Here is a 72,089-nt window from a genome sequence, read left to right on the forward strand (position 1 = left end):
TTGAAAGAGCAGATCTATAAAGGGTCAGTAGAGTACATCTAAAAAGGTAACATCAGTCTCTAATATCATAGTGATATAACCCATGTAAAAAAGTTCACTTTCTACCTTTATTTCTTTATTTTATATTTATTGTATTTTTTCTATTCATACTCTAAGAATACAATACAAGTTATAGCAGCATCCAGGGCACCTCCATAACAAGAATGGATAATTGTTTGCCTTATAAAATTTCATTTCTGAGTTTTAAAGCCCAATAGTTAAAAAATCTGCAAATAAACAGTGGTTTGAAACTTGGCATCCAGAGCTTCAAGGATTTAGTTTGGGATTGATATGAAGTTATAAAACTCATTTTCAAAGATAATGGCTCTGCTGTTTGGTTTTTTCTATTAAGGCTTTTTTTAGGGGTTGTGTGACTTGCAAAATGTTGCCATGTAAGCTGGATAATTTGGCAAGGAAGTTGTTAATAATATGTTCTAATTACTTTTAGCATTATATACAAGGTCTTTTTCAAATTGCCAAGACATTTTAGTTGGAAAAAGGTTCTCAACACAGGTGTATTCAGGTGGATCCTTTCTTAACATAATCTGCCATAAAATATTTATTATTATTAATTATATTAATTTAATTTATAATTTAATAATTTAAATAATTTAAATAATTTATATTAAATTATTATGAAATATTTATTTCATAAAATATACTTTTGTGTACCTACCACTTAAATGTGCTCAAAATTTCCTAAATACATCCCCAACTTTTTTGCAGGTAAAGCAACAGCAAGTCAAGCTACAACAAATAAGGGCAAGATTATTACTACCTTAGCTTGCATTTTCAAAATGCAAATAGATTAACACAAATTTTTAACATCCATGTAGCACTTTTCAAGAGAGACATGAAAGCTTCTTCACAGAATCATCACTGACCCATAGAAACATGGAATGGATGTAGTTGGAAGGGCCCTTAAATATCATTTACTTCCAACCTTCCCTCTATGAACCAGAACACCTTCCACTGGACCAGATTGCTCCAAGCCCCATCCAACCTGGCCTTGAACATTTCCAGGAGTGGGACAGCCACAGCTTCTCCAGGCAACCGGTTCCAGTGCCCCACCACCCTCACAATAAAGAATTTCTTCCAAATTTCTGATCAAAACCTACACCCTTACAATCTGAAGCCACCTCCACCTTGTCCTATCACCGTGTGGTCTCGTAAACAGTTCCTCTTCAACACTCTTGTAGCTCCTTCAGGTCCTGGAAGGCTGCCATAATGTCTGCACAGAGCCTTTTCTTCTTCAGGCTGGAAAACCACAACTCTCTCAGCTTCTTTTTGTGGCAGAAATGCTCCAGACCTCTAATCATCTTCATGACCCCTCTTTGGACTCACTCCAGGAAGTCCACATTCACTTATGCCAGGATTCCCAGAGCTGGACACAGAACTCCAGCTGGGCTGTCAGGGGGGAGGAGCAGAAGGGGAGAACCACCTCCATCGCTCTGCTGGCCACACTGCTTTTGATACAGCTCAGGTTTGGGTTTCAGGGCTGCAAGTGCACATTGATGGCTTTGTTGAGCTTCTTATCAATCAACACTCTCAAATCCTTCTCCTCAGTGCTGATCCCAATCCATTCTCTGCCCAGCCTGTGTTTGAGGTTGGGATAACCCTGACCCACACCCACTTGGCCTTGCTGAACTTCATGAGATTTACACAGCCCCATCTCTCAGGCTTGTCAAAGTCCTTCTGGATGGCATTCCTTCCCTCCAGCATGTCAACCACACCACACAGCTTGGTGACATCAGCAAACTTGCTGAGGGTGCACTCAATCCCACTGTTCTTGTCACCAGCAAGGACAGATGTTACACAGTGACATGATCTTGCCTGTTACAGAGGTAGGAGACTGACTGGCCTATATTCCCTGGGTCTTTTTATTTCCTGTTTAAAAAATAGGAGTTTATTTTGCTTCTGCTTCTCCAGTCAGTGGGGATGTCACTGGACTTCCAAAGCTTCTCAAATATGATAGATTGTAGTTAAAGAAAGTTTCACTGTCTTTGGTTTATGAATGGGTAGACAGTATAGAAAAAAAAACAAGTTGCTTGCCACTGTCGTACCAGGAGAAGGGAAGGCTTCCTCAAAGTAGTAACTCTGATGTTAATATAGCTTTGGACAATGGAGTGCCCACATTTCCTGGAAAAAATGTCTTGTATACAGAACTAGAATAAGAAGGACATGTTTTTAAGGTTCCTTCTCCCTCATCCCACTTCCCCAAATCCCTTTGACTCCTATGTACTACTGGATGTAGACTTATATACAGAAAGGGATAAAAACTCTGCTGTTTTCCCAAAGTCTGATCCTGCTCACATATCTGGATTACTGGTCCTTACCCCAAGATCAATATATCAGCTGGAGATATTATACATTAGATTATTTCAAAATATTGTTCCTCTCACCTTTATGCTGTTCAGTATGGCGTTGGTTTTACCCTGTTTGATTAATCAGTCATGATGTTACCTATTTAATATTAACCAAAGTTTATCTTAGAGAGTTCTCTAATGAGGCTATTCAGTACTTGGTGGAAAATATTTCCTCATGAATCTGCACTGGAAATGGCTTCAGGGAAAGGTATCTCTTAACAAAATAGTAGTATGGGTTCCAGTTTCTAGTGTCTAACACACAAATAAGTCCAGTGGTTCAATAGGGTGGAGTTAGTGGCAGTCTTGTTCAGTTGGGAAAGATTTACGAATGGCTTCATGGTGCAGATAATAGCTCTCAAATAAATTGAGTTGTGGCTTCATTAAACAGCATCCTTTACTTCTTTTTCCCATTTACCTGAAACAGCCATAACTAGGATTAACTGTTGTGTGAGAATATAAAATAGAGAGACAGTCTCCAGAACTGCACACCCTAAAGCTTTGTAGGGATTTAAAGATTATAACCAACACTTTGACCTGGCAGTAGATGGGTAGCCAGGGAAAAGCAGGGGCTATGAGTACAGTGTGCCATTCTGATAAAATGAACCATAACATTCAATACCAGATAAAGCTTCCATGGACATTGGCCTCCCAGTGTTATGCTGTGTGTCAGCTCTACTCTTGGAAGACATTAATGCTGTAGCATTTCCTCAGCATCTGATACCTTGGCAATTTAGTTAAATAACCCAACTTCAGTTACCATGTCTGTGCAGATGAATCATGTACATGTATCTCTAATGCTCTGTCCTGAAACTGATCTTTGTGTTGAAAACCTAAACCTTTATCCCTCTTCATGGATGCAGTTTTCAACTCGAGTGCAACATGACTAAGAAAAATCTCATTCTTCTCTGTCCCAGCCATTTTTGTGTTGCTATTATCATCAGCACCATTCTTCCTGCTGTTCACACCACTAACATGAACATGATCATGCCTTTGATTTTTAGTTTTCGTGTCCCTGCCATGGCTCAGCTTTACACATTGTGGCATAGGAACTCTAAAAATAAGAGATGATGCAGGCAGCTAGGGAACCTCAAGAAAATGATGAGACAATACTGGTCATTGTAACAAATATTTTGCAGATCCTTGCAGGAATGGCAGGTCTTCAAGAGAATCCTCTCTACACAAGTCTTCAAGTGCTTCTCTACTCTTTATGACCTCAGAAAAAAAGCCCTACTTGTCTTCATGTACAAGGCCAACCAGTGCACTCAGCACTGATTCAATACCCAAAAGGTGGATGTTGACTCCCAGCAGGCCAACTCTCAAGTTTTTGTGCTTTCTTCTGTATTGGACAAGAGAAGAGGACATTGAAACTACACGTTATCCTCTTTTTGTCTCCAAAACATTGTCTTTATGACATGATTTTCCTTCTGCTTCATTTTGTGAAGTCCCAACTACAATGGTCCAAAGCTAGAAACGCCAGATGTTTCATCAATGTTGTACTCAGCATCAACTTCTCTTAACAGCATCTGAAGTGCCTTTTCATGGCTTTGACAAAGCAGACAGGATTCAAGAGGCATGAAGCTAAGGGAGAAACCCTCTATCCCCTGCAGTGATGTCAGGCCAGGTCAGCTGAGGGTTTGGGTCTTTCCAAAATGGCACATCAGAAAAGAAACTAATTTCTGTCTCTGAAGGCAATTGGACTGAGGTTAAAAGAGAACAGTTGAAGTCTTTTACTGGACCATTTTTTCCAAAAACTCCTCTCTTCACCTTCTCTCAAAATATATTTTGATATAAATTTCCCAGTTTTTAATGAAATACCGGAAATTCTTAACACTTTTCACTTAGGAGTGTGTTTGGGATTTTTTCACAAAGGAATCTTTAGGGGTATGAAAAATATTTTGAAAAATATTTAATTTAATCTTTTTCTCTGAATCCAAAAGCAGAGGTGATGTGGCAAACTAAGATCTGCATGGAGGAGCTCTCTGTACTATGGAAAAGGTGGTAGGCTATGGGAGCCTTTGAACTCTAAGTTTATTGGAGATGCCCTGGTTCAATAAGGAATTAATTCAAAGAAGTCCTGTGGCCTGCATTATGCAGAAGGTCAGACTAGAGGTCACAATCATCTCTTTCAGCATAATAATCCATGAATCTGTAAGACCATCTTTTATGGTTCATTTCTTCCAAATGCCAATGTTTATTTGTAGCTGAAATATTATTTAGTAAAATGTATGTAGCTGACAGGGTAAGTAAATGCTAACACTTTTGCCCAAATAATTTTAATGAAAAAATCAGAAAGTGAGTAATAGATAATGTGATGAACACTTATATCAGATGTTGACCTAAAAGAAGCTCTAATTTACTTGTCTTTCTCTGTGTCTTTTATCTAGGCTAGAAACTTTTGTTCTTAAAATATTTTAACTGAGTCTAGGACAGGAGCTTGAGCTTCTGTATAGGGTCAAACTACAAGAAATTTGATTTAAATATTATCAGAACTTTAAATACCTCTGTCACAAAGCTTGATATTTTTGGCAGTTAGAGGCCACCTTTATTCTGTGTAATGATGAGGGTTTGACTTTGTTTGATATTTCTTTTTTAGCCAAAAGAATAGTGCATCTTTCTTTAATTGTGATTCTCATCAACCATTTGGCCCAGTAATACTATGCAAATTGAACTCTTCAAAAATTAATGCTAACATTTATTAAATAATGCATCATACAATAAGTTAATTTGAAATTCTAAGTTGAACTCCTAGCTCATAAGAGAGGAGTATTTTTTTCCCTGTGCCATCTTCATAAAACATCTTTATAGTCTTTCTAAATACCTTGAATGCCATTCTTGGGTTTTGACAAATTGATCTCTACTGAGGCTATTCATAAGGAGACATTTACAGAGAGAGATTTCAGATATTCTATTCCTTGAATTCTCTCCATTCCCTCTATTTCAACATAATTATTATTATTTTCTTAGTCCGAACACGTTGGAGAAATGTGTTGATGAAAAGCAACCATTTGCTAAAGATGTTAAAGCTCAGAATACATATGATGACATCTTCTGCAAACCAGCAGGAATTTTGCACCATTATAGAAAACACCTCATTTACCTGGACATAATATCACACCTGAGGACTAATGGCAACGTGTGGAGGGGTGACCATTTGGAGAATTAATTTTTATAGATATAGATATAGATATAGATATAGATATAGATATAGATATAGATATAGATATAGATATAGATATATGACATATGATATAGATATAGATATAATTTATAGATGTGTATAAATAAATGCTTGACCTTTTTTATTTATGATTTTAGGGAAATTTATACATATGTTCCTTTAGTTTGACAAAAGCAAATGCAGATTTCCCCATTTGCCTGTGTTTAACCATTCTGAATGCTTTTTGAATAAGCCTTTTCCTGAGTCCTGCTTGGGTTTTGTCCCTTTTTTCTCACATGCTGAATGCATACATGAGTCTGACACTTTCACTCATCCAATGGCCATGACCCAGGCAGGTGGTGAAACAGAGGCTGGTAAAATAACTGAGTATGCACAAATGCATCAAAATGTACTGAGGTCTGTTCAGTAGGAGAGGGCCTTTGCAAACAGAAATCAAGATAACAAAACCATCTCTTTCTTGGCAATTAGCAAAGCCCTGAGCAAGCAGGCTGCAGTTCTCAGCCTCCTGGAGGCCTGCTTGCTCACCAGAGGCAGCTGGGGCAGCTTTAAGCTGGTGTGCTCCTGCACACAGCTGCATCGAGACAGCAACACCAAAGTCACTACTGGCAGAAAATGCATAAATAAATTTAAAAAAACCAAAACCTAACCAAACAAACCCCCCTATACATATATATTTCCTTTGACATGATATTGTCACTAGTGTGCAGGGGAGGGCATTATCAGTGAAGTCATGAGTTTATTTCTTTGCTTCAAGCCTCTTAAGAATGTCTTCATGCTTGTGTTTCAGATGAAGCCTCAACCTTTAGTTGAAGCTGTCTTTATCAGCAGTACATAGCAGTGTTTCCCAGAGTGGCAACTTTGCAAAGCAGCTCCCCAGCAGTGGCAGCATGTACAGGTAACTGGGAGCAGAATAACTCTGTGGAAGGTGACAACTTGAGAATCTCCAGCCTGTTTCATCTTCCTTCCCTCATGAAGCCTTGGTGGACTGAGATAAAAGTGCAGCTAAGGGATATCAAAGGAATGTGAGTTGAAGTTTTGCGTGTGGCTTGTACTGATGTCTGGCTCCATCCAGCACACCAGGAAGCAGGCATTGGCTCTTTGGGCTGAAGCTGCATGTGCCTTGGCTATCTTGCTCCCAGGTGTGCTTGTGTTGCAGAAACAGAGGGGTCTTACTCATTTTATCCTGATGCACTTCTCTACTGAGGGGGTACTTCTGTCTTTTTGGATGACTAAATACCACTTTAATAGTTCGAAAGGCCACTACCTTATGAGTGGAAAAATGTTATCTGTTTGACTATGATGGGCTCCTATATGAGCACAAATGATTTGGCAAATTTTGAAAAGAGAGCATGTGGCCTGAATAATCAACAAGAGGAATTCACAATGGTTTGGCTTGGCTTGCCTAATTTTTTTTCTCTGATTTGTCTGTTCTTATAACTGCCACCTGTTCTTTTGTTTGCCTGTAGATCTGTTTTTTTCTTTTTTTTAAACTAGAAGACACACAATGATAATTTAACTTGACTTCATAAAATAGGAGCTATAACTTCACTGCTTCCAATGCATTTGTGATGAAGTGCAGCCTTTAGAAAGATGCCAAGTGTAGTGTTCCCAGTGATGTCTATCACCTACTTAGGTAAAAAATTGTAGTTAATTATTTCCAGTGTTTAGAACATTACACCACTTCTACTTGAAATTTTTGGGTTTTATCTGCCATATACTGAATTTTGTTCGCTCTTTGAAGGTAGAAAGAGCCCTCTCCAAGCAGAGACTTTCTGCCTCAGCACGCACTTACAAGCTCTGATCAAGTTGCTTCTTTCACCCTCTCTTTGACAAACTGAAGAAATAAAGCTCTACCAGGCAAGATCTACATTATCAGTCACTCCTGTGGCCCTTTACCAAACTCCTTGCAACCTTTTGAGGTTCAGCTATCCAGGCTACAAGACAGTGTTTCAGTAATAGTCACACCAAGCCTATAGCATCTTATTTTTAAGAGTATTCACAGTCATAGGTAGATGAAAATGTCATCTAGGCACATATTATCAACCTTGTGCAAGAGTAAAACAAGAGTAAAACAATGGTTCAGCTTCAAATTCAATGATGTCAAAATCTTCTGAACTTTTTTATTAATATGGGGGAAATCTGTATGATACCATGTAAGGTTCCTACATTTAATTGCAATTTCTGCTGCAACTAAGCAAATTGAATTGAGTTGTGTTAGTAACAATAGATGAAGAAAGAAGGCTGAATCCTACAGGAAATAAATGAAATCTGCTTCCCATAGGAAAGAATCAGTTTTCAAAGATAACTATAGTAGGGCAAAATGGAGATCTTTGAGCCTTCTTGGGCATACTGCAAGGTGAAACTGTGCAGGTCATGGCAGTTCTTTGGAGATTTTGAGATTCATTTTCATTTCTAATCCAGTTCATGAGAGAGAGGAGGTCAAATCAAATGAAATAAACACATGTTTCTATGAAGCCATTTGCTATGAAACTCCACCTGCTACAGAGGAAGAAATAGCTTTGATTTTAATCATTTTTAATCAAATCACTTAGTCAAACCTCTCCATCTTCAAAATGAATCCTGCTGAGGGAGCATGTGAGCCCAAAGCACCACAAAGAAAAGCAGCAATCTAGTTGGAAAATGCTTCCTGTCATTTTGGCAGAATTGCAGACTGCTTTGATTCACAGCAGTATAGACCTATTTACTTTTGCACAGTGCGTATGCCCATGGTGCAGTCATTATATTTAATTCTTTACTTGGTAATAGTAAAGAATGTGTAGCATCAGACCTAAATCTTCAGTAGCAAAACAGTTGTCGGCAAGCTCTACTGTTCAGTTCACCCATGCAACTTACACACAATTTAAACTCACACTCCATCTCATGAAGTAACCAACTTCACCTAATGCTCTCTCTGTAGCAAAGAGTGGCAGTTTTGGGAGCTAGAACTATTTTCTCTTGATTCAGGGAGACAGTGCATAGCCTGATGAGTGATTTAGGTGCCTTCTTTCCTTCTGCTCCTTTTCTCCCTCACAGAAATGGCACGTAAATGGTAACTTCCTCTACAAGTCCTGCCTTCACTATATTTCCACTCTGTGCAGTTCTCTACATATGGAATTAATTTATTTCTCTGCCCAAATTCACTTAGGTATTCCCCATGCATTCATTACAGAATAATCCATCAAATAATGCATACCTCTATGTCTTTACTATCACACATAGCATTGTTTCCTTATGGAGCATCCACCCAAAAATTCTCTTCTACATGACTATGAAGAAAGAGTCACATTGCAAACATTTAGTTTGCTCAGCTGTAGATTTCTTTATCTTCATTTCTAACAGTAACTTTATTTTTTAAGTGGGACTTCAGCAGAATTCAGCCCAAAACTCATGAATATTCTTTTGTTCTCAGCTATTTTTTTAACATGTGTTTTTAAATAGACTTTTATTCCTGGGATTTTCTTTCTTTCTCTTTCTCTTTCTTTCTTTTTCTTTCTTTCTTTCTTTCTTTCTTTCTTTCTTTCTTTCTTTCTTTCTTTCTTTCTTTCTTTCTTTCTTTCTTTCTTTCTTTCTTTCTTTCTTTTTCTTTCTTTCTTTCTTTCTTTCTTTCTTTCTTTCTTTCTTTCTTTCTTTCTTTCTTTCTTTTTCTTTCTTTCTTTCTTTCTTTCTTTCTTTCTTTCTTTCTTTCTTTCTTTCTTTCTTTCTTTCTTTCTTTCTTTCTTTCTTTCTTTCTTTCTTTTCTCTTTCTTTTCCTTCCTTCCTTCCTTCCTTCCTTCCTTCCTTCCTTCCTTCCTTCCTTCCTTCCTTCCTTCCTTCCTTCCTTCCTTCCTTCCATGGTTTGACTATTAAGATTTAAAAGTCAGAAATACCCATGGGTTTTTAAGACAGCTTCAAAATTACTGTGTTTTTCCACTGAGCTCAGTGCTATTCTTTGTGCATGTGGGACTTGGTATATGCTGACATTGTTTGTCTTCTGTTACAGGATTATAAGATTCCCTCAGTCTGGTAAGGGAGAACATAGATTGAGTATACACAATTTGGTTTTAAATGTTGGACATGTGCTGTGCTATCTTTCTCTGTAGTGCAGCAGTAAATTCTTCCTATCACACCAAGAGGTAAGCATGTTTTATGTTTCAAGTTTTAATAAAAACATAATTAAAAATGCTTCTTATGCTACAACATATGTATGTAGTACACAGTTTCTATTTCTATAGTATACAGTATATAATGAATAATGTGATTACTCTAGATCTAATATAGGACTCCTCAATATGAATATGAATTATGTCCATGCAATGGTTTTGTATATCTATCTTTTATTATGTGGCACAATTTGCTTTATTTTCCTCAGGGCACAGCTTGAGTTCAGTTTCCACCTCTGATTTTTGTGTGGATAATAAAATATTTATAGTCTTCAAAATTAGGTGCTGAGACAGTGATTAGTGTGGTATGAATGAGCACCTGAATAGATAAGGGCGTGACATTTTGCACATGCATTACCACATACTGAATTTAGGCACACAAAATCCCAATTTGTGTGCATGTGCATGCTTGTGATTCCAATTTAGCAGTTGCTTTCTTCTTACCAGTGACATTCCTCCTGCAGTTTTACCTGCCCTCTGTATTCTTCAGTTTGGAAGATATTTGGCCACAGCAGCTCTGCTGTGTGGGGTGCAGTGGCAACACAGTTCAGGCAGGCTATGATTTTTCTAGGTCTCTATTCAAATTACAGTGTGATTGCCTGGATGAAATTTTTTGTGTGCTTCTTCCTTAGGTGGACAATACATTAAAAGCCAACAGACCCTGAGAAACTTGTGACCCTCCAGAAGCGCTTTTGACCAGGTCCTTTTCCCAAAATACCTTCTCCATGCTCCACATCCTATACTGCACTCCCATGGCCACCTTTAACTGCAGACAATTTCAGTGTCTTAAAGAATACTTGTAAAAAGTTTTGGAGACAATCCAGGTCAGAAGTACTGTGTTAAGGTAAAGAAATCTTTAAAGCCACTCTTCTCTATCAATGAAATTTTAGGATGTGACCTTCATTTCTATGCCTTGTAGACATAGTAGTGAATTCAGTTCTTGCCTGCTTGTCTTGCCTGATTTAAATATGTCTGTTTCAAGGGCCCACAAAACCAGATACTGCTTTATACAACCAATCATATCAGAGTGGTATAAGCTACAAAAAAAGACACTCCTTTACACAACCAATAATATCAGAAAGATATAAGCTTCTTCAGTCTCCAAAGATACTGGATGCAGGCTTATTTCTACAAGCAAGTACCCCAAAGTACATTGGGGGTTATCTGTCTGAACAGAGACCTTGAGAATATAACCATATTCTAGGATAATTCACTAATCTTTTCAATATTTTTAATAGAAATGCAATTTCCTAATGTTATGTCCTTCAAAATTGTTTTGTTATTTTTTTTTGTCAACAAGCTTCTTCAATTAAAATCTGTGTTTTAATAATGACAAACGATCCTACCACATTGTGAGTCTTTGAAAGTAGTAGATAATGCTGCCAAAGAATTGATCACAATACTGACCCAAAGGGTTTGTTATTTGCATGTTTCTTTTAAACTAAGATGGCAATAAACTAAAGCATCCCAGCTACTGCTGTGATGATTCCTCTTCTAGAATCCTCTTTTTCTTAGTGCTTAAAATGATTGTTTCCTCCATCCCCAGAAGTAACACTGTCATTCTTGTGGCATATACATGTAATATAATAAACTAGCTTTCAGCAATATGATTAGCTGAGGCCACATTTATTTTCCCAACCAAGTTGAGAGGATTTGGAATGGTGAAGCAGCATTGATCATACAGTGTGTTTTGCCATTGAATATCTAATTTAATATTAGTTAAACTTGATCAACAATTCAAGAGTTTAGGGTCACATTATTAACAGAAAACATCAATCCTTTGGATAATTCAATTAAAAAACATCAATAAAAATCTAATTTCAAAAGTCACTAGTATACCAATATACCATATCCGGCAGACAGAAACTGCTCAGCCACCATTGAATCATTGCCTGTTTTAATAAGTATTCAGAAATTATACTGAGACTTCAAAAGAAATTGTAAGGAATTGTTAGCAGGTTTATTAATGTTTTATGTTTTATTAAAAGTTTGGGTGTACATTTCACAATGAGCAACATCAAAAATCAGACTTTCTGCCTGTAATTTTGCTTCCTCCTGTCTTTCTGCCTTTGGGATTCGCTCTTTTCCTTTCATCAGCTGCCATTTTCAGCAGCATGCAGTAATTTCATGGCTCATTGCAAGCGCTGAAAACCTTTGAAACCACAAATGCTAACCTACCTGGCCTGCAGCCATTTAGGAAGAGATTAATTTAGCAAACAGAAGCAAAACACTTTCTACTTCTAGCCTGTGCATAATTTCACTTCTATCTATATTTATTTTACAGTGAGCAGCGTAATGACAATTTCAGTAATTGCAACTCTGTAAAAATTTGCCTACCTAGCTTATCTCACTATCACAAGACTGTGAGTCAGTCAGATTAGAAAAAGTACAGCATGTGAAACTGCATTGGTTGCCTTCCAAAAAATATGTGCCTTATATAAAATTTAAGTGATGCTTTGCTCTTATTTGTATACTTATCTACAGGACAATGGATTCTCCATGATGTTTGCTTGAGATGCGTATGCCTTTTTAATGCACTGTGATTTATGGGTGCTTTTCCCATACAAAAAGATCAGCAGCACTAGTAGGTTGCAAGTGCCAGCCCATTTCTGCAGACTTAGTTACAAATGGCTGTTATGGTGCTGTCAAGCGATTTGAACAGAACTGAAAGTCCATCTGGGGCAAATCTAAGCTATCATGCTTGGAACAAATTCAAATTCAAAATTAGCCTACAAACTGTTAGCTGAAAACAAAGTTCAAAATGTTTTATTGTTTCTAATTTGACTCAAAGATCAAATTCTCTAAGTAAACACAGAAACTTTTCTTTGAATCCATTTTTTTATTCCATTTGACCAGCATATTCAGAACAAGATGCATAAAGTCAAGCTTATAAATGTTTATTCATACAGTAAGATAGAAACTGCTTGATTTTCCTGTTCCCCTGTGATTTGTCTCAGTGCTGAGTATCCCACTTCTAACCAAGTGTATTGAGCACTAAGGTTCCTATGTTTATCCTCTGGCAAATGTAAATGTTACAATAATTGAACCCAAAGCCTTTGTTGCTACGTGCTATGCAAAAAGGAAGTAGCAACAGAGTTGTAGCATTTTCAGATACACAGGAGAAAAAAGGGTTTCTTTGTCATTTCTTTACAATTCCCATGTCTGACTTAAGAGCCAGCACGATGGCCTCAGGTATGAGGAATCCCTAAGGTATCTCACAGCTCCTGACTTCTATATTGGTATCCTGGCACTGGTAGCAGGGCAATCTGGTGCTGCTTTCTGGCAGTCATTGCTCCAGGCTGAGCGGGTTGGAAGGGATTTCAGCGACCTTGAATGACCTTGTGGATGGCAGTCACTGGGTAATGATTTTGACTGCAGGATTATGCAGTGGCACTTCCCGCCATGAGGGGCTGCAAAAAGATTGCTGCCAATGACATGGAGGGAGATGGAGTCAAAGGGACCCCATCAGTGCTGGAGATGAAACAGTTTAAGGCACACAGCTTTCCAACTTTTTACATGAGAGTAGTGAAAGAGTAATTGAGTATCATTGTTAGCTTGCTTTGCTGCAATTCAGATACATTTAGATCAGCAAAAGGAAAGTGTACAGCATTAAACTTGTTTATGCAGTGTTTTTATAATAGCTAATTCATTTAAGCATACAGATACACAGACGGCAGTGGGATGACTGGCCAACCCACACAGATGTACACCTCCAATCTGGCATCCCATAACATTCATAAAATATGTCAACACAGCCTGGACTCCTTCCATAGTTTATGTTAAACTATTGGTGTTCATATCATACAAGCAAAATATTTCATGTTGTTAAAATTTGTGTCCCTAGTAAATAAATAGAAAAACTAAACACATTCCCCCAGAATGCACAAGCCATGTGCAGCAGCATTGAAGCAATATGTACTGTTTGTACTTCTAGTAACATTGCAGAAATTAACATTTGTAGAGCTGTTTATCATCCAGGCAAGTGGTAATATGGAAGCAACTCTGTTTTATTAGTATAGTCCTTTTAGCTGTAATGTACCTAGCACAGTGCTCTCTTTAGTTACCAGATTCCCACTACATGGGACCCCACATCAGAGCAAGCAGGAAGGAAGGGGATGAGATGAGGAATGTGACTATATGAGGGGAGTCCCATGGCCTAGTGATGCCCCCATATTGCTGCCCCATAAATTTGCATTGTCCTTTTCACTCACCCTGAGTCCCCAGCTACAGACACCAGCAGTTGGCATAAACCATCTTTTTTTGGCATGGAGCATCCTTGAGCGGTGGGAAGGCAGCAGCTCCACTGAATATGAGTAAGTGCAGATGCTCTGGTGCAGGATAAAGGCCAAGAATGAGTCTGGTGCGCAGGATGAAAGAATAAAAGCTGAATCCTATTTTTAGACCAGAATTCATCCAGCACCCTGAATTTAAAGTATATTCACAGACAGAGTCCTCATAATCCATGGAGCACTTGAGAAGTCTTAGCACAATGCTACTTCCCCTGCATACGACAGCAGAGTTATCCCACCTCCCTCAACAGGATTATCCCATCCCTGCTTTGCAGAAGACTGTGATGGTCTCAGCAGCTGCAGAGAGTCTTTGGATAGCACAGCAGGTATTTCCCTTTCTAAAAAGGAGAAACTAGAAGGGTTGTTGCAGAGTAATAATCGATAACTCCTGCTGGGGGCCTTTGGTGCTCTGGTGCTTGCCCAGGTTATATTTTCCAGGAGATATTTTCCAGACATCTTTTCCAAATTTCCTAAACATGACTGCTTAAAATATTGCAGCTCCCTGCACCTCTGATATTTATATATTGTTATTCAATGATGAAATATTATTTTTATATTTAGAGTGTTAAATTCTGTCACTAATAAATTATGTCACTAATATCGAACCATATAAAGTAAAATAGATCAGTGCAGTACTGTGAAACACTGGTATATTAATATGTAGTAAAATAGATCCATTGCCATTATGTTTAATGAATAATATTCCCTATTAACACACATCTCTGCATTTAAGTAATTCCAGAGCTTTGACACAGACCAATCAAATAAATATATGGTAAACAAACCATCATTTTGTTCAGGCTATGCAATGTAAAATACTTAGTGAAATTAAGAAGTGCTGTCTGCAGAGGCATTGTAGGATTTTAGCAGATATTCAGGTGTACATTCACCTTTCCTTTATTAGAAAACATGCCCATCAAGATACAGGACTAGTGTGGAGGGAAGAAAGCAACATTTGATCATTAATACACCGATGAAAAAATACATTGCTGTTAGACGTGCAGAAGTCAGTAAAACCACATGCTGCTTGGAGAGGATTGAATTATCTTCAAGCACTACCACCTAATTAAATATGTATATATTTCTAGGGTCTGAGCTCTGCAAAGCATTCCTATTGAAGAGGGAGTTTAAGCATATGCTTAACTGCAGAATGGGGGGCTTGGAGGAGGTATTAATATGTGTAGTCAAAAAGTACATTCAGCAGATGAGAAAAAAACTTGTTTCACAATCAAGACTGATGACAGTTTGCTATAGGTTAATCAATTGCCTCGTTTCATTACTTCATTTCAAGTTGGGGTTTTTTTTCTGTTAGATGGTGCAAAACATTGTTATAAACAAGTAAATTGTTCTTTTTGATTAACAGATGGCTTGAGACTAGCCAAAAAATTATTATTTTTTTAATTAAAGAAAAAGCATTCCTTGTTGAAGCCTTCTATGTTGCAGTTCATCCAAGGGAAAATTTATTAAAATGAAATTATAAACTTGTGAAAAATAGGATTTATAATGGAAACACGGATGCAGCCATAACTATAACCATATGAACTATGCTGCTATTATTTACTATGGTAACATTATAAAAAAGCTACACTGTTTGGGCCATTATCCTTACAGTCTTCTTTTCAATACAAATCATTATATTTATTATCTGTCTTCCTGTATAGAGGCCAATCAAAAGCAGAAGAAGCCTGCCTTTCAAAAGGAAATTGGACCTATTTCTAATTCTTCTTCTTTATCAAATACAAGGAGTGCAGACTTTTTTTGTGAAAAATTGTTTCATGTAAGATAAAAGTGCAGATTATTGGTGAGAAAATGACACACTTTTCCCTACATCTTGAAGATTCTTGGGTGATAGTGCCAGTTTTCCTAAGAGATTTTTACCTTACTCACAAATGCATTTCCTTACAGACCTCAAGCAGCAGTTGCTGGGGCTCTGAGTATTTATTTGGGAATACACTGTATAATTCAGCTATTGTGACTCAGAGAGATGTCTTAGCAATGTAGTATCTTCAAATGAATATTGTACACAGTATTGGAAAAAATTGATGTTTTTAGAAATAAGCCTTTCTAATTTACCTGGTAAAGAAAAACAAAACTGAATTTGTGTTTATTTCTCTCATCACTTCTTTCTTTCTCCAAGTCTGCTAAAAATATGAATCTCAACTCTATTATTCCTACCTCCTCGGAAATTGTTCTAAACATATCTGCATTTCTGTGTATCATAAAACATATGCCACAAAAATACCTGTATTTCTGTGCATTATCAGAGTCACTGACAGTACTCTAGTATGGACACAAAGTCCCAGTGCCTGGCTTACACAATTGCCTTTATAATTATGACTAATATATATATGCCAGGTTTTTTAACTCTTTCAAGCTGCAAAAGGGATGTGGTAGAAGTTAAGTCTCTTATGGATTGGACAAGATATGATACATGTTCAGAAAACCTACAATATAAAACACTAAAAAAGCCTTGAAATTTTATTTAGGAAGTGTTCCATGACAGTTGACACATCACTAATCCAAGATGAAACATCAATGCTTGTGGAACGTCTTTCTCTTTTCTTCTGAAACACCCATTTTACTTAGACATCAGTTAAATACAGCACAATATGACTAATCCACATTTATAGTAACTTCTTAATGTGTTCCATTTATCTGTGGTAAAATACCATGCATTAAAAACATAGTTGGGAACAGTAGTGAGTCAATATTAATACCAATGGTTTAATACTATTATCTGCATGACAAGCATGCTTAATTCAGTAAACATTCCTGACATTGTGAATATGGCCAGTATAGGTGTTAATACAAAGTATGTCAGTTGATTGATAAATAATATGTTTAGAGATAAAAGGCTCTTAGTGACTATGGATCAGTTGTTTACTGGTAACTGGCAGGATGCTCTGACTCAAATTCTACCTGTTCAGCTAAAGAACAAAAAGCCACTTTATGACTGCTGCATGATAAAACAGTATTCTTGGTTTTGGGGGATTTTTTTTCAGACCATGCTACCAATTTAGGAGTATCACCTCTGCACAAGAAAGCGGTGTCACAACTGGAAAATGATAATGCTGCTAAGACACAGTTGTGTTCCCAAAGTTGAAACACCCAAAGCACTCCACAGCATTTGATGACTGCTTATAACAATCAAAAATCGCTTCATTTATTAGGAAAGTAGACATTGAGCATAAGAGTTAACCCAAATTGGTTTAATTTTAGACTACCTATTGTTATCTCAGTGTATGTCAATATTACATGTTTCAAAAGAATGGATAAGAAATGTTTATCAGTAGACAATGAAGGTAAATAGATAGTTTATGACAGTGTAGGGAATTCATTTCTTGGCAAGATTTTGAGTGCAGTCAGGAGGGTCATTCTTGTGGCTGCTTTTCTACATTCATCATAACTGAACATCTAGATTGTTAAATATGTAGTGTTTTTGCACCAAGTGATTCTCTAGGTACAGCACACTGTGTTTGTATTGGACTTTGACGGCACAGTCACAAAAGATAGGATGTTCAAATACTGCATGTGCCACTGCTGCTTCTATTTCCAGTGTTTCTTGAATTGCTCATTGCAATTTACAAATCACTACCAAGCTTCAATTTGTTTAATTCCCTCTTAATTTTTCTGAGTATTCTTGGATATGTTTTTCTCAACATTCATGATCTCCCCTTATTTCTGACATTAAAGCCTAGAATCATATTCTGAAAACAAATTACTAGAACAATTTTATATATAAATATATAGTAAAATAGCACACAACATAAAAGAGGATTAACATTTTTAGTTGATTTCCACATTCTTGGACAGTTTTTGCTAAATTATTGTCTTAATGCATTAATTTTACCACATCACAAATCCAATGTCAGGCAAGGTAAAATCATGGAGTGGATATGATCAAGGAATATTACTGTTGTGAGGATTACATTAACATAGGCTTGTTTCATAAAAATATTGCATTTTGTATCAACCCATTTTGCATACTAATGTCTCATTAGTAGGATAGGGAATTCCAATTTTTACAAGGTCTATAAAAATTGCTGAACAATAGGCAGTGAAAGGAAGCCTGGAGAAGGAAAAGGCTCATCACTACCCAGACCCTCTATTTCAGCTATTTCAGCTGTTATTTCAGCAATGCACCAGAACCTTTACAACTAGTCACCAAAAATAATAGTCTCAATGCGTGTAACCATTGCAGATAGTACAGCACATTTTATTTATTACTGAAGTTAATAATGGCATTGTATTTATAAGACTTACAAATGACATTTCCTTTATTTACTACAACTTACATGGCTGTTTCACTCTACCCCAGGCTTGCCCTAAGGAAGCTGTTCACGATATTTATCTTTTTCATTTTAAGTAACCACTGCTTCTTCTCTTTCAGAACAGGCTGGCTTTGTTCAGCTGCTCAGTTGCTGAGCCCTGCACTGAGCAGTGGTAGCACAGACCTGCACAGCCTCCCACCATGCTTCATCCTCCTACAAAAAAACAAAAGTACGCAGACGTGTAACCATATGCAAGATTTGGACTAGTTAGAGCACACATATTTTTGTTCCTTGCATAGGTTCATCACTGGTTGAAAGTGGATATAAAATAAAGCCTCTTCTGATTTGGCATAATCTCATACCTACTTCACACTCATCAGTGTGAGTTCACAGCTGGTTCAGAGCAAAACAAATTCAGGCATTATCAGCACAGATACATTTTTACAGAACAAAGTATTGTCAGCATGCCACACTCTCCATGTTTGATTAATGTGCACATTCAATACAAATCAGGATGGTCCTTCAAAGAGCTCAGTTCATGTAATTGAGGCCAAATTTTAGGAACTGCTGATTGGTGAGGTGATTTTGAAAATGTGGCACTTTACACAGAGATCGCTGCCTTGCTGCTTTAATGTCATAGAAGATGTCAGAGATCTTTTTGTGCAGATCTGCTGTTTGAAGCTGCTGTCTTCAGACGCACACAAATGAGGGTGCATCATCATTCCTTCCATATATGCTTTAATAATAAAAATGAGTTACTGAAATATCACAACAGTTCTGTGAAGCAGATAGTAACACACTAGACTGAAAGACTGGAAAACTTGAAGAACCCAATTGGGAATGAAGAGTTAATATCTTTCACTCCTGATTAGCAGTCCAAAATGCAGAGAAGAAATACAAGATGATCCAAGTGATATCAATGAAGTCCAAGAAAGTGCAACTCACAGGATAAGAAGGCAGAAGAAGGAAGCTGGAGGTCCATGATAGGACAGGGAAACAATGCTAATGGAACAGATATGTCAGGGGCCTAAGTTACAAAACCAGAGGCTTATTTCATACACACTTCTCTTTTTGGCCTTGCGGTCTAGCCACAAGACCACAATCCTTCTCCCCATTTATTAGAAATATTTACATTTTAATCAAATTTACATAAAGGACAAAAGGTCAGAAATGTAAAAATATAAATAGAAGGGAAAATTTTTAGGTGAAAATTTTGGAACTGGATTCCAATCAAAATAATTATGTATAGAAAAATAGCTAAGAATTGATGAGATAGTTAATGTAATGAGTTAAAAAATAGATTTTGAACAGTACATAAAGTCCATTTGGATTTCCTAACTCTAATATTATAGATACAGTGAAAAGAAAGAAATATAGCCTTACATGAGTCTAAATGTAAATAAATCCTCACTTCCATTTGGCTAAATCAGAGAAGAAAGCATCTTTGTTCTACTATTATTTCAAGAAGCTTGGAGCTGCATGTATATGAAAACCCCACCCTCTTCATTGCTCTCAACATTGAAATCCATTATATTCACTAAAAAGAACTTGGCACTAAAATATCTGAAGATTAAAAGTATTTGGAGATGTTTAAATCATCAACCTTTGCTGATATGTACTTCAAGAGAAATCACCTAACATTTAGATCAGATACCTACAATCCAATCTGAAAGAAAGCTATTAAAATTGTTCCTGCTCTCCTTTGTAAGCTTGCCAGTCTCACATGGTATGGTGCATCACACTGGCATACAGCATGATGCTGCATAAACAACAAGACTGTATTGTACATCATCAGAAATATGTGAAAATTCATTTGGATCTGCCACCAGCTATCAATTTCGACAAGGAATGTATCTGCTCCAGCTTAATTAGAGAGGATGAAAGCAGGGCATACAGGTCAGCCTCCCCAGTGCTCTGTCACAGACTTTTTCTCTAGAAAACATTCCATTTCTCACTTCAGTGTCATCAGCCATGTCTGATACAACAACAGTAGTCACAGGTTGCAGATGAAAAGTTTAAAAAATGTATTCAGAATTTGTTTTCCAGGTGAGCTGGTGGAATACATTCATCTTTCCCCTTACCCAGTGTCAGAGATGGGATGTTATCGGCTTCAGTGTGGTACCTCCTCATTTGGAGCAATGCAAAAGAGACTGAACTCAAAATTCTGGGAAAAAATTCTTTGACACTGAAACTTGGTGTCCTTCAATTTTGTACCTAAGATAACACATGCACATATTATATATATATATATATATATATATATATATATATATTAAAAAAATGTATATTATCTATATATGGTTATATACTGTATAAATAAATACATATATATGTATTGTTAAACAGATCAGGATTATAGCATTGAATCTTCCCCTGCCATTAAAAAGAAAAAAAAAATTATTTTCCTATCCTTTCTTCGTGCATTTATTTTTAGGGTTGCTTTTTTATTTTTCCTGTATTTCCAAAAGGGCAAGGAAAATAAATTTTAAATTTTTAAAAAAATTCTTTTATGTCCTTAACTTCATGCTGTTACCAGTGCAATTTCATTTTGCAAAGAAATTGCATTAATACCAGCCCACCCAGATAGTTTGTGACCTGTTCTTTTACTAGTCTAAAGGTGACTTTCATTTTCATGTTGACTTTACTCTGTGCCCATTTGTAGGTTCGTTCAGTGAAATAAAATTGCCTTGTAATTATTTCTACTTAGAGAAATATGACAGCTAGAATTTTTATGTTAATTAATCTTTGTGGTTTTTTTCATTATTGTGCGTCTGCCTATCATAAATTTCCTTGTAATCCAGTTTTAATGCATTCTATAAATTATTGTGGTTTCTTCCAGGCCCATCATGCCTTGCAAATAGTTGACTTTGCACAGATTTCTGTTGTTTGCTGCAGTACCACCATAAGTATATTTCAGCAGGAATGGTTTGCATCTCTGAAAATACACAACAAGGAAGGTTGCTCATCAGAAATGAGCCCATGGTCAGAGTGTAATCTTGTTATTAATGTCTTTAAAAAATTAAATTGCATTTTAAAAAGCTAAAAAGTAATATCTAATCCAGGGTATACTGGACTGAAGGGAACAAAGAGGCCATTACATTTCTTCTTGTTTTGCTGGCTCAGTGAAATTAGGAAGCCACTGTTTCCTTACCTGCATGCCCAGTTAAGGGCCATCTGTTTCCTGTTTAAATGTAGTATCTCTTACATGGTTTTTCCAAAACCCCTCTTGCATTAATCAACACAATCCCAATAAACAGAAACACCAAATCTTGCTTATCTGTCTTACTCAAGAAAACATTTTGGTAGCTGCATCTACCACACTTTAGCTTTACTGCAATGCTTTTTGTACATCAACATTCACTTTTGTCCTCTGCATTCTAAAAATTTCTCATCTAGTTCTAGGCTGGTTTTGCAGGCTTCCTGCAACATCCTGAACTCTTAAAATAATTAAGTGTTGATTTTGTTCTCTAATGGTTTTAATCTGGGTCTGGTGTCATGTGTTGGAGTTAAACATCTTCATGAATGTTATTATAAATTTAACACTGAGTTAAAGATAATAAGGTCAAATGTGTCCTTGATACATTGCCTTTGATGAAAGCAACAAATAATGAACATGGCCTGGTCTCCTTGTTATCATGGTTTAGATTTACAGGAAATCATTGGTGGATGGATACTCCTGGTAAGAAGAATCAATGAGCCAAATTGGTTACTTGGATTGGGGTGAGATTTACACAGAGAAATAATACCTTTTATTATATCAAATAATTGCAGTATTATGATGCCACCACAATGAATGCAGACACTATAAATATCAGGTGTCATCTTTAGATAATAGTCTTTAATAAAGTACTATTATCATTGATATCAGAATACTTTTTTCATTTAATTTTAAATAAAAATGAAGATTAATGAATATATGAAAAAAGTAAGGAACAAAAGTAGCTTATGAAAATGACCGAGTGCAGTACTTAATTTCATAAATACATGCACATACATACAAAGAAAGGCTTTGAAAAACTTCATTAAGGTTTTCAGAATCAGTCACTCAAATGCTAGAAAACATGGCTGGGGCATCATTGATCTGGCTCATTTTTGCATTCATTCTGGTACAGTTCTGAATTGCATGGCTAACACCTAACTGTGCACAAAGCCCTTGCTCATCCATCGTACCTGATGGACAATCCCCACTTCATGAGATTTTGTTCTGGATTTGTTGTCTCCTCATTGCTCAGTGGGTGCTGTGAGAATGTATTTATAGCACTCTCTTCATACCTTCCCCAAAGGCAGTCAGTTGTTTTTGGGTTCCTCTCGGGTGCTCATTGGTAGCTGTAACAGCAGTGGGGAGATCCATGCAACTGCTGCAGTGTCATAAGATGGAGCAATCAATAATAATAAATAAATACCTGCAAGTGCATGTCATGCAGTGCCTCCTACAAATCCTGCCCTGACAGTAGTGCATCTTAGTGTTGGACCAACTTGTTTTTCTTAAGAAGTCTCATCATGTGGGTAACTATGGTGCTGTTATTATTTACAGGCTAAAGATGAAACAAACTTTGATGAAAATAGTAAACTTGCTCTAATTGTCAACCAGATATACCTAGGATCTGACTTTTTTGAATCCTTGGGAGAACTCGGCATCCCTGCACACATAAACACCTCCCTTTCATTTTGGTTAGATATAGTGGTTACCATTTCCACAAGACAAACATCCCACTCTGAAACTAGAACCCAGGAAATTAATATAATTACTTAAACATTGTGAAAAATCTGTTTTAAGTAGTGGTCCAGCATCACTCAATCCTGACACTTTATGCAATACATTTTGTTTTGGTCCAACCCTTTTCTCTGTTGTTTGAATCATAGAACCATAGAATGGTTTGAGTTGGAAAGGACCTTAAATATCACTTAGTTCCAACCTGCCCTCCTTGGGCAGGGACCCCTCCCACTAGGTCAGATTGCTCTAAGTTCCACCCACTCTGGCCTCAAATGCTTCCAGGGCAGCCACAGCTTTTCTGGACAACCTGTTCCAGTGGCTCACCACACCCACAGTAAAAAATTTCTTCCTGATATCTAGTGTAATTTCACATCCATTCTGTACACAGACATCTGACCTTTCTTATCCCTGGTCTGATGAGTCTGACTTGGTGCCATTTTTTCATTCTAAGGTCTGTGCTCAGGTCCCTGACTCCTCTCATTTCAGCTTATCACAAGAAAACTTTTCTGTAGCCACTTGTGGCCTCCTTGAAGGCTTCATCCCACTGAGCAGCAGCGCATACATGTCACAGTAAAAAACTGGGACAAATTTTGTTAAAGAATTGTTTTGCACAGTTCTGTTGCAGAGCTGGGACCAGCAAATTTACACCAGCTGCACATTTGTAGGAAGAGGACTTATTCCTACATCAGTCCTGGCCTCCTATCCTGGTGACTATAAGACTCCAGCTGGAGAGAAGGCCAAGGGAGAAAATAAGATTAGTTGGGCTTCTTCTCCACCTTGATCACCTACACTGGCATATGTTACCATTTATGTGGTCTGACTTTCAACAGCAGATCCAATGGAATGACAGGCAGCCTTATGCAGCCTGGCTTTATCTTGCTTGTGGCTGGACGCAAAGGTCACTTGGTCCAAGCCATAGTCCATGCCTTAATACAAAGAAAAGGTGACATTATTCACAGCAATGCACCAATATTTTTCAAAATGCGAAATACAGAACTCAATTACCCGTGCTGAAATTTTGTCAAAGAAACCAGCCTAGGCCAGACAGAAGGCATATAACATTATTTTATTCCAAACAGATGAAATTTGGCTAAGCTGTAAGTCCTTGAAATCAGCAGAGTGTCTGGTAAATGACAGGACATGTTTCCAGTCCCAGCTATAATGTGCTGAAAAAACAGTGTGTATGCCAAACTGAAGATATTAAAGCTGGGTCAGAAGTGCATGGCTCAGGACAAGGAAGTTATTTCAGCTTGTGAGTTAAATCAGTAAGGATAATAAACAGAGACTGACACAAAGGGTTAAAGCTCATACAGCTGTTTCATCCTTAGTGTCTTGAACAGATCTCATATTTTTAGTTGACTTAAGCAACTTACATTTCTATAAAATAGGGTAATTTTACATGTTTATAGAAACAACAAAGAATGTAAATCAGATTATACAAAAGAAAAAAAACCCAGTCAAAATGAACATTTCTGAAATGAAAAAGGATGCTGATAGAACAGAACACGAGGCTCAATTTATTAAATATCACAATGCCTCCTCTGGCACCTGAGTCCAACACATAGGTAGGTACAGCTGGTATCTAATGACACTGTATCACCTTGTCTAATCCTCAGCTTCCCTGGCACCTTGACAAAGCAAGAGGTTCCCAAATCCAGAGAGACCAAAGCACCTAGGCTCACTGCCTGCACATTAAATAGTCACAGGTTAGTCTTCCTCTATTTATGCCACCAATAGGACTGGATCTATCAGGCTTGGGTAACAGAAAAAGAGGACAGGAGAGTGGCTGCATCCACATTTTTACCTGAGGAGTCTGTGGTTTTTCTATTAATTTGGATTGTGAAATGTCCAGCTTTAAATCTTTCCTTGCTGTTGGGCCCTTAGACCACATCTTTTGGTTCCCCAGAGAACGCCCTTGGCTGTGAGGTGACCTCCTCTGCCTATCACGTGAATCTGTGTGACATAATGCAATATTTACTTGGGCTAGTGAATGGATAAAGACAAGAAAATGCGATTTTTAAGGTACTTGAATGAGATGAATATAACTAAAATCCTCTCCTTAAAAAGGTCATCATTCTGCTTTCATGAATGTGATTCTTCATATCCACCCTTTCCTATTCACTGTATAGGGAGCCCCTGAAAACTGACCAAATCAGGACTGGGAACTCCATTAGATGGCAGGATGCTTTAACATGACAAAGTTCAACACAGGAGAAAATAAATCTCTCTGTTCACTTCCCCCTTGATGTGATTTCCTTCCTTGTTTCCTGTAGTTGGATGTGTGTTATGTGCGAGAGGGGGCAGGGTGACTACCTGATGTAAATCCTTCTCTCCGCTGGCTGATATCTTTAATTAAAATTAACCTTTCAACAGTATATCTGAATTGACATATTCCTGACTTCACCCTACCAGTCTCTCTTCTAGTCTTCTGGAAATAGACTGGCAAAGCTGCAATGCATCATATTATCCAACACAGCAAATGTGCAACCTTCTTCTTAAACAAGTCTTTCTCTGTGAGCCTCATTAAGACCAAACCTGAAACCACAAATACTGGAAATTAACACAGAAAAGTTTATTTGAGTAACATTCCAACAACCTCTGCTTTTCCAGAAGGAACAAACAATGTCTGCCTCTAAAGCGCTTCCTGTGCCACGTTTTGGACCTGGAGCAGACTCCCTTCTCATGCAGGCAAAAGACACTAACTATTGCATTTAAGTTTCCTCTAAAGAGTCAGGGGAAGGCTGCTAACATGCATCAGAACAGGCTCATTCATCTTGCAGCTTCACCTTCTCATGAAATCTAGTTAACAAATTCAGAGTAAATCAAAAGGATGTAGGAAAAGAGCTAAGCTCCAGTGCAAGCTCTCCTTGCTTTCATGTACCTGGTGTTTCTCGTCCAGCTCTAGCTTATGCAACAGAATGTATAACACAGTACTCCCTGGATTTCCACTTTCATAATTTCACAGTGGCCAAAGCACTGAAAAATACATCCATCAGCCAAACATTAGCTGCTTTGTTCTTCCCTCTATCTTGCTTTTTTCTTTCATCCCTTCTTTCTCTTTTGACCTCTTACTCATTTCCAGTTCTTTGTCCCTCTTTCCAGTATTATAATGCTTTTCCCTTCTTACTAAACTTCAGTTCTACTTCCAGTCACGGTGAACTTGTTTAGTTCTTCCTTCTTCTTTTGTCCTTTCTATTTTTCGCTTTATAGCATGATCTCTCTTCCTTTTGCTGATGCATTAATTTCTCTGGTCAACAAACTACGTTGCTACTTTCTCTCTGTAGAGACTCCATTATCATTCTCTTTTTTTTCTGCCTCCACCCTTTTCTCATTTTTTTCTTCTTTCTCTTCAGAAGCATTTTCTTTGTCTTAATACTCTCCCAGAATATTTCTTTTCTGACATTAATAGAGAAAGTTTTATTCATTGTCTTGCTTTCCCACAGGCTCAGTTCTCCCTCAGCTGTCCTTTCTTTTAACTAAGTACTTTTAACAAAGTACTTAGAAGCCACAAATATCCAAGTAGAAACTGGAGTAACTTAGTTTGACCAAATACTGTTGATCATAGGTGAGATAAATGAAGGGTAGAGCTGGACTGACCAGCCCAAGGACAAAAGAAGCTCACTAGCTTTGAGCATTTGAGGAGCTCTCCAGTGCTGTCAAGAGTTTAAAGGGGCAAACAGAGGAACGGTGTAGAGATGTATGTGGAAAAGGCAGGGAAGATGAACTAGGAGAATATTAATTTTATATTATGTTTCTTTATGCCTTTCAGGTCATTAACATTTAGGGTCTGCCGGTGCAGCTTGAGAGCGCCATTTATATTTATTGTTTGAAACCTTAAAATTGTGTTATGAAGAGCATTTTTGGTTCTGTCAGGGTTATTTCTAACATGGGAGAAAAGTTAATTCCTCCCAGAACCAAGTTATTATCATAATTTGCTAGCATATTTCTATCATAACTATGTTTTTTCTTGGAATCCTTCCAGCAGGTAATTTTGGGAGACCATTTAAAACAGCCCTTTCTCCTTACTACATAATGGGAGCATGGGAATTTTGATTACTATTACCCCCTTTTTAACTTTTCAACTGTTATTTTAAAAAGCAAGGCTTGGGTTTTTCATTCTCCCAATTCAGTTTTCAGAGTGCAAAATGAAGGTCTGGCACTCCAGGGTGTATGTTAGCTACAGGATAATGTTTGTGGCAGAGAAGTGTACAAGGCAAGAAATGGCTTTTGTGGGTGATTAAATACTGAAGTGAAGCTGAGGTGTTTGATAACCACAGAAGCTATTTATTGTGTGTATACTCCAGTGCCATGAACATTATTCCTATTATACAACAAGACAAAAGAAGATTCAACAAACCATAACGAGAGAAGGATGAAGGGGTTTTTTGGTTGCTTTTTTTGTTTGATGGAAGTTTGAAAGTTCTAATTCATTCTGTGCTTTCCCTAACATTTCCTTTCACGTCGAAGAGTGGCAGGGGAGGGGATTAAGGCCAAAACACAGAGATTGGCCTGCAAATGGTAGTAGTAGGGACTGAACTCTGAATAAACATTGGGAGTTATCATATGTTATCATCAAACAGCAGTGCTCACTGTTTTGCTGGGACTCCAAGAAAGACCATGCTAACAGTATTCGTAAAAACCACTTCTTTATGTTGTGACAAATAAGTTTAGGAAAAGAATCAAGTATTATCAGGTATAAAAAAACCCAACAATGTGATATATTAGGAAGGTAATGGTAATATGCATCTTCTACATGTTCTATTAATCTTCAGAGTAGCAGTGAGAGCTCAGGAAATACTGTGAGACCAGGCTCAAAAATGCTGCTTATGTTCTAAGTGGTGACTCTGTTTGCTTGTTCCCTGCTTGTTTCCTTCTCTTCTTGTCTAGTATTTTGGTTATTTGGGATGGCCCTCAGGGATCTCTATCAAGACTCTACTCTCACAAGGAACTGAAAAATACAATGAGCTTTGAGTAAAGAAAATCCATCACATGGGAAAACATAGCTGTCTCACTATCATTACTTAAGGGGTGTCAATTCTTCCTTAAATCACTTCAGTTGTTAAGAAAAGCAGACCCAACATGATGTGCCTAAAATGGCCAACTACCCTGTGGAAATCTCAAGCAGAGGAAATCACTCACAGCCAACTCCACCACTGGTCTTTGTAAATCTTGCCCATTAAACTATTAAGAGCAGACAATGTATTTGTGAAGTGCTAACTCTGTTTGCAAATGGCTTGCCCTAGATAAACAAAGCCTTCTTTGTTAAGCCATAAAAAATAATTTAACCATCTGTAGTCACAACAACCCTGTGAATAGCAGCTGTTTTTGCACCACTTCAGAGGTGGGGAATTCAGAGAGAAAAATATTTTGTACAAATGGCAAAATTCGAGTTAACTCGAAGCAGTGTTAATCATGCTATGATTTCTTTGCACATCTCCTTACAGGAAATAACACAAATTCCACGGGAATGTTTGTTACTTTAATGAATTGACATTAAATGACTTTTAAGGTTGACAGCTGCTGCTCTCTGCCCATGGACATTCCTTCAGACCAGGCTGTTTCTAAAAGTCTTTTAAAGTCATTAAAATATTATCTGAGCATATTGTTGAGTACTTTTAGCTTTGAAAAGTGCTGGACTGTCATCACAAGCTCACCTAGCAAGGGAGATTAAGGGGGCTTGCACCTGCCAGCACAGCACAGCACAGCAGCACAGGGTCCTGCTGCCCCCTCTGAGGTCCCTCCCTGCCTCTGCTGCACTGGATGATGGTGGAGGCAGGTTCCACAGTCCTCCATCTCTTCCTGTTCGTGACCAGGAACTATTGCCTCAGTATCAATATGTGAGCTGTTGCCAGCCAATTTTCCTCTGTTTTACTTATCATCATATGTGGCTTAACAGATCAGTGCCCTCTCCTGTGAGACTCGGTACCCTACCAAGCACATCTTCTTATTTGGATGACTGATTATTTTAAGTACCCTTGAAATGCATGTCAATTTTGTTCAAAAAGAAGGTATTTTCTTATTATTGCTTATGTCCATGTCTTATTTACAACATCTAAACATTTATATCTGTTGATGAACTGTATATAAATAAATTTAAATGCATAAATGGAAATTTATTTTAATACCTAATATAGCCACACTAAACAACACTATGGACTCAATGGTTCTTGCTGTTGTTTTTCAGGTACAAATTTCCATATGAATTATGGGATAATATTTCAGCTCTGGAGTGGAATGTGAGTACAGCTTTCTTTGTGGTATTCAGTGCTAATGTGCATATTTAAATGACAAATAAAGTTCTACTTATTCTAAATTATCTTGAATTACTATAGGATATGAAAACGTACTGTTATATTCAGATGTATCATTTAGAAGAGGGTTTTCATTCTGCTATGATGTGACCTAATTTAAAAAAAATGAGACAGGGAGTTGTGCTCCCTTTGTTTTAGACAGCAGATGTTAATGCCATTATCTACTTAATTTGAAAGCTGCACTGATTTCCACTGTTTCTTCCTTTGACTGTCATTGCTGTATAAAAAAAATACTATCAAGTATAGCAGAGGTCATTTACAGCATTTACAGTCACACCCAAAATGCTGGCCTGACCTTACAAATAATAACTGTTTTTTTTTTTTTTTTAAATCATATGAATGTGGATGGCTGTAATGTGACTATTGCATAAGGCTGGGTGGCATAATAGAATAACAGAACTGGGATTGTCATCAGAAAAAAACACCGTAAGAAGATTCCTCATGGCCTTACTGTTCCCTGGGTTATGCACATTCTTGAAGGCAAACTGGCATGGGGAAAATAGCACTGGCCCATATTTTTGCATAGTGTTTTATTTCAGCAATTTCAAGATCAAACCTGTTAAGTTTACAGGTCTACTTCAGAATAAACTATGCTTGCCTCAGGTTTTAGAGATTTAAAAATATTGTGTTCAATGATCCAAGAGTATCTCCTTTCCAAACTTAAAATATCTTTGTTGATGCTACTTTGATTCTCAGCATTTTTAATCTCATAAACCTCCTCAAAGTCTATTGCATCCTTTTTCAAATGCAATGTATTGCAAACTGTATTAATGCTTCTTTTTAATATTTCATTTCAACAGCCTAAAAATTCAGTTGCCTGTTATGTGAATTGTGAAATCACACTTTTTTGGTTTGTGGTTTTCCCAAGCATCAGAACTATCTAGTATTGGGCTTTATCAGTATTAAGTTAAAGAATCTGTAAGAAAAACATGAGATGTGAACAGAATTGATATTGATAATTCAGTGGGTGGCATCCTCTCCTCTAACTGCTACAGATTCACTGAATCAGAATGCTAATGGCGGGATGAGCTTTCAGTTAAATGATTCTTAGGTATGTGATTTTAAATAATTTCCCTATGCTTATGTTGGTAGAAACTCCTCTAAACCACTACACAGAAGCAACATAACTGCATGAACAAGAAAAAAATGTGACAGATCATTAAGTACAACAGATGGTGCAAATAGTAATTTGGAGAGCCGATAAAAACTCTTTCAGCAATATAATCTTGAAGACATTGGTTCTGGAGGAACTTATGTGCTGTGTCAGGTCAATGTTGAAAAATTTGTACTCTATGATCTAGGCCCTGCAAGACCCTGTTATAGTAGATCCTGTGGAGAGACCTTGACAAATCAGAGGGATGGGTGATTGCCAGATGAGTGAAGTTTAATAAATACAAGTGCTAGATTCTGCTCCTGGGGTGGGGCAACCCTGACTGCATGGACAGATTGGGCAATGAGGCTGGAGAGCAGTGCCATGGAAAGGGACCTGAGGATCCTGGTCACTGGAAAGTTGAGTATGTGTCAGCGGTGCCCTGGCAGCCAGGAGGCCCAAGTGTGTCCTGGGGGGCATCAGGCACAGCATCACCAGCCAGGCAAGGGAGGGGATTGTCCTGTTCTGCTCTGCTCTACTCTGCTCTGCTCTGCTCTGCTCTGCTCTGCTCTGCTCTGCTCCACAGTGGCCTCACCTCAAGTCCTGGGGGAAGTTTTGGGTGCCACAATATAAAGAAGAATGTTAAACAATTAGAGAGCATCCAAAGGAGGGTAACAAAGACAGTGAAGATTTGAGGTGTGGTTGATGTCACCTGGTTTATTCAGCCTGGAGGAAATTGAGAGTTTTCTCAGCCCAGAGATTTCTCCTAAGATGTTTACAAGCACGTACTGATCTTTCCTTCTGATGCCCGGTGACAGGACCCAAGGGAATGGATTGAAGTTGTGTCATGGGAGGTTTAGGTTGGATATCAGGAAAAGGTTCTTCACCCAGAAGGTGGTTGGACACTGGAACAGCTCCCCAAGGAAGTGGTCACAGTATCAGCCTGACATAGTTCAAGAAATGTTTGGACGATGCTCTCAAACAAATGGTGTGTTTCTTGGGGCATGGTCCTATGCTGGGTCATGAGCTGGACTTTGATGATTCCATGGGTGCCTTCCAGCTCAGAATATCCATGAATATTTTGTGAGAGAATTACTATGCACTATGCAATGTAGCTAAGAGCTTACAAATACTGGAAAAGAAGGAAACCATTCCTGGTAAAGATTACAGTAATTTCACGACCATAAGGGGCACCGGACTATAAGGCGCACCCCCCCCGGGAGTCGGCAAAATTTGCAACTTTGTAGATCAGATAAGGCGCACTGGACTATAAGGCGCACTTTTCTTTTGCAGCGAGGCTCCGCCCCCAGCTCACCCTGTGCAGTTGCTGGCCAAGGCCCCGCCTCAACCTGGTAGCCATTGGCCCCAGGGCCCGCCTGTACCCGGCAGGGACGGTGCCACAAACCACTGGGCCCCCCTGGACCCGGCAGCCATGGGCCCCCATCACTGCCTGGACCCGGGAGGCGGGTGCTGCGGGCCCCCTGGCCCACCTTCATCTGACAGCCATGGGCCTCCGCGACTGCCTGGACCCAGGAGCGGGGCTGCCACGGGCCCCCTAACCCACATTCACGCGGCAGCCATGGGCTCCCAGGACTGCCTCGACCCGAGAGGGGCGGTGCCGCCGGCCCCTGGGCCCGCCTCCAGCCGGCTACCGTGGCACTTCCGGCTCCCCCCACGGCTCACAGCTCACACTTCCAGTTTGGCAAATTTCACAACTTTGTGCATCAGATAAGGCGCACTGGACTATAAGGCACACTTCCGGGTTCAAGGGAAAATTTTAGTCAAAAGGGTACACCTTATAGTCGTGAAATTACTGTAACTGAAATTATTTTTGCCATGTAAACAGAATTCACAGTGATGTCAGAACTGAACGGAAAAGAGTCTGTTATTAATTGAAGTAATTTATAATACATGAAAATTGTTTTTATTTTCTTAGAGATTCATGTGGTGGGATTACCTAGAATTGTTTACACTGTAACTTGAAGGTTGCATAAATGCCAGCTAAAATTAAATAGAGGTGCAATAGGAGAGGAGAAGATCATGTGACATTTTAATATACTTGAATTATAAGATAAATAAAGGCAAAGAAAGTCAACTTGTTGTCTCTGAGCTGAAAACTCTAGAGGAAAACACATCCCTTCAGTTCTCATTTCCATTAATCATCATATTACTCAATGTCCATAAAACAATGCTTTGTTATGCCAAATTTTTTTGTGTGTGATACAGATCAAACTTCTGTAATAGAGATCAAGATTACTTTATGTCTGTGATTTTTTTTTCCTGTACATGTTCTTAGTTTTGGGATACGTATAAGCAATTAATATGGAAAATACCTTCCCAGAATTTAGCTATCATAAAAAGAAATCCAAAATAAACAAAGAAGTGAGTAGGTGCTTAAGCCATGCAGTCAAGATTGCTCTAAAAATAATTCCAAACATTCGAAAGTGTTATAATGAGAAAACCTTTTCATTATAATGAGAAATATTTTTCTTCATTATTTCTTGAGAAAATCTTACAACAGCCTTTAAAACATGGTCTTGAGAGAAACTTTTCTAGGAACAGCAAACCTTAGATCATCTTTACTGAATGGAAAACAGCACAGCTCATCTCTCAGCTGTGCAGTGACAGTCCCAAATCCAGACATTTTGGCAACCATACAGTATGCAAACAAACATAAACTTTGTAAACACATGATTAGGCAGGACCCTTCTGCAGGATCCCATGTTTAGGATGGTCATAAGATACTCAAACAAAGAATTAATGCATTTGTATATACAACCCCCTTAGAGACAGATTATGAAATTTTCACAGATAAACCCTCCAAAATTCATGTTGATACACTATCCATAGCATTAGAAGTACGTACCAAACCCATTCTCAGCAAACATTCCAATATGTCATTTTCCAATGGACTCACCCTTAGTCTCCATAATGCACCTATCCTTTCAGACAATGGACTTCCCTTCATCTTACAGATGAAAATGAAGGAAAGGTAGAACACATCATATTGGTGTTGCCTCTGTATTAGCACACTGCCTTTGTCAATTTAAAGGCTAGAAATTTAAAGTATGCAGAAAAGACCTGTAATCAGAAAAAAAACCCCGTAGAGATTAGGGCCAGAATTTTGAATGTGATTTAGAAAAATAATATTAATTTTTAAAAATATTCATTTAAATTAAATACTTAATTGTTTCTTAAATCTATTTTGCTATGAAGTAGGCTTTTGTTTCAAATTTAAATCAAATTTAATATCAGTACAAAATGTACATTGTTGGAACTGTTGCATAACAAGATACTCCACGTGTAAGTTAAATAAAAATTAATTATATATTCATTAATATATATGAATAATATAAGTGTTCATATTTATTATGAAAATAGCATTAAAAATGGTTGAAGTAAGTAAAAAATAGATCAGATTGACTGAAGTGAATTTCTAGTTTTAATTACATCCAAAGCTAAACAAAAAATTACTTACTTGTATGGTTCTGTAGAAAGGGAAAAATTGCAAAAATATGATGAGTATTTTGTTAACTGAAGAGTTAACTTTATTATGAGGGAGAAGTTAAATAACATCTAAAAAAAATCACCATTTTGTTTAAAAGAAATTAGTTAAACTATCCTTTCATGCTACATATAAAGTGCTACTGGACATGTGGTTTTTTCCTCTCAGTACAAACCAACAGATGTTCAGGCAAGCCATACTCAAGGATCCCTACGAAAAAAATAATAAAAGTCCAGTCCTTGTGATGAGATATCACTTGTTAGTGGTGGAATTATTCAAAAAGAATTATAAGAAGAAAAGAAATATCATGTTGCTTGATACCATACACCAATCTATGGAATTATGGAACAGCAGAAGCCTCTCTCAATCTACCCTTAATATGTCACTTGCTTAGTGCGGTTGCTCAGAGTGCCAAGCAGCTACTGCAATTACATGAAGAATTGTTACATCCTTAAAAATACCATGTAGAGCTCAGTATACAAATGTTGCTTACTCTAAAGACAAAATATATTTGGTGTCACTTAATTCATATTCAGATAACTTGAAAGAGAATTATAGTGGGACAGTCCTGAAAGAAGTATGGATCACTCAGTCCAATTCACTACAATCATAGATTATATGATTGCATTTCTTTTATTTCAGCCTTTACCAGATTAATTGCATTAAGCAGCTATAACTTAAAGGATCACATTTATCATATATTGTCTGGGTCAATCAACTGAAAGTAAATTCCTGTACTGTGCTTATGGGGAGGAAAACAAATGGCTGTTGTTGAAGTTCCAGGTAGAAGCAAATCTAAATGATATTCAGTGTTTACAGAGGCAGAAATGGTAATGTATGCTCAAGAGAAAAGAAGGAAAACCACTTCAGTTGGTTTTTTTACCCAATCCCTTAAGACAGATGCTGAGGGCACAAGGGGAAGAAATTTCTGAGGTCTTTCCTGCCCATGCTCTTCTCAGAAAGTATTTTTTCTTGTCTTTCTGTTATGACCATTCTCCAAGTCTTTCTGTAGGTGTCCTTGCTCCCCAACAGGCCCTGGGCCCCCCCTCCGAGGCCCTCAGACATCTGTGTTTGCCCACATCCTCCAGGTGCATCACTCACTTCCTTCTGGTGGTGTCTGTGACCCATGGGTTTGACAATTGTCTATTTGTTGTTCTTAAGAAAGGCTCAGGAGACCAACTGACCCAGCTTAATTAGTTTATTGATTAGTACCATGAAGTCCATAACCAATTAGTGAGAGTAAAGTTATTAATGTCCAATTCTCCAACAGTTTACTGTGGGGATGCAGCCATGCAGCAGAACAAAGCAAACACAAGATACAGCATGTGTATTCCCCTTCTTCTTCCCCAGATTACATGAGAAAACCTTCCATTATGTGCACTTCTGTCCCCATTTCTCCTAACACAGAGGGGACAACATAGCATTCTGGGTTTATTCTGTCTTGTTACTTTTACAAAAGAAATAACTGACCTAGTCCCTAGCAGAGAGATTACAGCACTTTAACTGTTAAAAAAATTACTGCTGTGGAATGGAGTGTAGCATGAATGCAAAGTATTTTGAGGATGTAAAACTGAGTAACAAGACTTTGGATAACAGGGCAATAGATCCTATTCAATATCTTTCTGAATGAGATTTAGTTATATCTATAATAAAAATAGGTTTTCTATACTGTGAAATTCATAGTCATATGCTAATGCTTTACTGGGAAATTAAGCATGGTGTTTTACAATAGTAATTAAAGTTAAAGAAGGAATTACAGAATACAGCCAGGATGCAGTGATCATTTGTGCACAGCATTTGTGCTCTGATAGCAAGCAGGTTGTTCCTTCCCTGCATATAGGAAAAAAGGTTCTATGCTGTAAATGTTATATTGTTATATGTTTTGAGGTGTTGTGTTTGGGCCATTAGGCACATCTTCATAAAGGAATATTTTTATTCCTTTAATATGACTGTAAATAGCAGGAGGTATCAACCTGTTGTACAAGTAAAGGTCTATGTTAAACAGGACGTACAAATGATTGCTTCTAACAAAACCCAACAGAAGCAAGAGAAATTCATCTGCATTGGAATATAATTGATTATGATCAGAATCTGTAAGGCACATCATTAAATACAGCCCTCAGTTTACAATGGTAGAGACATTTCTTGTTCTGTTTCCAGGAGCCAGCTTATTCTGTCTCCTTGTTACAGTTTTTCTCATGACTTTTTGGTCATTACCTTTTATAAGGATTACACTGGGACATTCAGCTTAGGGAAACAATAATTTCTTTCTCTTCCAGCTTTGTAACTTTATTGGGATTTGATTATGAATGTTTTGATAGGAGTATCATATTTTACAGCATACCTCATTGTTTTTAAGAGGTAAGCAAATCTACTGTAGCATTATATTAGCAAAGACTTTGTTCTTACCAAAACAGAGACAGAAGGGGTACTGCATTTGAAAGGGCTTCAGCAATGCTCTTGGAGCTGAAAACAGACACATTGAAATCAGCTCATTGACAATAAGTTAATTATCCAGTTTCATTGAAGAAAATTGATTCACAGAGGAAAGGCAGTGTGGGGGGTTCATTACTGCAGTATTTTTCTTGTATGAGTTCGTTGATGCCCTGCTCTCATGTCATGAGTTGAAATCTCAACCTGAGACGCTAATTCATGATGATACTGCAGTGCAGCTCATTTCTGAATGTGTGTTGCAATACTGTGCTAATGGTCCATTCTTTCTCATGATAGAGTGGTTGTGCTCTGGAGAAGGGCATAAAAACATGATCATAAATAGCCCATATCATTCCTAGCTTGGATTATTCAGTAATATAGAAAGAACTTGAAAAAGCTGGTACATTTTGCTGTATTTTTCCAGAAAATGGGTTTGCATCTTGTGTAAAACCCCTGAGGAATCACTAAATAGAGAAGGATGAAATAGTAAACTCTGATAAAGGAATAAATAGCAAAAAAACCCTTGTGGAAATCAGATGTTTGACCCTTTGCAAACAGAAGAGAACAATTTATCAGTGGAACCAATGCTCTCTTCAGTCTGTGCAATTGCTTGTTGGAATGGAAATTTATTATAAAAGTAGTAGAACTGCTTTTTTTCCCCCTTTTTTTTCTGAGGTCTTCCTAGAAATTTGCAGGTGATGAGAGAAGCCTTCATTCTAATAAAAGAATAGGCCAGCTTACTGATTGGAGAAAATTACATGAAGTTTTTTAATCAAAGTCTCTGTGGTCTGCTGTCTGATTTTCTAGGCCAGATGTCAAATGTTTTTCACTGATGTCGATGTTGAAGTAATCACTAAGCCAATTCCAAGAATGAGTAAGTGAGACTGTAATAACATTTCATTTCAGTATTACATAAGCTTTTTTTCCCAGCTATGAACAAAGTAACAGGACCCCTCTGATTCAATATAATTACACAAACTATTACTTTGAAATTTGTGAGACAGTTTTATGTGTGGGCAATTGCTCTATACATATATATGGGAGGTTTCAGTACAAAATGCAAAAACACATTTACAAAGTTTTATATTTTTAAACATTTACATTTAATTTAAAACATAATTACATTTTTCATATTTAATCTATTTTATTAAGTTTATCTTTGCTGCTACAGTATTAACCAGTAATTTGAAAGGCAAGAATTTTCTAGAAAAAAGACTGCAATTTGAAAATAGGGAGAGAATGAACTAGCTGGCTCAATGAATGATGGGCCTTAGTGAGTGAATCTCAGCTGAATGTGGTGAGACTGTGGCATCAGATTAAATATTTTACAGTTTTTATGTGAAATATAATCAAAGTTACTCATAGTGATGTAGAGAATTAGTCTTGTAGAACTAACTCAAAACTTAAGGAACACATAGTCTATAGCTATTTCAAGAGGAAAGTTGTGATATAATGAAACAAATAAATGTCACAGATAAGTAGAGGAAACAAGCAAAACTAACAAATATGAAACTATATACAATGCTCAGAGTAATCTTACTCTATGGATAAATTAATAAATTAATGGGTAAATTATTATGGGTAATTATTAATACAAAGGTACTCAGGTGGCACATGACCCTTAGCAGAAGCCAATGAAATGTTAACATTGCATCTTTCACCAAAATTCATGTCCTTATTGAAAAGATATTTCAATTACATATCTTCTGCTTTATCCATTGTGTATTTGGTGAGCAGCTATCCAATTTGCTGCTTCTTCACTGGCGAAGAGCTGCCTTATTTCTTAGAGAGAATTTCGTATTCTTTCATGAGCTTTGCTATGGTGCTTGATACTACAGTTCCATAAGCACTGATGTCATCATGAGATTTTCAGACTGCTTTTCTGAGAAGGAGCATTATTTATGCTCATTCTGCAGAAGGGGAAGATTTGCAGAAGGCATGGAAAGATTGACACAAATAGGTGTTAATTTTTCTGGTACCCATCCAGTATTGTTTTTTGGAATCCATCACCTCAGAGCAGACTTTACCAAAGATCAGCTTGGTCCCTACATGCAGTTGGGATGTTATTTGCAATGTCTATATTTTCAGCTCATGCCTCCTGTATATAAAGCATGTGTGCACACAGAGTATGTGTAGAAACCAGGGTCTTGTGTGACAGACAGAGTCAAGCTCCTCTTGCTGGGCGCACAAGACTGACAGAACTCCTAAGCCTGCAGCCCAGGCATTGGTGCTGGCTCCAGCTGTAAAACTGCACCTCTCAAGGGACTGTGATCGGATACAAATTACTTTGGCAATTAATTTAGGCAAGACAGAAAGACTAATCTCAAGGATAGGGGCACTAGATCTTTAAAGGAATGGTCACTAGAGCAATTTAATGGGGCTTGGGAGCCCTTGAAGAGATACCATGTGCTTTTTCTGAGATACAGTGGAATCCCTTTTGGCTCGTATTTCCTAAGTTTATTCAGTCTGAGAGAGTTTCACCACAGGAAAACTTATATTTCAAAACCTAAGTTTAAATTCTGAGAAATATGTCAGAAAGTGAAGACAGAATATTAAAACAGGATGCATCATACAAGATTCAAAACAAGAAGTACTACCAGTTCTATCCACAGAAACAGGCAGAATGTAAACAAGTTGGAGAAATATCGCAACAGCAAAAACCCTTTAATAATATAAGAGCTTTTAGCTTAGTCATGGTGATCCCCAGGGACAATTCTCTGTCCTGCAGTCCTGACTTAGCCTACCAAGTACCTCAGAGGACAGGGAATGCAAGATTGAACATATATTGAGTAAGTAGATCGGTTAGAAAAGTTAACATTTCATTCATAAGCTCAGACATGATCTTCTACTATAGATCTATGCCATAATATAAAAAATTTCCCATAAAGTGAGCAGCTTTGTGATTAAGACACAGCCTGAGAGCTCCAGCATTCAGTGATACCTTTCTGCTTTATCAGGCAAAACCATTTTCATAAGCTACCTATACAGCAAGGACCAAAAAATCTGCAGTGATTGAGATAGTCCACTGCCACTTTGATAGTGTAATGCTGAATTAAATTAAAAACTTGGAGACACATATGACTAGATACTACTGCATAAAGCAACAGTTCTCCAGAAATGCCTAGTGCAAAAAATTTGCATTTGCAGAGCAGTCTTTGCACACTCAAGTGTTGGGATACAGACATGATAAATGTTTGCTTACAGCTGGGGCCCTAAATGAGAATTATAATAATCAAGACTACTCTTTAAGATTGGAAAAAAATAGAAAAAAAAAGTATCACAGCTAAAACTGTTGAGGATAATAAGGTTGCATTCCAGGACATGGGTCTGATTCTGTACTTCATGAAAAAGAACCTGTTCCCTTTAAGGTTGATAAAAAGTAGCCCATTGAAGTGTCTAGCGTTGTCCAAGAGAAGCTCTATAAGCAAAATCTCTTGAAAATCATATCTAGTATAACTCCTTAGACCATGTAAAAAAATCCCTTCAATAAATAATGAATAATTTTCATTATTTATCAATTTTTCCGTATTTTTGCCTCTCCCCTTGCTTGTTGAAAATAGTGTATTTTCTTTTAATCTGTATTTGAAATTGTTCACTCAATTTTTTGTGAATTTTTGTTTCTCCATGATTTCTTATTTCAGTTGTTTTCTTAGCTAGAATGGGTCACTGGAGACTCATATAATTGTTTCTTGCTCTCTAGTTGGATGTGTGAAATTGTAGATACAGTGCCTCTGATGTGAAAGCTCCTGGAAAATAAATACCTGCAATTGTTGAGCATGCAACATTAAAATATGCTTTATGAGATGTTCATGGCAATAAAAAGACACTTCCAGAAAGTATACGGGAAGAAAAACCCTGGTATGAAAACATCCCCAAATCATTTTTTATTTTGTGTAAGTATTTATGGAAATAGTATTTGCTGTAGTGGGCTAGAACTTACACAAACAATATTTTTCCTACTCTTCAGGGAGCCAGAGAAATAACACATAAGTAAATCATTCAAAAGATATATTTTTGTTAAAAATACTACCGTTTCAATATTTTGAAGACACAAATTGGTCAAAACCCGATTATCATGACACAATCAAATATATCAAAGCCCACACTGGCGAATGCAGACTGAACATTTAAAACAGCACCAGTAAAAAGGTAGGCATATTCTTGTATTTAGCATCCCCAAAATACGGCTTTCACAGTCTTGCATACACTTTGGAAGCAGAACATTTTGCCTGATTCTTGGCAAGAAAGATTGTAAATAATACTCCAAACAGATTCTTAATAAGGCTTCCCATAGAAAATATTTTCCCAGAAAAATAAAGCTACTATGGGGAGGTCACCAAAAAGAGGAGGATGACAGGACAGGTATCTCATGCTCTGTGTACTGGCTCTGATCACTGAGATGCTTCTTCCATCTGCTCTGCTCTGTCCCCTCTCCCATCTCTAGCTGTAACATAAAGAGCAGGACTCTGGCTCTTCTGAATGTGGACTGTGGCAATTTTCCCAAATGAGATCTTCCCAGTGTTCTGTCAGCAGAGCAACAGCACGAGTTTAGTAACTACTGCCAGAAGATGGAAAAGTAAAAGGTTTACTGAAGGAAGATGAGATTGAAGAGGAGAATTTTCCATATAGAAAAGCTCAGGGAAAAATAACATCAGCCCATTGCAGGATGAGGATGATCACCTCACAAACAGGCAGACCTGAAACAAAGGTGTTTAACACTTTCTCTGCCTCTGTTTTCAACACAGAGGATGGACCAAAGAGGTCTCAAGCGCCCTGGGCTGGAGAACCATGTCTGCAAGAATGATCAATTCCCATGCTATCTGAAATTGTGCAGGATCTGCTGCTCCAGCTGGATCTCTGCAAATCTATAGGGCCTCTTGGGATTCATCCAAGAAGCCTCAAAGAGCTAGCTGATGCCATGGCAAAATCAAATTCCTCCAGATAACTGGAAACCTCACGAATCACGGGTCCACTTCCCATTTTCAGAAGGATGCAGGGCTGTCTGTCTGGTCTGTTTGGGGAGGCTTGGATGAAAACATGAATGTTTCTAAGTATCAAGATTTTTGTAAATGAGAAAACTGTGTTCAGCCCAAAGGCTGACAGAATGTGGGTGGAAGAAAGAAATTTTTTTTAAAAAATATATGGTTTTGATAGATAGAACAAGAAGTTTGGTCTCAATGACATGGAAAAGCAAGGCAACAGAGGAAAAAGTAGATGATGATCATCAAGGTCTTAGAACAAAGAGAATGGATTCTTGTTGCATTTTATAGCAACCAATCTTAGGGACAGTGAAAATGGTAGATGCGCACCTATAAAGGTATATTCTATATATTGAAGCTATAAGGGTGAATTGCAGGCCCTCTTAACCAAGAAGAAGTCTAAAGGAAAAATATCATTCTCCAACAGAAACATAAAAACTAACAGTTAGAAAGGAGAAAGCTATCAAGTCCTTGTAAATGAAATAAGATTAATAAAATGAAGCATTAGCATTTGGAAAGTCAGAAGCAGTCTTGCCCTGTACTTTGTATTGAGCAATAATATCTGTTTGCTGAACTGATCCACACATAGCATTGAGCCTTGCTATTTCCTTTTATTCAGACTGATGCTAATGCATTTCCCCTTGGGTGTGTTTTCCAAAGTGACTCCTCCCTAACTCCTGATATACAGTCCTTGCTGTTGCCAGCAAATGAGGTTATGATTTACCATCTTGGGTGACTGGACAACACATTCTTACTGGGACTGTCACAAAGCTGCAATACTGTCACCCTTCAGACCACTCTTGATGACATGTTTAACCGTGTCTGTACCAGAGGCACAGCTCTCAGTTGATTTCTGCTGTTTTTGTGAGCTCTTTATGTGTCTTTGTGTCACAAGCAGGCTCATTTCACAGTGTATGCATCCCATCAGAAAGGCACCTTTGCTTACTCTAGCTGCAAAACTCATTTTACACAGCCTGTTTTAGTCCATCACAGCAGTATTGTGTACTTTGCATTAAGTAAAGGACATGCTATTCTGGTTTCTTTGAAGATGTTGTGAAAGGTGGGCTAGCTGTACAATCCTGATCATGGTCCCACCTTTTCCTCAGTCTGAGTAATCAAAGCAATTCCACTAATCCCTTCACAGAGATGAGAGCGGCTTAGTGGTGTTCACGACAATGGCTTGCTGTTTTTCAACTGGGGCTTTATTCAAAAAATGGTGTCTGAGGCAAAAGGACATTTTGGGGGTGCAGCCTTGAAAATTTGGCGCCTCAGTGAATTTAATATCTTTGCACTGTCTTGCAATATAATTTCATTAGGAGCTGAATCTTTTTGGTCATATCCAAAAGCCACAAAGACACTGCAGGTTTCTCAGAGGAGTTCAGTGCCTCATGATTTCAGGCAAAGACTGATTTAGGATTTGGGTTTTCTTATGAACATTTCCAGGAGTGACTGAAAAGACAGCTGCAAATGACAAACACCTTGTTATTAGGAATGTTCCGGGGGAGATATTATACTTCTGTAAAATCTTCCTGACTCCTGGGATAAATTATAGTTAGTCTTCCAACATGAATCATGGTTAATGGCAAGTTGACCATGAGCCAGCAGTGCCCTGGCAGCCAGGAGGGCCAACCCTGTCCTGGGGACATCAGGCACAGCATCACAGCCAGGCAAGGCAGGGATTGTCCTGCTCTGCTCTGAGCTGGGGCAGCCTCACCTCCAGTGCTGGGGGCAACTTTGGGTGCCACAATAAAATAAAGATATTAAACTATTAAAGAGTGTCCAAGGGAGGGCAACAAAGATGGTGAAGGGGAAGCTCTATGAGGAACATCTAAGGTCACCTGGTCTGCTCAGCCTGGAGAGGAGGAGACTGAGGGGACACCTTGTCACAGTCTACCAATTCCTCATGAGGTAGAGGAGGGGCAGACACTGATCTCTTCCCTGTGGTCACCAGTGGCAGAACATGAGACAGTGCCCTGAAACTGTGTCAGGAGAGGTGTAGGTTGGATATTAGATAAAGATTCTTTCCCCAGAGCATGGTGGGGCACTGAAACAGCTCTCCAGAGAAGTGATCACAGCACCAAGCCTGACAGAGTTCAAGCTGCCTTTGGGAAATAAACTCAGACACATGGGGTGACTCGGGCATGGTCCTGTGCAGGGCCAGGAGTTAGACTAGATGATCCTTGTGGGTCCCTTCCTACTCAGCATGTTTTGTGATTCTGGGATGTTAAACCTGAGCTGATATCTCTGTAAAAGTCTACCAGTATATTGAAAATTAGTTGCTCCTTCAAATTACCAAATATGATACACATAGTCCTGGTGGAGAAAAAGGATTTCTGGTGCTTTTAAACTGTTAAAACTTTAGTTTGACTGGCTTGGCCTGTATTTGGGAGCTGAACAGTGCAGAGGAATTAATTTTCTCCTCTTACAGTCTCTTAATCACTGTCCAGGACATGTTCCAGTATCGATGACAACTGCAAGCCCCAAAAGACGGCCTTTACAACAGAGTGCAGGAAAAACAGCCCTGCAGCCAATTGCTCCTGACTCTCAGAAAAGGTGGCTTCACTCCAAAATTATCACAACAGAGACCCCACAGATGGGGAGATAGAAGTTCCCCTGGTAAGCTGCTAACAATGCAGACCATTTAGCTCTGCAGGGCTGGGATGCAGAGCTGAGCCACCTGTGCTCTCATGACGTCACTGAAATAAAGGCCAGCGCCCCATTTCTTGATGGGTGCTCTTTTATTATCTTATATCAGCTGTCACCTGCAATTTCATGTCTCAGGCTGTGAGAGAGAATCCATCTGTCATCTTCCAGTGAATCTCAGTGAAATTTCTGTTCTTTTGAAACTGAGACCATTAGATTGGTGAAGCAGATATAAGATAGGCCAGATGTTAAAAAAAAGGAATTTTTAAAAAAGAGTTTTGTTGGAATGGAATTGATTTACTGCCACATTTACTTCATGAACAGAGACTGTATTTCATTCAGTATGATGCAACTAAACAACAGATATGCCTGGATTTATTCTGCTCATTACATAAGGTCTCCAAAGGGCCTAAATAATTTGTAACCCTTTAAAATTAATGGTTGAACATGACAGTGCAAAATTGGCAGGTGAAGCTATAAAACCCTCACTCAATATTTTATACTTTGAAATTCCAGCTTTTCTTCCATTTATGGTGTCACTACGGAAATCCCAGCAGAGTTTTGTGGGACACAGGTCTCCCATATTTATTTTCTCATGGGTGCAGCAGGCTCCTAGATGCAGTGCCAGGCTTATCCTATGAGCCACTACATCTCTTACTATATCTTTGGAGGATCCACAGGAAATGGAGAGAAAGCCTTTCTCATCTGCTCCATGTCATGTCCTTCTTGTGAAGGAAAAGCTATGTTCAGCTCTTCTCTCGCTTCAAAAATTTTTCAATGCTCAGAAAAATGTGTCCGAGTCTGATCAGGCTCCTCTTCTGCCATCTTTTCTCCAACTGTGTGATGGCAGGAGTATTGTTAAGAGAAGTAATAGTACTTGGTAAGACAAATTTCTGTGAATGCTTTCAGCAAGATAATAATATATAAAAAAAATAACTGTAGTTAAGCCCAAATATTTTGGGTGGGTTTTTTTAATTGCAGTATATTACAACAGGACATTTTTTTTGAATGTTAGAATTGGTATTATAAATTTCAACTGTTGCAAATTGTTGGGAAAACTTTATAGTGTTATCCAAGATGCTGAGTTATAATAATAAAAGGTGGCAAAACTAATGTTGAATTATGTGACTGAAATTAACTGTATTATTTTAAATTATATTTTACATTAATCTTTGTGTCTCATGCTCTTCCATAATTTTAGTTATAAAATAATTTTTTGCAAAGGTAGAATTTAACTTTTATTCCGGCTCTATATGCACAGAACCTTTATGAAAGAAATTAAATCAGGTTACAAACATCACCTTCACATTTATGGCTAAGTTTAGCCTCACCTTAGGAGATGAAAAACGGAAAGTTGAAGATGAGCTGATAAGTGTATCATCCAGGTTTTGCTGTCAGAAAAAAAAAAATTAGGCTGGAACTTTTAACATTACACACAAAAAGGAACAATAAAATAATACAAGGTCATATTTTCCCTCAGTTCATTTTCCACTATTTTGTACCAGCTAAATTTGAATGTCATTGTGCAAATTGTGTACATTGTATATATTATGCACATTTTTTAAGCTGAAAAACATTTTCAACCTGGCCCCTACTGCCTTTATGAGATGCAACCAGCTGCACCTGCCTAATTTGTACAGGGAATGTGTGTGTGGAATCACAGGCTGCATACACTGCGCACCTATTCAACTATAAATCTTAGCTCCTTCAAGGAAAATGATGTATATGATCTACACTTTTTGTTCAACAAGAAGAGTCAGTTCAGAATCTCTTCTAATGCACTGTGAAGTTAGTTTCTCTGCTTAGTCATCCAACCCCTTCAACAAAAGGGAAAATTTGGATTGTGTGACTGCGCTTCACAAAAACTCTTTCCACACACCCAAAATGATCTCTTAGGAATTGGACCAAATTAATAAAATTAGTGTTAGCAAGTCATTATCCCTTATTTCTGAATGAACTCAAATATAAAATTTAATAGTATTTTCATATTATTAATTGATTACTGTATAGATTCTAGATTCATATCAGAGGAAAAAAGTTATTAGACATGATACCTATTTAAATGTAAGGTTTTGAAGAAGTTCTGGTAGACTGCAAACTTGTATCACTATTCCACACTGAGTAAGTTGATGGAATGCTATAGTAAGAATTGTCACATCTTATTATAAAGACAATCTTGAGGCTAAGACACTTGTATTTTAAGATATCATTAGGGTAATTATTATTATTAGATAAAATTTGAAAATGTTAATAGGAAATTTGCAGAGAGAAATCATGTGTCAGTAACTTACAGGAAAGTTCTTTCATGGAGTCAGTGAGCATAGATAGATAAAAGTGACCAAATTCTCTTAACATAGCTTGAAAACTAAAAAAAATCTTCCAACAAAAGAATTTAAATATCTGTACTCTCATGCTTTTAAGTCATCTAAAAGTAGCAGAAATTAATAGTTATTTTTACATTGCAAAGGAGTTAACAGAGGAGTTCCTTGCAGATTAGTACAGAGACCTTGTTATTTAATATATTTATCAATACAGTGGAAGAATGTTTGGTACAGAAATCATGGTCTAAAATTATTCAGATTACTTAAAATTAAAGGTGAGAAGACTTGTGGAGGATGTCACAACACTGTGAATGAGAAATAAAATGGCAGATTAAATTCATACTGATGAACACAAGGTTATGTAAATAAGAAAAAAATTATAGCCTATAAACTAGCCATTGCCATTCAAGAAAAAGATTCTGTAGTTACAAAAATTATATGAAAACATCATTTCCTTAGTAATGACAAAAAAAAATTAAAATCATTAGGAAACAAATAAAGTGCAAAGTAAAAAAAAATCATGCCATTGCACAGACACACAGAACTCTTACATATTAAACAATGAGTAATTTGGAAATTGTAATAAAATAAAATAAAAATGTAGTAAAATAAACAGTGAGTTATTAAACTGAAAAATTATATAGTAGAACTAGAAAAATTAGAGACAAGAAAAAATTACAAACCAACTTTTTATGAGAAAAGACTAAATAGAAAATTACTTTTCATGTTGGGAAAGGAATGAGTGTAGGGAAACATAAATTAATGTCCATGAAATCATGAAAGACATAAAAAGTGAAAGGAGAATGTTTATTCGCGATTCATGTAGCAGAAGAACTTCTATCAATTAAAATTCATGCAAATTTTTACACAGAAGGAAGTTCTTTACACAGTTCACACAGTCAGTTCTACAGTTCGGGTGAAGCCAGAACGTAGTGGAAGCCTATTGTATTAGTCTGTTAAAGAAAGCAATTAGGCACATTTTTTAATGAGAAAATTCTACTAGAATTGCCAAGCTCAAGGAATTAGATTCCTCTTTCAGCTGAGAAAGTCCTCAAGACTTACGTTGCTGGATGAAGGTTGTAGCGAGGGAAGATTTACCTTGTTTTCACAGTGGACTCCTTTGAAAAGTGGACGCCTTAAAACATCCAGTCCTACCAAAGGGAAGGCAGCCTCGATGCAACCTGTTTACAGTAGACAAGCAAAAGACAAACATGCACATATATGCTTGTTTTGGGGGAGTTCGCTTACGTCTTGGTACTGCAATGTATGCTTTCAGGAACATTTTCAAGTTCATTAGATTTGGTTAGGGTATCTATGATAATATAGGGGATGGGTCTTTATCAAAAACAAAGTTAAAAAGGCCTGTTGGAAAGAATGTTCCTGTCCCACATTTTGAGTCTACTGTGTTACTCTCAGCAGGTCACTTCCCTGTCTTGTGCTTTGATGGTACCACTTGACTGACCCTGGGGGATCCTGTCAAAACATTCTCTGTGTCAGCGCAAAAAGCTCCTTTGTTCGCATTTTTATTCACCTTTAATCTCAGAATTACAACCTGGAAAAGGAGCCATTGATGATGTCTTTCTGAGCTTAAAGAAAAATAGAGACAATAATGTCTCTGTATAAAAGCAAATAGGTGTTGCCTACCCTAAGAAAGTTCAACCTCTTAATAAACAGGTTAAATTGTTTCGCATGATCTTTTTTTTCTTACTAAGTCTGATAGCAAGACAAAACTTGTAAAACTTTTTTTGATCAGAAATGTAAATTCTTATCCATCCTTGCTTTTTAATTAACTTTTTAATTTTCAAATACAAAGATAGTGTTGATGATGACTGGTAAGCTTGGGCTGAGAGATATACTGATCTAGTACTGTTGTTTGAAATCTGCACAGAAATGAATCTCAGGGTACAAATAAAATGATAATTGGGATTTCAGTTCATCAGGGTTCAATTCAACAAAATAAATGTTCAGTTTCACGGATCGTTTCATAAGGTTTTTTTCTGTGACACACAGTTTTTCAAGACTCAAATTAAATCAAAAGTTACAGTAAATTCACGAATACAAGCCGCACGGAGTATAAGCCGCATATCCGGTGTGTTGGCAACATTGATGTCTTTGTCAATAAATAAGCCGCACCCGGAATATTAGCTGCACTTTAGTTCGCCGCGAACTTTCACAAAGTCGTCATTTAGTAACACAATCGCGGGATCGCCGGGGCTTACTGGCTTACTGCCGACCTCGGAAACATTGTTTCCAAGTGAAAAAAGACACACCCTTTATTTACAAGCCGAAAAAGACAGGAACAATAGTGTGGTCATTTTGCGAGCATTCCCAATGGATCCGCGTTGCCTTTAAACAGCCGCTCAGCCACGCAGGCAGGCAGCTGAGCTCCGAGCGGAGCCACATCTCCGTGCTGGCACAGGAGCGGCCGTTGTAGCCCTCGCAGCCCCGTGGCCGAGCGGCCGCTGTAGCCCTCTCCCTGCGAGCCGAGTGGCCGTTCTACCCCTCTCCCTGCGGGCTGAGCGGCTCCCCCAGCCCTCTCCCTGCGAGCCCAGCGGCTCCCCCAGCCCTCTCCCTGCGAGCCCAGCCAGCCCCATAGCCGCACAAGACTGAAAACACTTTAAAAAGTACAGAGAAATATCACACACTTTTATCGAACTGCCGAGGTAACTCACCGAGGTAACTCACCCCGATAACAACCCCCGCCCCTCAGTAACGCCGCCATCCACAGGCAGGCAATAAGCTGTTCTCTGATTGGTTCATCATCGGAACAACGGGAAACCATGGATTTCAAACTGTTTTGGCTCGGGACTGGACTGGTATGATACTAGGTAAGGGCAGATGTCACATTTTTGTTCATAGATTAGCCGCACCCAAATATTAGCCGCACTTCCGGGTTTCCACCAAAATTTTTGTCTAATTACTGCGGCTTGTATTCGTGAAATTACTGTAAATTTATTGCAATTTTTTCTAATATGACCATTGTCTCAATCCTAGAAAGGTGCCATCAGGATCAGAACCTCATTGTGCTAAACTCCAGGAGCAAGGAAAAGGAATAGTCACCACTTTTAAATCCATACAGCTGCTTTTAGAGTCCTAAATCACCTTCTGAAGGCTCCTAACTTGACTATATAGGAAAACTGGAGTCCTAAATACAAGTGCCTATACTTCATGTAAATGGTTACAGCAAGCTGAAGCAGACTATTTCAATAATTGAATCCATATGCACCAGAGTAAAGATGAACAAAGATCTGTTCCTTACTGAACAAACATAAAAGCTGATAAAAATAAATTAATAAATAAAAGCCCCTAATGTAAAATTTACCTAATATGGCATGCCTGGGCAGAGTAGAAAGTAAGATGTGCCTTGAGATCCACAAAGCCATCAACTGGCAGTGCCTACTCTTTTAAGAGCTGGAGTTCTGGAGCTCCATATCCTGAAACATAGGAGAACTACATATCCTGAAAGCCCAGAATCATATAATCATAGGAGCAAAGGGTCAGTAAGGTTGGAAAAGACCTCCAATATCATCGACTCCAACCTTTGACTAAACATCATGTTGTCAACTAAACCATAGCACTAAGAGCCGCATCCGGGCATTTCTCAAACACTTCCAGGATGGTGAGTCTCCGTACCAATGCCCAGGCACCCTTTCAGTGAAAAAATTTTAGAGGATATCTAACCTTAACCTCTCCTGGCACAGTTTGGGGCAATGTCTGCTTGTCCTGTCACTTGTTGCCTGGGAGAAGAGGCCAATCCCCACGAGTGCACACTCCTTTCAGGGAGTTGTAGAGAATGATAAGGCCACCCCTGAGCCTCCTTTTCTCCAGGATTAACAAGTCCAGCTCCCTCAGCCTCATCTCACACAATCTATTCTCTATACTCTTGCCCATCTTCATTGCCCTTCTCCGGACTCACTCCAGGGCCTCAATGTCCCTCCTGAACTGAGGGGCCCAGAACTGGACACAGCACTCGAGGTGTGGCCTCAGCAGTGCCCAGGGGGACAATCCCTGCCCTGGTCCTGCTGACTGGGCTATTGCTGATACAGGCCAGGTGTCATTGTCTTCCTGGCCACCTGGGCACACCCTGGCTCATGTTCAGCCCTGTCAATCAGCATCCCCAGGTCTTTTTCTGCCAGGAAGCTTTCCAGCCACTCTGCCCCCAGCCTGTGGCAGTGCAGGGGGTTGTTGTGGCCAAAGTTCAGGACTCAGCACTTTGCTTTATTGAACCTCATACACTCAGCCTCAGCTCATCAATCCAGCCTGCCCACACCAGTTAGCATTTCTATTTATTGCACATTTTAACACTTAAAATACAAGGAAAATCCATATTCTCAATGAAATCAATCTCAATGGAATCATTCAAAATGGAATCAATTCATGATTCCATTTCCATCTCAAGTTTAAATAGCAGATAAAGTTTGAAGACCTCAGTGAATCTGGAATATTGTCGTGTTGAATTAAATGTGAAAACACTTTGGAGAATTGATCCCTGAGGACTGAGAAGGGTGCTATTAGTGGCTGCAGCACAGGGAGGTGCCTGAGGGGTGGGTCCTGAAGGCAACTCTCCCACCAACACCAGCAGCAGAGAAAGCTGAAAGCTGGGGTAGGAGCTGGTGTGTGTGGCAAAGCTGTGAAGAACAAGGCTAATCAAAAGCAGCTAAGCTTGATCTGGATGAGGTCAAGCAGAAGGATCTTCTAAAGACATTCAGAATAATGACTCGGACAAATGGTTGAACTGGTTGACTGGGAGTAGTGTATAAATGAGACCACAAAATAGAGAAGACAGACATATGGATGATTAGTTACAACAGGTTATACTTAATTTCGAGGAACATATTACATAACACTAATTAAAATAATACTGTTTTTTCCTCATGAAAAAGCAGGAGGTGTCTATGGTCAAATTCCCATGAAACACAATACCCAATTTCCAAGTGTCAAAGGGCTGAAAACATCTAACTGCAGAATCTCTCCCATAAAAGTTGAATAACTTTGAATACTTTTAGTCCTCATCATAACTAATTTCAACATGGCAACAAAGAAAAAAATCCCAAAGATATAACTTCTGATGGGCTGTTGGTTGGTTTTTTTTCATATAAAGGTAGTATTACATCAAGAAGCAAAATCTGAGAAGGTAATAGTTGAGCACATCCCATTAAAGTCTATTCTTGGGAAACAACAAAGTTAGTTATATACCTGAATCATGGAATTATAGAACGGCCTGGGTTGAAATGGATGTTAAAAATCATCTAGATCAATCCCCCTGCCATGGACACAGACATCTGCGGCTGGACCAGGCTCCTCAAAGCCCCATCCAACCTCACCTTGAGGACTTCTGGGGATGGGGCATCCACAACCTCTCTGGAAAGCCTGTTCCACTGCCTCACCACCCTCACAGTAGAGAATTTTCCCCTTATATCTAATCTAAACCTGCCATCTTTCACTGTGAAGCAATTCCCCCTTTTCCTATTTACATATCCTTGTAAAAAGTCCCTCTCCTTTGTTCTTGTAGTTCCCTTCAGGTGCTGGCAGGCTACAATCAGGTCACCCTGAAGTCTTCTCTTATGCAGGCTGAACAAGCCCAATTCTCTCAGCCTTTCATCACAGAAGGGGTGTTCCATGCCTCTAATGAACTTGGTGGCCTCCTCTGGACTTGCTCCAGCAGCTCACTTTCCTTCCTGTGCTGGGGACCCCAGAGCTGGACACAACATTCCAGCTGGAGAGCTGGGCACTGTACAACTGACCCTCTGCTGCAGGTTGCCAAGGTCCAGATTCCTTCAGGGTAGTCCTCTCTACACCAGGCTACCTTCTGGAGGCTGCTTTGTAAGGGCACCCTATTAGATAAGCAAAAAATTACAGACAATTAATTAGAAAGGAACCATAAAAATTAGTGGGTTAAGGTAATTCAATTAACATTTTAAAGTTAATTTTTGATTGGACAGAAATGTTGATTTTCTGTTTGATTTTTCAAGTCTACACACCTGACATTTATTTTGAGACAGAAGAAAAACTGAGATAAAAAATAAAGAGAAAATATTCTTGCTTGAGCAAATTGCTCCCCGGCAAAAGGCTGCATCATGGGATATTGTATGTATACTTGTATACCTAGGCCATTAATCAATAGTACAGGGGCTTAAAGAATCATAATCAAGTTTAACTATATTGCAGACTTGTTATCTATTTAAAACCATGGAAACAAAAGACATGGATGTCTATGGCTCTGCACTGCCCCTCTCAGTAGCACATGGGGTTCACAAAGTGTGACATTCCAGAAAGTCTATGCTCCTTCTGATCCTTGCTCACACAGGAAAAAAAAGTGGGGGGGGAGAAAAAGAAAGCCCCTGTTTTAATGCTGAAAATATATTAAATGAAGAAATTAAATGAAAAAATTCTGGGAGGGTATACATAATGATAAGAAAGTAAAATAGCAGTGGTTACATTTTCTATGGTAGACATAATTGATATGTTTGTTGTCTGTGATTCACACATTATTTTAAGTTTCTGAGGGGGATTTTTATTGCAAAATATTCTGCATTTTAAATACTATTTAATTATGGTTTGTTTCCTTAGGGATTATATCACCATGTGACTTTAATTTGGTATATACCCTAAGGGGCAGCATATTTTCAATTATGAAATATTTCCTCCAGAAACAATAATGGTTCAATGATTTATTGCAGGATCCTATTATAAGGTGCCTCATACAAGTGAAATCTGAAATGCAATTGGCTTAACAATATAGTATAGGCAGGACTAAAATGCATGTGAACTGAGCGTATGGGCCTTTTTCACAAAAATCATATTTATATACTTTCATCCTTTGCATAATACTTCAATTATTATATCTTGAAAAAAGAACTTGGAAAGCTGAGAGCTATGAAACATTTACATTATTATCTCTTCAAAAAGTTCATTTTTGGACAAGTATCATTTGGATAGGGATTAACTTAATCAGAGATTTTGAATCTTCTTTACTTTAATTTTTAATCTCTTTTTAAAAATATGTCTGAATCTTAAAAAGGCCTAAACCTGTAGTCACAAAGCACTGCTTCAAAAAAGGGGAAAAAAAAGAAAAAAGAAAAAAGAAAGTTTTTAAAGCAGCCACCAGCTGTAAGAGAGATAGTGCAAGCAGCAGATTTGTGACAGAGTGGAGCATGAAACCCATCAGCTGATGAGTGAAAATCCCTGGTTTCTAATTAATCGAGGTACACAGGCCAAGGGATGAAGAGGATCAGGGAAATGAAATCAGGAAAAAGATACCATCAGTCATTTCTGCGGCCCATTGTCATACTTCAGAATCTGCTGTAATGAATCACTCAGGCATTCCACAGATACATTCAAATGGTGAAGAAAATTCATTGTCCGGTGAAGAGTGTTTGATAAAAATCTTTCTTTTCCCCCCTCTTTGTCAGAAGCCTATGATCAGAAAAGGAAATCCAGACAGCACAACAGGTGTGCTTTTGCAAGCCTGGTGAAATCTGCAAATGAACAGAGGCACTAAAGAATTTTTTTGTACTAAAATTTCACCAAAATGAAAAAAGTCACTTGTGAGAGCAGGCAGTGGTAAAATGCACTGAAAACAACTGAAGATTAAGGGGATAAAAGGTATAAATGCTCTTCTGGTTGAAAAGTTCCTGTCCTGATGAAATCATTTATATGGTAAGGGTGAACAACTATTTTTTTAGAATATTTTTACCAAGTTTAGCATTTCCCGATATTGACATCTGTCAATGAGCTACTAATCCATGAGCTAGTCTGAATTTAAGACAGCACTGAACTGTCACTGTAAAACTTGGAGAGGGGCAGGAACAATTACCTTTTTTAAAAAGGGAAGAGTTTAATTTTGTTCTTGCAGTTACTTGGTTTCCTTCAAAGACAAAACAAATACATTTAAAGGCAATGGGTTTATGGGTTTTGGTTTTTTCTCCCTTATAGGCCTGTACAAGCACACACTCATGCAAATACTGTGAACAAAGAGAGGTCTGCATTTTGGGTATCTGTTATGAGACTTCTACAAAGGTTTTAGAATTTATAAAAAGATTACACCAGAAGTCTTGACAAATTGAAATCCCCTTTATTTAAAACTGGGAACAATATATTTTTCTTTTTTTTCTTTTTTTTCCCTTTTTTTTTCTTTTATTTTTTTTCTTTATTTTTTCTTTTTGTTTTACCTATGGCTCAACTTTTTGACCCCAAGCAGTTCTTATTCCAGTGTATTTTTTAAAGTGGTGTCTCCCATTAGGTGACACCAGAATATAATTGTTTTTAAATAATCAGGTGCTATATACTAAGACATATAAGGATGGCTGATTCATTTTAGATTTAATTACCATAGTATAGGGGTTTGCTGTCTATAGTATCAATCACTGAGACACTTTATAGTTGATAATATTAAAATGGCAATAATGAGACTTCTGCTTCGTGATGAAAATAATTTTAATCACGGGTAGATTACAAATCCATTTACTGTTACGGTTACTGAGAATTCCATTATCTGCCTCCTATTGTGAAAGATGTTGAAACTTGTTTTCAGGAAATGTAAAAGATTATAGAAGTATGCGCTCTATGCAAAGTTTCTATCACAGCAGAGCAACAAAAACCTGCTTAATACCAGGAACTGCTGAAGATGGAACTTGCCAAGTGAACTTGTAGCTGCATCTCTGCATGAACATACGCCTGGCTATGCAGATCTATTTATAGGCTCAAGGACAACGTGGGTAGCTGGTTTAGATTCTCACCATGATTTTTTCTACTCACAAACAGTACTTAGCCAGGTGACCAGCTGTTGCCTCTGCAATGAAGTTGTTACTAATTACTAGCTCCAATCTAATGGATAGACATTGATAATCTAGAGAATACTTAATTTTTCTGGTGGCTGTACCTCTGATGTTTTCCTGTGACTATGGACCTATCATCTCAATTATTTTTTTCCCTTTCTTTTTCTGCTTTTTAAAAAAAATCATTCAACACTAAACAGCTACTGCTACAACAGGGCTGCCATCAGGCTGTGATTGCCTGTGTCTCCTCCATAAATACACTAAGGCTGCTACCATAGATTCACAGAATTGGGTTGGAAGGGACCTTAAAGATCACCATGGTTCCAACCTCCCTGCCATGGGCAGGGGCACCTCCCAATAGAACAGCTTACACAAAGCTCCATCCAGCCTGGTCTTGAACACTTACAGGGATGGGGCATCCACAACTTTTCCACAACCCGTGCCTCACCAACCTCATAGTAAAGAGTTTTTTTCCTAATATCTGATCTAAATCTACCCTCTCAGTTTAAAACAATTACCCCATGTCCTATCACTACATGCCCTTGTAAACTGTATCTGTCCTGCTTTCTTGTAGGCCCCCTTTAAGTACTGCAAAGCTGATCTGCTATGTCTCCAGAGCCTTCTCCTCTTCAGGCTGAAAAACCTCAGCTGTCTCAGCCTGTGTGCATAGGAGTGGAGCTCCAGCCCTCACATTGTCTTCATGGCCTTTCTCTGAACTTGTTCCAGCAGGTCCATGTCCTTCTTCTGAGAGGGACCCAAGACTTGGAGCAGTATTCCAAGTGGGGTTTCACTGGTGCAGAGCATAGGGGGAGAATCCACTCCCTCAGCCTTCTGGCCACACTCTTCTTGATGCAGCCCAGGATGCAGCTGGCTTTCTGGGCTGCAAGTGCACATTGAAAGGTCATACTGAGCTTCTCATTAACCAACATCCTCTTGTAAGAGAGTCTGTCCACTTGGACATGAAGCTGTTGACATCAACTCTTTGAGCACAATCGTCCAGTCAGTTTCGTATCCATGAGTGGTCCATCCATCCAATCCATGTCTTTCCAGTTTAGAGACAAGGATGTTTTATGGGACAGTGGCAAATGCTTTTCAAAAGTCCAGGTAGGTGATACCAGTCACTCTTGCCTCATCTACTGTAATAATCCTGTCATAGGAGGACATCAAATTTGCCAGGCACAATTTTCCTTTAGTGAAGCCATGCTGGTTGTGATCAATCAACCACCTCCTTGTTTTCCTTGATCAAACACCTTGTTTTCCATGTGCCTTAGCAGTTTGCAGGAGTGTCTGCTCTATGATCTTCCAGGACTCACTGAGGTGAGAATGACTGGCCTGTCATTCCCCTTTTTTTCCCTTTTTAAAAAATGAGGGTTACATTTCCCCTTTTCCTGTCAGTGTGTGGCTTCCTCTGCCAGTTCCCTCAGGACCCACAGATGCATTTCATCAAGTCCTATGGCCTTGTGCACCTTCACGTTCCTTAGATGTTCTTGAATCTGATCTTCTCCTACATGGGGTGGTTCTTCTTTCTCCCAGTCCCAGCTTTTTCCTTCTGATGTTCAGGCACTGCCACCAGAGCATTTTCCCATGAAGCTTGAGTCAAGTATGGGAATAGTGAAGTGAATCCCAGAGTCAATCTACTCCCAAAGTACTGTGGTGGCTTGAAGGGTTGAAGATCTCAGACAGTTTCCTATTCACAAAATGGTCAGGTGGGAACACTGAACTCTATGTGCCCCTAGCTGCCATCTGCACTGGGAGAAGTGGCTGGGATGCATAATAATTGGACAAGGGGATTTCTCAGGATAGAAGTGATTTTTCCTGGAGTGCATATGCTGCTGCTGCTGCACCCCTGCAGTGCTGGAAGAGCTGTGATGTCTAAGAGCTGCTCTGTTCCAATTTCATTTAAAACAAACAAAGAAACCACACTGAAGTAATTTTAATGCAGGATTTTGGACAGGGTCTTGTACTGCTGAAACAAATAGCGTAAGCTTCACCCTGTTGAACCTTTTTCTGAAACCATGTGTGACTATGTGTGCACATATACATTAGCACTGCTTTGATTATATAATGTAATGAGCTCAGTGGATTTATTCTGGATTTACACTATGGAGCCTCAGAGCAGAGTTTGGAACAGTGTCTTGTCTTTAAGATGCCATTTTTGTAAATGCATTTCTTCTCTTAAGGATACTGATGAAAATTTATTACTGGTTCTTCATGCATAACTTTGCAATGGAATCAGATTTTTAAAGTTCCAACTTCATCACTGTTTCTGAATTGGGATTAAAAATTTTTACAAACTTAGTAGAGAATCAGTTATCATCAAAGTCCCCAGGAGCTCATTTACTGGTGTGCAAACTGCGCCCCACACTGGTCCCCTGCTTTGGAGGAACTCAATGAATAAATTAAATTTCCAGAGACAGCCAGCTTTATAATCCTGGCCTACTGCTCTCCCTTCCTACTTGCATAATTTTTTTATCATTCTGGGCTTCATTCTCTGTGTTTGGCCTCCTCTTCTGACCAATGGTTCTGGGGTGACGGACACCAGGTCTCTGGAAGTCTGGGAGCATGACTTACAGGGAGCAGTGGGTAAAACAGTAGGTGATTACAAAAGCAGCAAAACACATTTGTAAAATCATCTGTCTACATAGAAAAATTGTAAAATATACTGTCTGCACCTTAATCTGCATGAAATATGCCATTAGGAAAATGAACAATAATAAATATAGAATCAATCTCGGTTTTTTTACAAGAAACAGATTTCTTCTCTTTTATTATATCAGTCTCTTCAAATATATTGCTACTGAACATTGTTAAAAAACCATAATTTTATCTCAACAATAAATCTGTTGCTTTGGGTTTTTACCTTGTATTTAAAAAAGCATGAGACAAAAGAAAAAACCACTTTACAGGTAGCATGATCTTCTTCGAGAAAAAGTGAAATAGCAACAAAAAAAATCCTCTTAATCAGTCTATTTTGTAACTCAAAAAGATAATTTGGAAAGGTTTCCATCAAAGTGATTTTCTGCAGATAGCTTATAGGTGATCAGGACAAAACCCCACTGCTTCAGCACTTCAAATATTTATCATATATATGTTTGCTTGAATCTTGATAAGGGTGAGATTTGGGACTTATGGACACTGAGATAGGACGTCACCTGAGACATTCATCTGATTCTGAATGCAGACAGAAAGAAAGTGCCTAGGAGAGGCCAGAAAAGAGGGAGGGAGAGAGTAAGGGATACTAGGAATGGACAGCCCTTGTTCCCAGCTCTAATATCCCGCTGCAATTATTTTGTGGACATCCACTCCTTGCCTGCACAGGAGATAGGGCTATAAGTGTATGTTATTTTTTAATTACAAGGGGGTAGAAAAAATCCTGATGATGGGCTGGAAGGTGCCATTGCATTGTTATTTTTTTCTCTCCCTTCGTTTGCTGATTATGTGAGCTGGGCTCCTTTGCTAGCCGATGATAAGCAGAATTTCCATGTTCTCTGCATAATTAATCCATCTCTGCCTCTCTTCATGCCAACTCGCCCGTTATCGCCGGCACATGCCTGAATTGCAAAAGAATCCGCTCTTCAATTGGAACTTATTGATATTCTAAGAAAAAAAAGAGAGGGGGAAAAAACTGAAAATCCTTAAGTTTAAGCCGCAGATTTTTAAATGGATTAATTTCGCTGCAATCGCAGCCATCTAAGGCGGGAAGGCAGGCAGAGCAAATTGAAAGCATCTCCATGTTTGCAGAATTGGGTCCAGAATGCTGAAATATACTGGCACAGTTCTCTTTTAAAGTCAGAAAATTACCATTCATTTACATCACATGAAATACTTTTTTATGCTAGAAATATTCAAGAGACGTTCCTTAAATGCCTGCTAATGCTAGATAACATTTCTAACTTTCAACATTTTGCTAGACTTTGATATGACATGATAGGAATGCCTGCCAGTGTGGAATATTATATGTACCCGTAATCTCTTTTTATCACATATTTAGATTATATCATCCTCTCCCTAAACCATCCTGAAGTAGTCTTTAAACAATGTACTCTGTGTCGTATGCTCCTATTTAGTATAGTTACATGAGCCAAACTTGGTAGGGCACATTTAGACTTTGTCCAGTACGAGGGGTTTTTTAAAGTGACAATACACAGTCCTAAAAATACAGTTCATCTTTTTCTACCTTTCACAAAGTTAGGTTGCATTTCTTATGGTCCTTTCTGCATTTAGAGATTCTGTTTTCACTCATTTATAACATGTGATGTGTTTTGTTATTTCGATGCAGCTCTCAAGGATTGTACTTACATTTTAAAAGGGCTCAGCTGTACTCCATACCCGCCTGGCACTGCATGTCGAATAACAAGTGCTAGTGGCAAGTTAGGACTTTTCCTCTTCTCTATTTTTTTTTTTTTTTTGGTCTTCGAATAGTACCAAAATCCAAATATTTTTGTCCTTTTATTTCTCTAGCACTGAATTCGCATCCTTCATTTCCTTGACCCTAGGAAGCAGCAGCATTCGGCAACACTGAGAGATTTCTTTAATGCCTCAGCTAAGCCACAACGTATCTGGCATTCCATGCCCATATGCTGGAAATCAGCAATTTATGCTGCTGTAGAGGAAATGTTGACACTCACAGTTAACAGAGGGGGGAAAGTTGCTACACTGACTGCAAATGGAGATTTAGCTGTTAAGAAATCTTTGTTATTATTAGACAGATGTCTTTCATTTGAAAAATACATGGGAAAGAAATAAAAAAAAAAAAAGAGGAACTCACAGGCATATATCAGAGAAAAAAAAAGAGATATACAGCACAACAATGATATTTGTGGCAACATCTGTTTCAGATACAAAACAATGAGCTTAATACATGGTTGGACCATCTTACCCTATAAAATTAGCACTTGTAATGAATTTTATGTCACTAGTAAGTAAAGAAAATGCCACTGTTCTTGTTTGGATTCTCAGGCAATGAAAAGCACCATACAAGAATGACTAGTGATCACATTAGGATATGTTTTTACATAGCAGAAAGAGAACAAAGAAGGTTTTCTGGTTGCTTCATAATGATTGACAGTCTTAAAGCACCAGTGAACTTGAGGATATTTCTGGAATATTACAATTTTAACATTACAGTTTTGGGAAAATCAAAATGTTTGAAAATGCTTGATAGAGAAAGATAGTTATGTTTACATTCAACTATATAAGCTGCTAAGAGAAATAGTTAAAACCATATTTAAAATAATCCCAATTTTTAAACATCTCTGAAATTCTGTACTTAGCACATGAATAAAATCTCTAAAGAGCAAAATTTCTCTGTTCTTTCAGCATATATCTGCAGCATCAATAAGTAAATAATAAATAAATAACCAGTATTCAAAATTGCTGGATATAGGCATTTCCAATTGTGTATTATTTTGTTAAAAATAACAGTTTCCAACCTGATTTGGGAGGGAAAAAATAGTACAAGATTACATATGTGTACTGCATAATATCACAGAACTTCCTAATCTCTTACAGTGAAATCCTGGCTCTTTTCAAGTCAATCACAAAATCCATATTGCCTTTAGTTATACTTGCATTTCAGCGAAATTTTAGTAGTAAAATAACATTTAATTAAGCTTATACAACTGTCAATGTTGATTATTTATATCAGAAAGTTTCTTCTAATAATTTATACTGCAAATTAAGAGCACTGACATCATTATACTCCACCAAAAAAAATTCTAACATGCTAAACTTATTTTAGCCATAATTAAAATTGTAGATATTAATGAAAAACATATTCCTTTTATATTTTTATATCTATTTTTAGTCCACCTTTTTATTATCATCCTGTTGTACATAATAGCATTCTGTAATAATTTTTAAGAAACTGCAAATTTCCATACTGATTTAGAAATCAAAATTTCTGTACTAATACTTTGAAGGATTTTGTGGAATACTTTTATGCACCTAAAAAGAACGGCAACAGCCACAGCAATGAGAAAAAAGGGGATTTGTAGCACACAGCAATCTTCCAGTTATTCAGCATATTTCAGCATTTGTTTCAGATGATAAATATAAATTTCTCAAGCTCCTTGTTATCAATCTCTGTATTGATTCAGCCTTTTAGAAGATCAACACGTAGACAAATAAAAAAAGAGATCAGTGCTCAGCAGAAATGTACCCTCATTTAGAAGCCTAAATTCAGTGCAAATCAAATGACTGCAATTTATCCATGCATGGCATTGCCTAGCATTAATCTATCCTCAATTTTATAACTGGAAAGCAACTGTAAATGAATTACCAATTGATTTGTAAATTTTACTCAGAGAAATTTCCTTGCTCCTCCTAAAAATAATACTCTGTTTAATTTAGAGTTTCTGGGTTTGTTCAGTATATGAAATCTATTTAATGTGCTGGTCATCTTTACACAGTTTTGCAGTGAAACCCATGCCAAGGAAGCTGGAAACTCTTTTCAGTTCCTCAATGCTTGCCCACTGCATATTGAGCTACCTGGCAGGAAGTCCAGCATAAGCAACAGATTTCAACACACATCAGCTACGGTCAAGAGATGAATCAGAATCCTATGGAATGCCATAGATGCAGAGGGATTTGCCAGGCTGCATTCAGAATATAAAGGTTTTATTGTTTGTCCTGGCAGTCATGCTCCATCTACAATGTAGAGACTGACTGATATTTAAAATCTTTGGAAAGCTGTTGTGCTTATCCACTTTCACCTTCCTGAAGATGTGAAAGTAAACCCAAAGTCCTCATTATGATGGAAGTGTGGCATTGAGTGTGGCCATGTTATTAGGTGCCCATTGAGTTAACCTTAGTAAGGACACCTAAGAAATCAATTGTGATATACAGCCCACAAAGAAAGGGGTTGCACCACTTGCACCTTAGCAACCAAAGAGACAAAATACTGTAGGCAAGAACAGAGTATTTGATTTGTCCATAAAAATCCTCATATAAGTTCCATTAAGAGGATATAGCATCTGATTATTATAATAATAATTTAAGCAAAGAATGACACAAAATCATAACTCACTCTGAACAACTAACCAAAAACTACCCTCTCATAGGAATAAGTGGGTAGATGCAATGGGGACCTCTCTTTGGAAAGGAGCCTTGATAAGGGCTCAGATGATTTCTCAGATGATCTCTGGTTTAAGTGATGATCAATGAGATTACCTGCACATGTAACCTCCTGCTGTAGATAAGTGGCTGTAAGATCTTAACACGGAGTTGTGAGGGAACAGACAGATTCAGAGAAGTCCACCTGGATAGATGTCTCACTTCATTTTAATAAGAATTGATTTGCATTTTCGTTTTATATCCTGCTCAAAAATGTATCCTTGACTCCAATTCTAACCTCCAGGATGAACTACTATCAGCAATAATAAATAAATAACTTGGCAGATATTATCACACATTCTTGTTTCTAAGTGTTTAGGTCTTAGATAAGTGTTTAGATTTAAGAAAATACAAAATTTTCCTATGTGCTGCAATATGATCAACAAGGTATCCATTAAATTCTCAGTGATAGAGCCATGGAGCTTTTTCCCCTTCCTTACTCTCTCCCATTTGTTTTCCTCAGCACCTGGGAAGAAAACTATAGCATTTATAACTCTGAATTCAGTTCAGTGAAACACAAGTGAATGGACTGTACACAACTTTCAGTGAATGTCAGACTGTTACTTATAAAGCACGAAGTTATAGGTAAAACACTGAATTTATTTGCAGGGTACAATCAATTTTTTTTGCCATGAATCCTGGCTCTGACCTACAAAGCAGTTTTCTGCAATAGAAAAAAAATAAGATGGAGTTTTCAAGAACAGAAGTTACAGTTTAGGTACAGAATGTGTATTTTTACTGTTGCATTTAAAAAGGCCAGAAAAAGTAGATGAAATCAAAACTTTTCCTAGCATAATATATTAACAATGGAATATTTGCATGGAAAGCCCATAAATACATTCAACCTTAAGCTAAAGATGCTGACAGAGGAAAAAAATAGAGCATTTCCTGGAACCAGGATTGCCAATGTGTGCTTTATGGACTCACCTTGATCGTTTGTTATTTGTTGAGAGCTGATTGGAATCACAATCAGATTCAGCCATTCCTCTCTGGCCCTGAGGCAGTTTGACACAGGAACAGGAGTGCAGTAAGCCCAAATCAGAAAGAATGCTTTGTAACATTCACTGGTCAGTGATATACAAATGAAGTGGCACAAATTCCCCACTGCATTTACATAGGCTTTCCAAAACAATTCTTGATGATAGGACTTGAAAACGGAAGGTGGCCTCTGGCAGATAAAAAAAGGGGGCAACCATTCCAAAACTAGAAGGGCAAATGGAAGCGGGAACTAAAATAGCAACTGCAGAAATAACAGATGAGGGTTTGCAGCCTACTGCAAAAGAAGATGGTCCGTCTTGGACTAAGTGGGTTTTGTGCTCAAGTGAATCACAAGAACAGGCCATTGAATATTTCCCTCTTGGTGCCACATCTGCACAACTCTTCTGGTGCGTGATTACAGATACACCTCGACGATGAAGCACAAATCCCTGGAGGAAAAACTTTCCACTGCAGATCTGTTCCAAGGCAGATTGCAGCCTGGTAATAGAAGAAGCTGAGCCGTGGAGTTGCCAGCATTTGACAAATCACAGTAAGTCTCTTTGCCTCAGTGAGATAGAGCAAGGAGAGCTCAACTGTCTGAATATGTGGCATCTAATGAACAGGAACACAATTACCTCAAACTGTTAACAAAGAAAAAATTATTTTTTTCCAAAGCTGAATTTACTATGGGCTATTGCAGCTCATAACAAAAGTAAAGATCAAACCTAGACAGAACTGAGCATATTTTTTATTTTTCCATTTGAAACCTGGGATTATTTCCTCCAGGCATTTGGAAGGACAATGCTAGCAGAACCCTGTTTGCCAGTAAAGCTCAGTTTTGGAAATCACCATCAGTCAGCATGAAAATGGGTCCAGTGGTATGGAAATGAGCTCATTACTATTTTTTTTTTTTTTTTTTTGCTGGCACGCGCACAATTTGTGCTTTTAGAATTTTGAAAAGCAGGACATGAATTGCAAAGAAATAAATGAGTTAACAATATTAAACAGTCAGTTGCTAATTACTGAGCAATCCAAACCTGTGTCTGGAATGACATGCTCAGACATCCAGCTGGACCTCAGGCCATATGCTATCCTAGATCCTCACGCACAGCTCCCACTACTGTCAAATATTACAGTGTTGGGTAAAAAGTTCAGTGCAGAGATTAAAATGTGGTCAGAGATGTATATTTGTAGATACTTTGAAAAGAATTGTAAATATCTGCAATTTACCAGTAAAATGAAAGGATGAGAGCTGCAGACAGCAAGGTAGGAAATCAGTCAGAATCATTGTTCTTGTTTAACTTCCATTGCTTTGTTTGGAGCAGAAACGTCCAATAACTCCCGTGCTGTTTTTTCTCCATAAGGAGGCTACTTAGATGGATTTAGAATATTATTTCATTCTAGTACCACATTTCAGCTGCCATAGATCACATTTGTAATTGTTCAATGTAAGAAATGAAGTTTATTATCTACTTATTGATCCCGAGGTATAATACTTGGCAGAAAGAAATATAAAGAAAATTCTAATATAATGTAGTAAGTTTTAATGGTGTAATTCCAAGGATAATAATATTGCTAAAAATATTATTCCCCTAAGTATGAAAAGTCATTTACCTTTAGCTCTAGGTTTCTTCTTGGTCCTAGCTAAAATATTAACTTTTAATTTATTTGAATTGTATTTCTTATCATGTATTTTCCAGATAGAGACCACCTACATTAAAAAGTGTACATATGCTTAACTAAACCAGATATTCTATGGTATCTTGTTGTAACAATGAAGATTTCATTAAGTATATTTTTCAGTGGTATGATTTCCTACATTTATCTTGCATATATAAAAAATAACCCATCATAAATAAATTTCAAAATAATTCAGACAAGTTCTTAGAAAATACAGGTGTCTGATTTTCATTTGCACATCTGCTTACATGTGTTGCACTTACAAATTATTTCAGCCTGGATCAGTGATTTGATGTTGAGCAGAAAGTTGCAATGTTGTAAATTTGCTGGTGATCACAGTCATGCAATCAGTTGCAATAAGGCAAAAGAATCTGCAAGTTTAGAACAATTCCCAGGAATGGAGCCAGTGCCCTGCATTCCTTTTGGGTATTCAGTTGTTATTCTGATTGGCTTAAAATTGTGACCAGGGAAAGCACATATTTTTGTGAGTTTTTATTGAGGAAAGACTGAAGTGGTAGGACTCAAAAACCAGCAACTTACTTTAAGTTGTTTTCATGATGCTTTCAAACATCTGTAATTCTTACTCAGGCAAACAACACACAAGTGTGGTCATGTAACTGGATTTAAATGAGAGACATTTAAACAACTAAGAATTAAAGCAACTAGAATCATAGAATAGAAACCTTTAGGTTGGAAAATACCTGTAAGATCAGGTTCAACCATTAATCCAGCACTGCCAAATCCACCACTAAACCACACGTCTAAGTGCCACATCTACACATCTACACACATTCTAAACATTCTTGGGCAGCCTGCTCCAATGCTTGACAACTCTTTCTGTGAATTAACTTCTCCCAATAACCAAATTACCGTGTCACAATTTGAGGGAATTTCCTCTCATCCTACGCCATTTTACCTGGGAGAGGAGACCCACACTTACAACCTCTTTTCATGGAGTTGTATAGAACAAGGAATCCCTTCAGCTCCCTTTCCTCCAGGCTAAACACCCCAGGTGAACACCCCAGCTCCCTCAGGTGCCCCTCACAGCACTTGTGCTCCAGACCCTTCCCCAGCTTTGTTGCCCTTCTCTGGACATGCTCCAGCACTCCAGTGTCTCTTGTATTGAGGGGCCCAAAACTGAGCACAGGATTCAAGCCACAGCCTCTCCAGTGCTGAGTACAGGGGGATGATCCTTGCCCTGGTCCTGCTGGGCACACTGTTTCCAGTACCAGCCAGGATAATGTTGGCCTAGTCAAAGCAGAAGTTCATAAAGTATAAAATATCCAAGTTGAAAGATTTGGGTTATACATTTTTAATTCCTTCACAGAAAATAAACATTCCTTAATATACAGATGCATTAAGGACCTGGTAGCATCATCTAAGAACAAATCCTCTATGATTTGGACTAATATTTTTCATGCAGCTAGTCAACACTGTATCTGTGAAATGTGAATTCAAAATAAAGATTATTCTACTAGCTAAAAGCTGGATATTTGCACATTTGCTTCCCATATTCATTAAACATTTTCATGCAGAAAACAATGAAGAAAAATCCCATGGAAAGCTGAAATCCTAAGCAACTCATTTTCCACTTTAGGAGGAGTCTCAGTGATCACTGTGAGCCTTATTGCTTTATTTGTGGGAATTACTAGCTCTTAAATTGTTCTCTTGCAAATCTGAAACATGCAATAATTTACATTACAGTAATATTTAATAGAGAACTGAGAATTCTGAGATAGATTACAAGTGGAACTACTATTACACTTCTTGTAACATCTTTCCATTAAAAAGTTAGCAAACTGGATTAATTGCTTTGTGACAATGTTTCTTTTAAAAACCTGCTGTTTCCATGCAGCAAAACATAAATGCTGTATACCGTTACCAGCATTAGTCTGTTTTAACATACTGCTTTTCTCCCCCAAAAGTTGGTGGTGTACATACATAGTCTTCATTCTATTGCATTAATTCATGCTATAATAACCTAATAAATCAAGGAACTTAAAAGAACTCACACAAATGTATGTGCAGTTTGTGTGGGAACAAAACCAGAGATTCTTCAAACTCCATGCAGTCATAATGAATTTGTAGATTGTAAAATGTCATGTATGGCAGATATTATTAATTTAAAAGGGAAAATAATTTCACATTTCTAAAATGAACATGTGTTTACTTACAAATTACATTATAATTACATAATTTTGTCCTCCTTGTTAGTTATGCATACTGATAGAGAAACCTGGGGACAAATCTGCAAAACACCTGATGAAAATGTAAATGATATCTGGCATTCCTTGATTTACTTGAGAATTATTATAAAAGTTGCAATAGCTAAAAGGTATTGATTTTTAAAATAAATGTGTACTTTAAAGGTGACAGCATGTAGTTGAGCATAAGTGTAAATTTAGATTATCTATTTCTCTACTATAAATCATGAAGTGCAGCTATTAATTATGGTATTCAATGGTTTTATAGCCTTTTTCACACATCTTCAAAAATTATATTAATAACAGATAATAAAACTGGAGGTAGATACTACATATAGTATATTTCTGAAAGATACATTTTTTAGTGAATATGTTCTTAATCCATTGAATATAGGATATTACTTATTTTTGCAGTAGATGTAGTTAGTATTCTTCTCAAAAAAACCCCACTTTTAAGAAATACATATTATGAAGTCTGTAGAATCATGTAGTAGTTGCTGTTGCTTAGGACTGAGGCAACTTGACTCAAAAGGCAAAAGTATTCTTTTATTTGATATGAACCTTTTGATTCCATTTTCTGTCCCATTCAAAAGTCATGTTGAATATCTAGATCTTTTCCTTCAAAATTCCACCCTGAGCTGCAGGTGAATGAAATGAAATCCAGTCTGTTGACTGTACAAGAGAAAGGTATGTGGACAAAAGGTTACCAGGAGCTGATAAAAATCCACTTCTCAGTGGAATATGTGCAGAACCAGTAAAAAAAGCTCACTTTATAGTAGCTATGATTACTAATTCCCTCTTGTGGGTAAGTGAAGCATCTCTCATGCACCTTGTTTTTCTTGCTCAGGAGTTCCTCCAGTCTGGAGGACAGGCTTCAGCCATCTGAACCTGCATTTGCAGAGGATGGACTGGGAGTGTGCCTGTTTGGCATGTGCCCTAGAATAATTTTGCTGCTGTTACTCCCTTGGTGAGTAGCTTGGGAACAGAGTGTGTATGCTAAAGCAGTTGCCTGCATCAGGAAGAAGAGATCTGCATCCTGCAGCTTGGAGATTTGTCAAATAGGACCCTACCACAGGGCAACTGGGTTTTCTTGGCAGCTGCTCATACTGTGCTTAACATTTTTGTGACAGTACAAAGTGCCCTAAAATTTAAAGGCCACCAAGGAAAGACAGTACCACTTTAGGTGGTTGTATACGAGCGTGTTTCTATGTTCCTATTCAGAAATCAGTTTATAATTAGTTTATTATATATAGCAAAATATATGCTTTGATTTCAATGTGTTATAAAGTAAGGTCCCATTTTAGCAAACCCTGAACCAAGTAAAGACAGAAGAATTTATTCCTAACTGTACTTATAAACCCCTCTGCAGAAAATATCAGAATATTCTCAAAGATATTTAGATTGCTGATGTGCATTTTCTAATGAGCTTGTTTGTGATCATCAGGACTCAGATAAAGCCTTTAGAAAGGACGGAAGTAAATAGGGTTTTTTAATACTCTACTGTATTTAATGAATTATGGATTTTATAAAAATACATGATTTTTCACACTGTATCTTGAGAAGCTTTAAAACATTGCATAATTTGCATCCTGGATAATGAAATTTTCTTTAATAAATATATAAATCATAAATCATTTATTCATACAGTGTAATGTAGCAGTTTATTACATACTGCTTGACTTTTGTAATCAGGGAATCCCCTAATGAAAAAATAGCACAATATTAATTACCAGCACCATCTGTGCTAAACAATAGGAAAAACAATATTTTAATACAATGACTTCATGCATGTCAGTTATCTTCAACATTAAACCCTGCAGTTTTGTTGATGGGGTTTACCTTCCACTCATTTAAATAGCTGATGTTCTTACAAAGGTTAAAACTATGAATAAATGAATTAAAATTAAATATAATGAAAAATACCAATAGATACAGCATGGATCAAGTTCATTCATCAAATAAGTGACTATACAAGTATAGATACACTTATTTTTACACATGTATTTTAAATTTCCCTAGAATGTTTCAACAAAATTATTATTTACATGCTTATTACTTTCAGAAGACTAATATTCAAATTCTAAGAGTTGAAGGGGTCTTGTGATTTTTGTATGGGTTTGTTTTTTAAATTTGCACAATTCTAAATACATAATCCTTAAAATATAAATATCTACTTGTCAGTATTGTGAACATAAGCTGTTGTGATGCACACAAAAGTATTTAAGGTGCTTTTAGAATTCTGGATGTGTGAATTCAGGTGAGTTTGCTTTCTCTCACTATAATAGCAAAGATGTTACTCTTATACATCCAGGTGCTGATTTTGTTTAATGATTTAACGAGCTTAAAAAGTATGCTAGCTAAATAAAAGCTACACCTATGAATAGATTTCCTTCTTGAAAAATTCTGCCATAGGAGGCAGCTAGGAGTATTAGGATGAGGACAGCATTCAAATTCACTGATTGAGTTTGTCATGGGAAAATCTTAAACACAGATTCTTTATTTCCAAAGTGCCTCACCTATATGCATGCCCATATCACCAATGTTCAACGTCCTTCCCTCTGCAAAATCTTATTACTTGTTTACTTCTGACACCATAATTTTCTCTCAGTAAATTGACATCCAGTTGTAATTATATTTAAGCATATGCCAATTACCAGAAGTGTTTTTTTTCCACATCATATATTGAGGTTGTCTATTGACTTTCAACTTTCCCCATAACATCTGTTTTAATTTTTCAGTACTTCAAGACTCCACTGGCATTCATGGCCTCCAAAGGTACATGTCAGAATGCTGAGAAACCACAGTAGGCTGTGTCCCAGAAGAGTGTTTTTGTTTCTGCATGCATATGTTTTTGGTGACAATTATTCAGGTTTCTTATTTAGAATTTTCACTTGCTGATATACACACTTTCATATGTATTGTGTATAACATTGTTTGCAGGAATTTACCTGGGAGGAGACAGTAGTGAGACTCCCAAAGCTTTAGGAACTGCCCAGAGCATTTATTTACCGTAATAAATATTAAATGATTATTTACAGCCATCAGCTCACCGACTGGAAGGAGAGTGAATTCTCCCAGCCCCTGGGCAATCTGCTTTTCCCAGGCCTCCAGTGAGCTGAACATTATTCTCTAGCAGTGTATATGCACCTAGCTGTGCCAAAGGCAGGCTGCTCCCTGCTCTCAGAATGGTGTCCTACCCATCCTGCAGCTGGCTGAGTTTCAGGCTCTTCCATACCACATGATGCTGGCTTAGAATCATGGAATTGTTTGGGTGGGAAAAGACCTCTAGGATCTTCGAGTCCAACCAACCACCACTAAACCATGTCCGAAAGGATCATGTGTCTCCAGGGATGGTGACTCCACCACCCCTCTGGGCAGCCTGCTCCAATGCTTGGCAGCCCTTTCTGTGAAAAAATCCTTTCTGCTGTCCAACCTGAACCTGCTCTGGCACAGCTTGAGGCCATTTCCAGTCCTGTCACTGCTTGCCTGGGAGAAGAGCCTGACCCTACCTGGCTACAGTCTCCTTTCTGGTAGTTGTAGAGAGCAACAAGGCCACTCCTGAGACTCCTTTTCTCCTGGTTAAACAGCCCCAGCTCCCTCAGATACTCCTCCTATGACTTACTCTCCAGACTCTTTACAAGATTTGCTGAAGGAGATGATGGCTTTGCAGACACCTGCCTCATGCTAGAGTTGAGTGACAAGCCAAGGAAACCTTTCAGACAGAACCATAATTCTCTTTAATGCACTGTATTAGAAACAAAGGTACACAGGAAGGCTTTGCACTTTTGAACTGTGACATATTGATACTCAGCAAACAGCAATACTTTATTGTGACATCTCCAGATACTGTCTCAGGGATTCTGTAGCCTTTTGCTGTCAGTGGATTCATGCACAAGGTAAATCCATTCAGGTATTCATTTCCTTACCAGGGCTATCTTGGTCAGCTACAAAATTTGCAAATCTCATCAGATATTCCCTAGAGACAACTAAGCATTGCAAGTTCTGTCTAATTTCTTTTTCTCTCTCATTTTGATGTATGTTTTTATGTATGTCTTAGCTACTATTCCATTTCAATATCAATAATCCTTTTCTCGAACCAGCCTGGCTACTCTTCTCTCCAAGTGTTTTCTGGGGATCATTGAAAAGATTTATTTCTTCTTTGCAATCTATCCTTTTTCTCAGTTGTAAACATGATTCCAGATATCTACCGTATCTGTTATATCTATATATATACACTATACCTGAATAGCTTTTCTCATTCATGTTACTGTGATTTTCCTTAATTAATTAATTGGAACATCCTCAAAACGATTGTTCCAATTCTTACCTTTTTTTTTTCCTTCTCAAAGAAAATTTCCTCCTTCAATTTGCCGAAGTTTGTGCTATTCAGTGCTCATTTTTCCCAATGTCAGTCCAGACTGCAAATGGACCATTATGTAGAATTCACTTCTTGCTCTCAGTGATTAGGTGACTTCCTCTTTCTGCTGCTTGTACTTCATTATTTCCTCTTACTCTCTTAGACCTAAGTGTTTCTTCTGGCAACAGTAGTTTTCTCACACATGCAGATCATTTCTGTGGCTCTCTATATTTCAGTTCTTCTTATCTCATTCCAATATATTATTACAGGCAGTTTTGCTCTTGCCTATACAACATATTTTTCACTTTTTACTGGTAACTTCTGTTATATGTCAAGGCTTTTCTGCTGAGCATTTTCAGGTCTCCTCCATTCTCTTTTCAATGTATTTCTACTCTCAAATACTTACTTCCCCTTGCACTTTTCTTTCTGTTGTTCGTTCCTCTCAGTTGATCAATAATTATTTTCCAATTATTATCGCAATTGCTCATCTTTTTCTAATCTTCAGTGATTTCTTCCCATCATTACCTTCTCTACCTTGCTTAACTAGGGAAAGCCAAAACCTTAGGCCCTCCACTCACCACCACTGGAAAAAAATATTTTGTCTCTATTGAGACAAACTTTCAATGGTGTTCTAGTTAATCAACTCTTACAGTTTGATTTTTAGCCCTTAGTTTAATTTATCCATTGCCTTCTTCATTCTTC

The sequence above is a fragment of the Catharus ustulatus genome, chromosome 1, assembly GCF_009819885.2.
Source record: "Catharus ustulatus isolate bCatUst1 chromosome 1, bCatUst1.pri.v2, whole genome shotgun sequence".
In the NCBI taxonomy this organism is placed as follows: Eukaryota; Metazoa; Chordata; class Aves; order Passeriformes; family Turdidae; genus Catharus; species Catharus ustulatus.